Below are 72089 nucleotides of genomic sequence, written 5' to 3' on the forward strand. Positions count from 1 at the left end.
TTTGATTTATTAATTACCATAACTTACAGCGAATAAAATTATGTAGGTTATACATTTTTATAATTTTCTATCATTTGTATCTAGGAAGGTATCTTGTAATCTTCGTGAAACCTCACCACAAATAGTTACGATGACGACGAACATTTTTTGGTAATAACCACGCACTATTAGTGCCAGAGTCCGATAATTGAACGGAACAATAGCGTGCATTTTCGTATTATGATAATAATAAATAAATTGAAAAAGGTGAAGCGCAAATACATAATTGTTTAAGGTATCCAAAAGGATACAGAAGTTTTATATTTTTGTTAAGGTATTGTCAAGGACCTTCACAAAACCAGGATAAAGAGAAATTATATTATAATATCATCATACTTGTACCACGTCATCATTTTTTGTAAGACGGACAGTCTTTATTTCATAACATGAAAAAAAAGCAACTAGCATGTAGTTGAAGTTTTGACTTTTAGTTTTTGCATATTTAGATCCACTTCATTCCAGCCATCCGCAGTCATTGTAATAATAAGATGCATTAATAATTATTAATTAATGACCTATTCTGCAAGCCAAAGAGATGGGCGGATAGGCCTACCGGACTACCGGGCATTTCCAGATGGGCCCCCCTTCGTATTCGATAATGGGGCCCTTTAATATCATATATTATTAAAAAAAATTTTCATGTGGGGGCCCCTTTTTCCGGTAGGACAAAAATGGCCTATCCGCCGATGGCCAAAGGTTATCTTTGATATATAATTATATTTGAAATTTAAATTGTATTGACTATTTGATCAATTATTTATACATATCAGCGATTTCAAAATCAAGTTATATTTATATATTAGGTTGTTTTATTAAAGAGTATGGTCAAGGTTATGACGTGTAATAGTTTAAAAACAAGAAATAGAAAAGATATTTGACGATCAAAAGTTACTGCAGTATTACTCAAATAGTAAAAGTATAGGTATATATTTTTATATAATAAAAAAATGACAACAATATATTTGTACATTTAATCTTCGTAGGTACTTACATTTAATTTCACTGTTTCAATTTTTTGTTCTTAAGTTTATACGAGGTAGATATTTGATGTTAGTTTTAAGGAAGATCTAAAAATATATGATTAACTAATGTTATTGGCGTACTAAACAAACTAATAAGAAATAACATTGTGTGTTTACTATTAGGTATATGTTATATAATCGATATATTATCATACCATTTGTTTTATGGATGTTATATAACTGAAAATGTTATCAGGTCCGGAAATAAGAACTTCCTTGTAACTAAAGAGTATACCTACTTATTTTATTTCATCATAAGAATTTTCTATCTGTAATATTTGTGTATTTACAAGCTAAATAAAATTTGATACGAGTAGTGTCGATGTGAACTTTTAAACTTACAAAAACATTATATGCACTATACATCATGTAATAATACTCTATCAAAGATCTGCGCAGTATCTTTGTTTTTACTAGCAATAAATAATCCATATTCAATAATAATCAATATTTATTTGGTTAATAACTTTGCATCAAGCAAAGCAACCGAACTGAGTATAAATAAAAATAGTCAAATTGAATTGGACGAATCCTTATATCATCCAAAGACTTTTGATCTATTTTGTGTTGAAATAACAAACTTATATATTAAATATATAAGTTTGTTATCGTACAAATTTTGTGTGATATTGGAAGGTTGGATACGAAATATTTTTAAAACAATTTAAGCTATAATAGTAACGATTTTTTCAAGAAAACATATTTTTGTTTCATAAATGACTCATTTTCATTGACTCAACTTAAGTGTTTTGTTTGTAACTCGAGTCATGTGGTATACTTCAACAAATAAATTCGTTTTATCCTATTATTTTTATACTATACTGTCTATACTGGAGCTATTATACTTTTTGTACCTACATAGTTATAGGTACTTGTTGGATTCAAATAGAGTGTTTGCGTTGTTTATTAATGGTATTTAATAAATTTGATGATGGGAGGTAGGTACACCAGAGGTACCAAGCACTTAGGGTAAACTGCACATAATAGTATGTCAGTATGTGTAATGTGTTACATACCAATATGTTTCCGGAAATTTCTGAAACGTGAAACGGTTTTGTGTCTTTCGACGATTTTAAATGATATATTAAGCTGCGTTTAGAGAGGTAATAGAAAACGAGCAGTTTCTCTTACTCATTTAGACGTTTAACTATTTTATAGTCAATATCTTAATCATAATCTAAATAGTTTTATGTTTCGGTTATTTTCCAAATTCTTACAGACTTTATCACGATATATAATCATTATCGGCATGTAATGTGTATACATTACCTTATGCCCTTGTATTCTTTGCTATATTATGTGTGTGTGTGTGATTCTGAGACTGCCAAGTTTTTATCGATTATGTGATTTGTATTATGCCAACTAAATATTGGGTAACTTATACTAATATTCATATATAATTATATTTTATATTGTAAAGCAGGACGAGGGCCTAGAGGTCACGAGTTTCATTTAAATATATGAGTAATATAGTGACACGAATGTGTTCCAGAATTTATTTTCAACCATTGATTAATTCTAAGTAAAATGTTTGTTTTGACTATCTACTAAATTCACGTTTATATCTAAAAAATGATTTTAATTATTAAAATTACACTTATATATTGTTACGACACGTCATTAGTCTTAGTTCAGAGTTTAAACTTTTTCAATAATTTATACCAACTACATTGTATTGCGATTTGTTACTGAGTAATTAGTAATTACCACGATTAAAGATAGTATGGTTGCGTGACGACATATGCAGTGGCGTATCTATGTATTTAAGCATAGAGGTGCACCTAATTTTTCGGGCCCCTTATAAAGTTTCAGTTGCTACTTGTTGATTAGGCCGATTAGGGGTTCAAGGGCTCTATTTATAAAACACAGCTAAAGGGCCCTGGTGCAATGCACCTCCTGCACCCCCTCTAAGTACGCCACTGGACATATGATAATGTACTTATATAAGCAAGAAGCAGCCACGGAAATGCTTACAGTCAATCTGACTGCATGGTGGCGCTCTCTATTGCTGAATAAATTCCAAGAGTTAATTTATATGGTTTTGATAGCGATCATAGATAGCATGGCGGTAGACCACAATGTAATTGTGTAAAAATATATTATTATATATTTATTTAGCTATAATAATAAGGATCGGGATTCAGGAATTTGTTTTTTATACCATCTGTGATTTAATACGGCATTTTACACATTATTGACATAACATCTCGTTCTAATATACTATATACAAAATTTTGATTTATTATTTATATTAACTACTACTAACCCAAAAAATGTCTTGTTGCATTCGCTCACCACATTCTGTGGCAAACATCACTTTTGGAGTACCGAAGAATGTTGGAAAAAAATAAATGGGAGGAGGCTTTAGGTATGAAATTAAAAAAAAGCCTTCGCATATTATGTGCTTCTTATTTTAATGAATGCGACATAAATACATAATAAGCTGTTTGAATTCTGGTTTGAATAATTATTCGGTAAGTAGGTATTCAAAAGGTACTAAGAACATTAAAAACAATGTAAAGAAAATCTGCAAATATACCTGTAAAATGTGTTGACTTTTTAAATTATTTTTTACAATGTTAAAATGTTAATACTTCTCAAAATATTCAAAATGCTAATAACGGTACTAGTCCAATGTGCGACCTACAACTGATAATTGACCTATCCTTATCTTTGCCGGGCTAATGTGCGACCTACGGCCAATGTGTGTATTTTTCTATATGGCATGGGGAAATATATTTATTTATAGTGATGAATGGAGAACTTATTCGTCATTAAACAATGGACGTACACAGTATTAATATAGGTAATACACATGTATGGTATTTATACACTGTACTATGAATCACCAAAAATGGTTTATTGATCCTAATACAAATGCCGATACTCAAACCATAGAATGTTTGTGGAAAATAGTGAAGAAGCGATATGAAATAAGAGTAAACGACGCATCTCAATTATTACCTAGTTAACTTAAAGAGGAGTGGTGGAGATCCCTTCACCTAAACAAACAAACTATATTTGACGAATTTTTATCAGACATGAAAGATGCTTTTATGACATAAATTATACATAAATGAATTCTTATGAGACAAGAAGGAAATTAATTATAAATGAATTAATAACTATAATAACTATTAATTTGGATAAATTTAAAGGATAAAATAATTAATTAATTAATAACTATAAAAAAAATGCAGTATAGGTCTGACCTATATGTAGGTCGCACACTGGACTGCGGGGGCCCTAATGACTACAGTAATTTACATATCCATAATATTATAGTGTTTGTATGTAATAACTCGTATTTTCTACATATAACCACTAGATGACAGCATTAGATAGTCTGTTAAGACGTAAGCACTTTCATCGCCGCTTTTTGGTCGTCGTCACGCAACCATTCTATCTTTAATCGTGGTAATTACTATCTATGACTCATAGATATGACAAACAAAACGGTCGAAAAGCCTGGTTATGTTTTGTATTTATGTAAATCGGGGCCTAAATGTTTTTATTCATACATGCATTATGGCTATGGAAATTTTTGTTATTTTTCTTTTATTCATAAGACTTGGACAGGTGATATAATAATTTTTAATATAATAGTGCCATATTGGTATGGTTTAAGATATTAATTTTGCTGTTTATATTACTTATAAGTTATGATTAAAAGATGTATTGTTATATAACCGTTTCTTATTAAATAACTGGTAAACATTTGTATGAATATATTCTCGCACAAAGTCTGAACGAAAATTTTTTTTAGAGCAATTTTTAATTTTTCTTAAACCTTTATAATTTATTTCTATTTTTTTATCATAAGTTATAAATTTTTATTATTTATGACGATGATCTTTCGGGGACGTAATTTACACTTACTCTGTTCAAAACACTTATACATTGTATATTACAATTTTTCATACTAAATTTCTTTATAAATTACAATATACATATAGGTAGGTACTTACTGCAAAAAGATGAAATCAATATCGATTAAACACAGCAATTTAATACGTATAGATAACGTGCAATGGATTGAAATTATTGCGCTCTGGTGGTAACTGTATCAACTAGTTTCGGGAAAAGTTATACTGAACACATAATATAGACAATAACTTATAATAACATAGGTACAACTATTATAAATTAATTATGTTTGTGTTATTAAATGTTTGCTTCACAAAATGTTATTGTATTATCTGTTGATACCTGATTTCGACTTGCACATTGAAGTTTTTGAAAATTTTGAATTTAAAAATGTATAATGAATAGGTAATTTGGTGATCATATATGGTTTCCAGAGTATTATTCCAAACTTTATTTTCCCAAATAATAAAGGATTAAATGTATATCAAAGTGGTCATGTATTCAATGTGGAAAAACATAGCAGACTTGGAAATAGTTTTTGTAAAATTATAGGTTTTGTTGTTCGACAAACAAGTGTAACATTAGAACCATACAAAGTAGAACTTGAAGTAAGATACTTGAACAGTTAATTAATTTTTAAATTATAATTAGAAATAAATATATTTTGCACCTTCAACATTAAAAATATATCAAGTATTATCTAATTTATTGTTGCAAATATTTGAGTAGATGTATAAATTGACCTAATTATATATATCAGTAAAGGTTACTTGTTTAAATACTATATTACTATTAGAACTATTTTTTTGTACCTAAGATACTAAAATATTAATTTAATGCCTATTTGATTTTTAAACTGTTTAAAATATTAAATTAAATATAAATTAGTGTTTGAGACATTTGAATTGAAGGTTTTGAACATGTATTTTTTATAAATTGATACAAACTAATAAGTCAATAGATATTATATTTTAATTTTTCTTCTATAATTTCTTCAATATTATTACAACGTTTATACAACTTCTTAAGTAAAATAGGTTTTACATCTACTTTTTTTTTCTCAATTCAACTACGGAATATAGCACTACGTATTAATGTAAAATTAAAAATTGTTTATTACATTTTAACAATTTTTCGATATTTCATGTGAAATTATTGAAAATAAAATAGAACTTCTAAATAAACACAAAGTTATACAAACAACAAGTAACAAAGTTATAATACAAAGTTATATATTATAACAGTTTGCTGCCGTCCCGAGAATAATGCTCTTATAGTCTACCCAGAGCGCTAGTAGTACCGGTGCACGTTGTCTATAATTGTCTGCAATGTGTTAACTTTTGTATTATAATTTATATAAGTATTATATTAAAGTATCTACCTGAATCAAATCATAGATATAACTACCTACATAAGGCTAAAGTTGTACCTTATAACTACTGATTGTGCTCATCTATGTATAACTATAATTTTTAAATTTATTATTAACTAGCTATCCTGTACGCAGGGTTCCCACAAGGGGGGGGGGGGGTTGTCAGAAGGATCTGAGGGTACTGGGACCCGAACTTTCGAGTGGCACGAAGTTCATGTAAATAATTACTTTTATATATATTAGAAAAATGATCGAGGTCCGTTTTTAGTTCTGTAGGTACTAAGGTCAAAAATATTATGTGGGGGGCCGCTGCGTACAGCAGGCCTATACGCATGGGGAGTTTTGGGGGATCAACACTCCTCCCCATGACCAAAAAAATCATGTTTTATTCATTTTTGATCTATTACCTATACCTATGTAATATTTTATAATATTATTGGCAATAATGCATAATTTTTTATATAGGTAGGTACTTACAAAACTAATAATTAATATAAATACGTTATAATACTATTTGTTAATTATTGATATATCTATTTTATGATTTTTTTTCAAAATACCCTCCATTATTCAATCCTGCGCAGAGTGCACAACAGGTACAGTGTTACGCCGTTGCTAGTTGCAAATTAAATTTAAACTGCACAGATCTCAATACAGTTATTAAGGTTGCTTCGACTACATATAAAATGAAGGTCTAAAATTATATCCATTCATAATTATCTAATTTTGTGTATTCAATACCAACAATAGTTTAAAAAAAAAAATATATATATATTATATATATAGTTTAATTTAAAATCGGTCGAAAACTGTATTTTTTTTTAGTATCGTATCTATCTGTTTTAGGAATTTGGTTTTATACAATTGATATATTTATTAATCATAGCTGTTGATAGTGTATTTCTAGTGCAAATAATACACTGCGTTATTAAAAATAAATTAGAATCTTTAAAGTAACCATGAGTTAACTGATAGGTACCTACTAACTGTAGGCGATGGTCATGAGTTATAGATTTACATTATCTTAAAGTACTGTTAAATGTCAACTACACAATATATTTGTACACATTTATTTGATTGGTTCTAACAAAATATAAAATATGGATCAAAAATAACACGCAATTGTGATTAAATGTCTATAACAAGGTAAATTAACCTGCATTATTTAACTTTTCAGTGAAAAGTATTCACTGGCGACTCTGTGTAGGATAAGATACAGTTAATAAACATATTATATAAGTACCTAACTTATATCTATTATATAAAATCAAAGGGGTTAATCGAACACCCTAAGAAAATCCACAGTTATACCGATTTTCATAAAATGTTCGTCAATAAATTCAGCAGATCCGCAATCCGTATTATCCAGGATACTTTTCATTACATATACGATATACTTACTTTTTACATTACAACACATAAAATATCTTGCATATAGATGACTCACGAAAAACTACTATTTATTTTTTATTTTTATATTCTTTCCATTGATTTCAGAAAATAAAGTAGTTATGATATAGTTATGAATATTATGATTGGATATAATATTATTATACATTTTTACCTGTATTTTATGTTTGATAAAAATAATCCAAATAACTGTGTTAAAAATCTGGGCAGTTTACATTTAATGGAGTTTAAAGAGGAGTAAATCCATAATCCATTTAAGTGCCTTGAAAGATCAGATAGTATTATATAAAATCTAATAGGTAGGTACATTGTAGGTAGTATAATTAATAATAATAAAAACAGTTATTGTATTGCATTTTTAATACTTGCGTTCATATAAAATAATGGACAATGGTATGATTATATATTATGAATATACAATTCAACTAACAAGTTTTTGTTTTCAAATTAAACAAATATACATTATTAGTAGTAAATAATTATGAATTAATACGCAATGAATAATCAATAATAATCAATAAGTAGCTACCTAACTAGCTTAGATATGAATGAGATGAGGAGATGATGAGCTACCAAGTGATAGTTCTTCCAACATTAGCAAAAATATCAAAATGTGCAAACTTTATCGTAAATTTTTCTCGGTTAAAAATAATTATAACTAAATAACAAAAAAAAATTCAGCATGCATAGTTGCATGTTATATTGCTTATTAATTATATTAATTTATTATATGTATTGATAAAACTGGAAAGACTTACTTAATTATTTGACGGAAAATAATTGGAAGGTTTTAGGTTAGATATTTTGTACCTACTTATATTTGTAAATAGAACAGTGAAAATTAATATCAACTTAACGTTGTGTTGATTGTAAAATTTCAATTAAAACGAGTAAAAATAAATTATGTATAATTGAATTTATTTGAAGTAATTTTCTAATACTTATAAATTAATATATTATTTATTGTAATTTTCCGTACTAAGATTTGTTGGATTTTAATAACACATACAACTTGAAAAAATCTGATAATTACAAAATATAAAGGAATTCATATTGGTAAAATTGTTAAGTGTTCATGATTAATGTTTTCTGAATAATAATTATAAAAAAATAATTCAAATTTATTTATGTGCTAATGAGTTTTTGGTAATTTATTTTGTTTCACTCAAAGTTCAATGTTTGTACAATTACTAGGTACCTATACCTAAACATTTCAGAAATAACCTTTTTAGTATACACGAACCGTGTTCAATTTCAAAGGGCTACCTATGTGAAACTTTTGAAACACCACCTATAGTTACCTGAAATTTTTTTTAAAACATCATTGTAAACCCATTAACCTTTTTCTATTTCATACAAAATCGAATATAAAAAAGTTTTTGTTTTAGATATTTTAACCAAAATATATTTATTTTAATAGTGGGTAGAACCTACATGTGCAATTAAATATTAACGGTTTATAACAGTTATTGGTAATTGGGTATTGACTATTCTTACTAGATTTTGAAAATATTTTTTGCAATTATTTATTAGTGTGTTCGGAATATTTTTTATCCCAAAAATAATAGAATAAACTTTATTTTTTTTTATTTTTATTTAAAGTTCTTAGTTATTAGTTATTGTATGGTGGGTACAGTTGGATCAAACACGCGTAAGTGTGGCAAAGATAGATTTGTTACTAAGAACCCTGGATGTTTACCTATCCTATAGTGGCGCCGGCTGGCGCTGGCAGTCGGGACATGATAGTATGATTTTAATAGACACCGAGCCACACCATTATTAATATTTACAAACTCTTGCTTTTAAAATAAATATTTATTGAATTACAAATTTTAAAATTACCTATAGGCTATAACACTAAATTATGATTGAAGTATATGACTATCACATGTGTATAAGACGAATATTATATAAAAATAAACAAAATACTACAAATATAATTTATAAATTGTACTAAGAATCTATCATAGTCTAAGTCACAATATCCCTCAATCTGCATCTATAATTAATTGGTAAGTATATGGTATATCATCTATATTATATATCATAAATACAATTATAAATAAAAATAAAATAAAAAAGTTTTTTTGTTTTAATTGATTTTGACAGTAGCAGTTATAATAATTATTTATACGCATATGGGTAATTAAAATTTTTCTAGGAGGTTCAACAAATGTATGTCAAACAGGCCTATGGGAAGAGGTAAAGCTTATTATTATTCATATAACTCATCAACTTGTATTTAACACTAGTATGATACATTTTTAAATTAATTAATTAATACAACATTATTAATTTATATAGGTACTTATGGTAACTATAGAAATTATATTATTCATAAATTATGTATCAATCATTGGTTTCTTAGCATTTATAAATGTGAGTACTACTTATTTATACAGTAGGTATATTATTTTAAAAGTTATAATATAAGTTTGAGCTAATTAGGTACTTCCAAAATTTTGAATCCAAAGAGCAAACTATGTAACTAATAACCATTCTTTATATTGCAAGTTTTACTAATTGCCTACCAACCGAAAAATTAAATTTATTATAAAATATATTGTATTTCTAATTTTCAATCACATTCTTCGGTTTTTATTGGTTTTAAATTTTAATAAAAGCAGTTTGGTACTTAAATTTCAACAGATATTTTTAAACTTGTATGACTGAGCTTTTCTATATTCTTCGAAATAATTAAAAACATTGATATAGTGGTAATATTTTTTATGGATATCTTGAATAGAATAACATAAAATATTATTCTATAACCAGCTACATCAGAAATGATAAAATAAATAAATAAAAACTATAAAAACAACACCGTTATTATATATAAATCTAATAATACATTCATGCTAATTACTTAGTTTTCAAACCAAATCACGAGTGTTTCCCAAATACAAATCACACAATTCCACACCTATCACGAGTTGATTAGCTAAATTACGTTTTCAAAACATATATACATACATACATATATATCTAATGACTAATATAATTTATAAAAAATGGTCAACACTAGTAGGTTTTACAATTTTTGAAATAGGTATTTAAGTTTTCAACTTGAATATGTTCTTTTATCCAAAATGAAAAACTAAAAACTCAAAATTTGTTTTTTACACTTACCTATTCATTTTTTCAAGTCACTCGATAAAGAGACTTTCGTTCGAGACAAACAAATATGTCCTTGAAAATATGTAACATTATTTTATAGAGGTTTGGTTAATATGGATTAGAAAAATGTAAATGAAACAGTATTTTATAAAAATATGTCATTTTTATTTTTTAGCACGTACCTACCTACGTGGCTACGTCCTACATATTCTGTGTAATTTTATGCAGACATCGCAGCACTCGTATCAGAGGGTCAGGGTTGATTCTTATAGTCGTATACCTACTCTAATTGATTTTTAGATAAAGTTTCTCACGCAGTGTCTAATATAACTTATAAGTTATAACATAATATTAAATTAAACTGTGTTTGTGTTCATATAGTGAATATTTAACTTGTTTCATTTTAAGTATCGTCAGTTATTTATTAAACTTTTGAATATAAACTATTTATATCGAAATTCTGAGACAAAGGCTTGTATTGATTTTTTTTACATATCAAACGTTAAAAGAGGTACAAGCTGTTATTTTATGTTTCATAAAAAGAAAGAGAATATACTATTACTGGCTTTACTGTAGTAGCGAATATTGCAGAGAAAGGATAAGAGAAATCCCATTTGAGTCATGAATAAAAACAAGCAGATGACGATTGTTTGATTCAATTGGTTTGCTCGAGCGAATATTACTTTGAATTATTACTATAATAGTATAATATACTACGCTGTAAATCATCGTTACCTATTTATTATATCTTCCACATTTCCGACTTCTATTTTAGTCTCTATAAAACACGAATTACTTAGGAATAGTTAGCATATTGTGAATACCTATATATATTATATTAAATATTAATGCAGCGAACGTTTACGATTTCAATACCTATATATTGTTACTGTTTCAGTGATGAGGAGGTTTATGAGAGGCCTCGGGTATTTTAATGAAATGTACCCATTTGCTTTATATTTATATACCACATTCCTATGTAGGTACTCTAAGATATAAGTTTTGTCTGAGCAGGAAACTATTCCTGCAACCCTAATGTCGGTGTCACAGGAATTTAATACACTCAAATTTAACATTGTACCAATGTATATTGTAATTTTCACATTCAGGTACTGCATTTCAAAGAGTATGAAATTTCCAACTTCGGAAGATTTATTGAACAAAAACAAGAGCAAACATTTCCGAATATTTTCATAGCTCTTAGAATGTTTCTTTCCATGGCAGTATCCAACTGCACCGCTGAAAGCTCATTTTCTGCGCTAAAAAGAATAACAATGTATTTACGAGCCAACTTATTAGAAGAAAAACTTAAGGCTTTGTTCATACTGTGTAATGAGAACCACATCAAAAATGAATTAGACTTTGACCACTTGATAAATGATTTTTCCCAATTAAAAGCCCGGAAAGAACTGCATTAAATCATTCGTACTCTTTATTGCAACTTGTAAGATTTATATTATGTAATATAATGTCAATATTTGAACAAAAGTGTAAATTAATAATTATTCAACCTTCAACCACAGTACCTTTGAATCATTTCTCACTCACGGGACGGCTATATTACTATTCGTGTCAGCGTATTCAAATTACGATTATTGGATAATATTAAAAAGGGGGGGGGGGGTGGTAAACCTTGAACGTGTCAATGGGCGCCAAGAAGGTTAATCCGCCACTGCTAAAATGTACCTAATTTTAATATTTTCCTTATTGATTAACATAACCATAATAAGTAATATCATATTAGGGTTATCATTATATTTTGAAACCTTAAAAAGCAGATAGTTTTTTGTAGGAAAGACGGACGTATAAAATTAAGCTCTTTACTTTTTTATTAACTTCGGGCGCTAATGATATCGGAATTGGAATTGGTTACTTATGGAGGTTGATCATGTATGCGTGTATCAGGAATTCATGAGCAAGATAAGCGAGTCCGACACTCCGTAAGGCCATGTCACATAGTATTTGGGCGCAAGCTAGTATATTTTTTCTGCACATTATCAGTGGACACCGTATTGGCTGCTGAGCCCCTAATACTCATTTTTTTTATTTGGACTGAAAAACGCAAAACGTCAAAACTTAACCAACACCATACAATATTTTGTGTTGTTCAGCATTAACATCGATATCAATATAGACGATAGCACTTAATCATAAAGGCGTACGCATGATTTTGTGCAGCGTTAATTTTTAACTAAACCTATAGAAGAACAAGGCCCACTAATTTCATCAAATATAGTCAAAGTAATAATATTTTTGTGTAGTATAATATCAATTATAATATTATTATTTACTATAATATATTTAAAAAGCAATATAAAATACTCATGAGAATTCTTATTTTCAAATTCCAACCCTTATTATAAAACCTTACATTTTATACATTATTAGCTACAAAATGAATCATTTACCTTATTTCGTAGGTAATAATTTATAATTTTGATGATAATTGTAAACTTTGAACTTTATAAATATTTTTAAAAAAAACGTACTTGTGTATCTTTGATATTTTTAACTTCTATATTATTTTAACTTATGGCGAATCAACGTTTTTAAGCTTTTCAACCAAGTGAAAACTTTTTTATTTCGATATTGATACAAAAAAAAAAACTACACAAATTAAGTAGGTATTAAATAAAAGAATAAAATTATTTTCAAAATATTCTGTATAGAAAATTTTAAAATCAAATTTTGGTGAAAATTGAAAATATAGTTTCAGGTATTTGTTTACGAATTATATCAAAATAAGGAAACTGTTCTTTGATAAATCGTTAATTTATTAATGAAATTTCAATATCAAACCTCTCAAAAAATTAATTTGATCTTTTAAGAAACTTTTTTTTTGTTGTAGAAAAACTTTTAAATATTCTTGTAGTATACTATAAGAATCTTATGAATTTCTAACTTAATAAAGTAATTTGCAAATTTTCGTAAATTTGAAGAATTTTATCAACTTTTAAACTTATAATTAATTATAAGTATAAAAAAACTTTTGTTGATTAATTATTTTAAGCATTACTTAGTTATAAAATGTCCTTTTAAAAAATTTTATTATAGTTGTGTTATATCAATTATTGTTTGTGTGGATTTTGAAAATTTAACTCATTTTGAAAAATATTTGACAAGTTTGATCACTTTTATTATTCACAGGTTCTGTGTAGCAAACAAGATAATTTCTTACAGTTATTTAGAATTTTATTGTATTTAGGTAGGTAAGTTAAAATGTATAATGAATGTATCTATAATCTATATTGTTTAGATTTTTAAGAATGTAGCATGGTACCTATACAATTATTAATTATTAAATATTTCTATAGGTTTATAAGTATTATATTTTGTAATTATCAATCTTGTAAAGAATTCTTTTATTTTTTATTCGGAATACAGAAATCTGGGACTTATAAACTATACTTAAACAGTACGTACAATTAAGTCATTATTTTTTTTTTGTTAAATATCGAATTTAAAAATATACTTGTAATATTCATAATCAAACTTAAAGCTTTAACTTAACTAATTGTGAAAATGCACAAAATTATATTTCAAAAAAATTGTAAGGAAAACTTGGTAACCTTGAAATCATTAGATATTCCAGCACTTGGTATTAAAATAAAAGATTGAGAGAATTTTGAATTACAAAATAATGTACGATATTCTAGTGATAGTGATAGTGTGATCTCATTTTATATTTTGTCCATGTTAATTTATCCACTGTCTCCGTTTTTCGAGCGTTGAATTAATTTTACTCACCGTACTACAGTTTTTGTGCGTACCTATTTGCGATTTGATTTGTGGTCCAGTACCATTACTACGTCCGTTTGAGTTTTCACCGTCCTCAACACCACGTGAGTTTGTATATTATTTTATTAATTTGTTTGCGATCTTGTTATTGTGAATCAACTGATCTGACAGCCTCACCGTGGTCTCTAAAATAAGGTACGCTCAACAGCGCCCACTACTTCACGCTATCATCTTAGCGTTTACCTTTGCCTCTTCTACCTTGGTTGTTTGTAGAGTTGCGTTTCGCATATTTAAGGGGCACAGATAATTGTCAAATATCTAACACTCACCTGTTATTGTGCTGTCGTCACTCACTAATTAATATTTTCACCTTCGTACTTTATTTCTCTGATTATGTCTACTACCAACAAATCTAAATCTCCTGTTATAACAACTGGCTCGAAACCGGCTACCCGTTCTGGTACCCCTACAAATGGTGATCTTATGCAAGCCATTGCCGGAATACAAGCATCGCAATCCTCACAATTCCGCGAACTTCAGGTGAGCTTGGCATTAAAAACTAAGCAGTTGGCAGATTTAAAAAATGATAACCTGTTACTTCGCAATGAAGTCTCCTCACTTGCAGCTCGTATTGCTATCCTTGAAGCTGACCATATAGTTCCTGTCAACGATGATTTGCCGTCCAAAGTCTTACGTGAAATCTCGGAAAGATATTCGTGTGATTTAATCGTTTGTAACGATCGAAATTATATTTGTCATTTATTAATTATTATGAACCATGATGCGATAATGCTCTCCGTCCCACGGTCCCCTCTTGCCTCCGCTCATAGGTAACACCAAACAACACACACACACACTGTCACGTATACCTACCTAGTACCCGTGGTTCGGATGACTGGCCGACACTGTATCGTATTATTAACACCTCATTAACGGCATAGGTAATAATAATGTAAAAATGTAAAGTTCACCGGCCAAACATATTTGATGATTATTACGCAACATTGTTATGCAACGCTGTCCGGTGAACAACCCGCCCGGTCACGGCCATTTCGTATTAGTATATTTTCTTCGCTTCTACGGACCACAGCATGTCGGAGTAAAGAAGAAGAAAGTCGCCGAGTGCGTCTTCGGGATGACGCTCAACGGCCCTGAACAATGATGGTAGTATAATTTTATTAATGTTGTGAATACAACACACACACACCCACACCTTGGCCGGTGAATTTGTATTAATAAAAATTAAATAGGTTTTGACACCTTTGGTGTTCTTTGAAATTATATATTATAATATTCTGATGATCCGTATACGTATACTATGTTTTATGTGGATATGTTATTATTGATTTATTTATACGCTGGTGACCGATATCCGGAGCCATGCTTGAAATTGACATACAGTCAAATTCCATATTTTATTCTATTATGTATTTATATTTTATATTGATCTATTGTATCTGATCGGTGACCTTCAGTGGCGGCCAAGTTTTTATGCCGTATGGCTTTTCTTGGTCATAAATTAAAATTTTATTCCTAATATACTTTAAATAATCACTCCCCATATCTATGTTTTTTTTTTTTTTTTAACTTTTTCCCCTTTTCCGAGTCACTTATTCATTTTATATGTAAAAAAAAATCCCATATGCTCCGGTTTCCGAATCTCGGCTGTGGGTTGGCGACCTATGCTAGCCTCGTCAATGTGCACTCCACGCCGAATCTGGGTATGGCCCCGTGCGAGATGTTACACGTTTTTGCATATGATGTTCCTGAATCAAGTTCTTCTTCGCCCAGTCAGAGAATAATCGATAATACTACCTTATCTGTAGATGTCAAAGTAGTTCGTCTTGGAGGTCACCTTTCTAAGAAGCCACGCACGTTAAAACTTATATTTAAATCTAAAGATGAGGCAGCCAACCTTTTACAAAAGTTCAGGCAATCAATCCGAAATGGTTGTAATATTTCAAATAATCTCCGGCTGGTTCGGGATAAAACATCTTTGGAACGTCAACTTCTCCGCTCATCCCATTCTGAGATTGAGCGTAGAAAGCAGTCTGGTGAATTAAATCTTGTGGTGAAGTATATTAATGGTGTCCCGTCAGTTACAAAGATGCAGCCAAAAAACGATGTAGCTGGTCGACGGTAGGGCCAGCAGATACCAAATCTACTTCAACTTCACTTTACTCAACAGCCAACATGCATACCACTTACCACCTAAACTGTAATATTTGTAAAAACACTTTGGCATCTTCTGATAATTTTTTAACTGAATTTAAAAGTTTTGTTAATAAGTTTTCTACCCATGATCCCTTAATCAATGCTGATACTAATGATGTACTTCAAAAAAAATGTGTGTCCTCTGATTCTAATATTGTTTGTAATTCTCTAAAAACCTACTATCAGAATGTACGTGGCCTTAGAACTAAACTTAACACTCTCAGGTGCAACTTTATTTTATTTGATTCTTATGATATAATTATATTAACTGAAACTTGGCTCACGCCAGACATAGGTAATGCTGAATTAGGTTTCGTTGGGTTCCATATTTTCAGATTTGACAGGAATTCATATACAAGTTTATCCACCCGTGGTGGTGGTGTCCTCATTGCAGTAAAATTCAACCTTAATGCTTCCTTAATCCTCAATAATTGCCCTAATGTAGAACAAATATCTATAGCTCTAACATTTTTAAAAACTAAATTCTTAATCGGTGCTGTTTACCTACCTCCTAACTCTTCTGCTGATGTATATGAACAACACTCACATACTGTTGAACAATTAGTATTTTTATATTCTACCTTGTAACATAATTATTTATGGCGATTACAACATGCCAGGCATCGTTTGGTCACGTGATGACATTGGTCTCATTATAAGTGGTAGATGATCTATAACAAAACATTTTTAAATTCAAAACATCTTAATACATAATAACATTTTCCTTTGTTTTTCACCTAAACTTCATGAATTTATATTTTCCTGATAGACCGATTTGTGACGGAAAAATAAATATAAAATTCGTCATTGTACTATTTTTATTTTATTTTTTTAATTACTACGAACAATAATATTTTGTGACGATCCAAAATAACGTTATTTTCACCCCATTATTTCGGTCTTAGGGTTGATAAAAATTTTCCAACGGTAAAATATGAGTAAGAATACCATTCTGAATATTTAAAAAAAAAAATCAAGTCGATATGTGCAATATTAAAGAAAATAGGTTTTCATAGTTATTTGTTACAGCCCAGGCTACTTACGTATAGCTGAGAATATATTATTTCTTAACTCTGCGGACGATATGCAGTAGAAAAAATTTATTTCTCAATTAAACTATAATATTGTAAAATTATGATAAATTTGTAAAATCAATGGTTTTTTTATGTTCAAAAATGATTACTTCCAAAATATTCTAAGTACATAAGCACATTGCACATAATAATTTTCGTTATAAAACGTTCTATCGGGAAAAAATAACATCATAGACTTGGGAAAAATATTTAAGTTTTTATAGCGTTATGTTCAAAAAGTAGATGGTAAAATTACCGTTTATTAGTAAAATCAACGGTTTTTCATGTTCAAAAAATGATTAATTCCAAAATATTCTAAGTACATAATTTAAAATTCGGCATTGTACTATATTTATTTTATTTTTTTAATTACTACGAAAAAATATTTCTTATGATCAACCCAAAAAATATCGTAATTTTCACCCCATTTTTCGGTCTTAGGGCTGATGGAAATTTTCCAACAGTAAAATATGACTGAGGATACCATTCTGAACATTAAAAAAAAAAAAATCAAGTCCATATGTGCAATCTAATATCTATCAGAAAAAAATATAATTTCATAAAGTTTGGGTAAAAATTAAAGGGTAAATAGACTTGTGTTTAAAAAAGAAACCACTGTAAATACGATATTTTGGATCATCAGAATATACATATTTTCGAAGTAATTTAGGAAAATAATATCTATCGTACTATAACAAAAATTATATTTGTTTAATCGCAATGACCTGGTCTATCAGAAAATTACAATTTCATAAAGTTGAGGTAAGAAATAAAAGTTTTATAGTCTTATGTTCAAACACAAAATAACCCGCTAAAACGATGAAAATAAGCCAAATATTTACGTTCAAAATGTGATTTCTGCAAAAGTATATGAAGTAAAGGTAAGTTCTGTATGTATAAAGATTCAGCGTGATATAATCTATCAGAAAAATATAAATTTATATAGTTTAGTTAAGTAATAAAGTTTTTCTACTACATATCGTCCGCAGAGTTAAGAAATAACATATTCACAGCTATACGTAAGCAGCCTGGGGGTCTATTCTCGAAAAGAACGACCAAACGTATACGTTACTCGTATACGAGCAGTTCGTTATCTTTGCTCGTCTACGTTCATTATCTCGTATTCTTGAACATCATACGAGTAACGTAAACGACCGATTCGTATACGAATAACTCGAATGTACGAATTATTAAAAATGTAGTTGGTAACTCTGTAAAATGTCTTTCTTATCACAGTTTTGGCGGGTTTTTTAAAAAAAATTATATGTTATCACATCCAAGTGGCGTAGTAATGACTATATTATAATGATGATAATTATTTAAATAGCTTTGGTAATAACTAATAATATTGATTAATGATTTGTGCGTAGGTACTAAGTTTTGTTTTGTTTTCTAATAAACATATGATATTTCTGTCTTTATAGTTTCTTTTTTTTGCATTCGTCCTTTTGTCCATGACTAATTAAATAAATTAATTTAATTTGTCATGACTCATGATTTTTTCACAATTAAATTAAAAAGTTCTACAAGGCTCTAGTCGTTTTTCAATTGCTCTCGTGTAGTTTCTAGTACTTTCTGTTAAATGGAGTAAAAAAAATTCAGAAAACCGAATTCCACCGAAAAACAAAAAAATATGTTGGTAGATTTTATAGTATTTCATCCAGAGCTTGTGTCAGGGAAAAATACTATAAAATCTACAAAACAGAGGCAAAAACTGTGGGAAAACATAGCAAATATGTTGAACAGTGAGGTTGGACCACATAAATCGTGGAACAAATGGAGAAAGGTAAATATTTATAATAGAAAAAATATATAATTGTAATTTATTATTATTGGAGTTTGGATTTAAAAGTAATATAAATAATAAAAAAATCATTTTAAATCATTTTAAATGTAAAACTACTGAGAACTTTTAATATTTACAACTCAAAGGCATCAACTTGATTCACTTCTCTATCAAAAAATCAGAGAATTTATACTCTCCCAAAAAATGATGACAGGCAGAAAAAACGCATATCATTGTAATTGTATTTTAACAATTATCGATTTGTTCCTTAAATATAGAAAAATTCTTGTAATAAATTGATAAATTAACACAAAATATAATAAAAGAGTAAAAATAATGTCAACCCATTAACATAGAAATTAAATTAATAACATTTGTTTTTAAGAATTGCCATCATATGCAAACCCTACTTATTAACCATAAATTGTATTGTTTATATATATAAATTAATATATACTTTTTACTTATGTACCTATGTTTTAACCTGATATATATTTTTCAGACATGGTGTGATTTAAAAACAAATACTAAAGGGAAAGCTGGTATTATAAGGAAAGAACAAAATAAGACAGGTGGCGGTGAGGTTGATTATAGTGAGCTGAATGAGCTAGAGAAAAAAATCTTTGATGTGTTGGGTTCTACTGTTGTAGAAGGACACAATTCAGTTTCTGAAAGTCCAGTTAATATGAATTTTTTTAGAAATAACGTTCTGTAAGTTTTATTTTAACAGTGTTGTAAGATACTAGAGTAAAAGTATTCAAATACTTTTTATGTACTCAAATAAGTATTTTAAATACTTTTCAAAATAAGTAACTGTATCTGTACTTGAATACTTTTTAAAACATATTTTTTACAAAATATTGATATTATTACATTGAAATATTTATTAGAACAAAAGTTATTTCATCTGTCAGGTCATAGTGTTACACCCTGTATTCTATACAAATATTAATTAACGTTGATTTATTATTCATATTAGCAGTAGGCCCATTGATATTAATATTAAATATTCTTTGAGTAGTTTAGGTAAGTAAACTGGGTATATACTTTGTCCATTGATTATATTTATCCTTAAGATTGTCTGAAAATACAAATGATAATATGGAGCATGGACAACCGAAACTAGATGTAGATGACAGTAACCAACAAGTGTATTCAAATGATTTTGTTGATGGAGATAATGTTGAAGAATTGTTAACCAAGTAAGTTTGTCATTTAAATTAACTTTTTGGTAAATTAATATTATAAGTGGTTACTTTATGTAATGTTTTTAGCTCATAATACTATCTTTTGAATTTACATTTAGCTGTTTCAGTGGTCTTGAAGAAATCACTGAAACTGAAAATGATATGCCAAATAATAATTTTTTTTCATCTGTCCAGTTACCCGAGTCACCAATAAAGTATGTTCTTTATGATGAATAAATAATAATATATTCATTTTATAATATTAAGATAGTATTTACAAATATAGAGCATACCAAATTTGCATTCAACAAAACAAATTGTGTGTTATATTAGAGTGAACGGATCTATTATCTATCTATATTATATCTAATTTATAATTGTTATGAGGAGAAGTTCAAAAAAAAAATATTGGAAAAAAGAAAAATACACTTTCCCATACAGTGGAAGCATCTCGTTCCTTAGTTTCAATTAGTTCTGAAACAACAAAATTGAAAGCTAATTATTACAAAAAAAAACTATTACTTTTTGAAAGACAAACTGTGTCCAAAGAAAAAAAGGCAAATGCCATGGCTTTCATAGCCAACACTATTGCAGCTAAGTATAATACATAAATGCTTATACATAATTGTTTGTTGATTAAATGTTGCATGTTGCATGTTATTGTATTAATGTTATGTTCAATATAAAGTGTATATGAATAATTAATAAAAGCGGGCAAGTGGATGTCGCCTGCTGTATAGTAGATTAAAAGTGGGTCAATGTATAAAGGATTGTATTAAACTTGAATTCAATGATATAATAACATTGTATAAGAAAAATGACTCTGAGCGGAGACGGTTTGTCAGTCTGGATTCGCTCAGAATCTAAAACAAATTCAGTTAAGCTGGGTGAATTTGTTGGAAGGATGTATTATTTGTGACGTGATTTAGATTTTAAACTTTAAAATTTTAATATATTATTTAAGTTGTTCTTTGATTTTTTAACTATAAAGACAACAACAGTGGCGGATCCAGGGGAATATTAAGCCCTGGATCCGCCACTGGACAACAAGTTGAAAACTTTTGTGTTTGCTAATGCTTATATTGCATATTAAATGTATTGGTGAATGAATATTATTTTAAATTAATCACTGTCTGAGTTCTAAAACTAATAATAATTAACATATAACTATAAATGCTTTATACTTCAATGTTGGTTTATTGTGATAATGTTAATTTTATTATATTTTAATTTTAAAATTATGATTGAAAAAAAAAAGAATGTTCTATCAAGTAAAATATGATCTAATCAAAAGTTGTTGTACTCTTCGACCTTCAGCAAGTTGAGGATTAACTGTAGGATTTAATTCAGGAACAAGGATACCATATATACCAAAATCAACGTCTAGAGGATCATCTGGTTCTCTCTCAGGAACGGCAAGTTTCCATTGGTACATATATTATGAAGAATACAACACGACACTATGATTTTTGAAGCTCGTTCTGGATTATAGTGCAAAACTCTGTGTTTTAATAAACATCTAATAAAAACATTTTTAATATTTAACAATTCTAATAAATGGTAATTTTTTTTTTTTATTTTAGTTTAATTTTGAATACCTAAATCTCATTTTTAAGATCCCATTACATCTTTCAATGGTCAACCGTGTACTAGTCAACCACTAAACAAAGAATCAGGTGTATCAGGAATAGGATCACTTAATGGTGTTAGGAGCCAAGGTCTAAGTGGGTATCCTGAATCACCTAATAACAAGAATAATTTGATTAAAAGATCCAACATTATTTTCTGTTTACAAAATATTTATGAACTACAGTTATTTTTTAAGATTTATATTTTGTAAATATAAAAATTATCATTCCTACCTAATAAAAAATATGAAGTATGTCCATTGTCATGCAAGTTTTCCATGTAAGTGGATATCATACTTTGCCGCCATATAAATGAATCATTAGTGCTACCAGGATATTTAGCATTAACATTCATTATTCTTGCATCAGAGTCACAAATCTTTAGTCAATAACAGAGCAATGATGTCATGTATTAAAATTAAAATGAACAATGGGGGGGTTTTTTTTTTCAGTAGGTAATATTGAACTAATAATCTATTACTAATCTTATCAATTAAATTCAATTTTAAAGTTCTAGGTACGACTATGGTTCTACACTTCTACTTATACTCAATAAAAAGTGCACACCGAAAAATAAATTATAGTATCTATGGAATGTTCCTTAATAACTTACTAATTGTGTGTTAATGCTTAACCCTTACGATTTACATAAATGTGTTCAGGGTATAATCCTTCTGAAGGAGGTGGAAAGATGGCAACATGTGTGCAGTCAATAGTCCCTATGACTCCTGGCACTCCTTTTTTATCAAGAAATCTGTTCATGTTTAGAACAAATATAGCAACTTGAAAATCATAATAGGTTAAATTTATGTAAAAATATATATTAATTTTTAGTACACATAGTATAGGCACCATAAAGATTTTAGTCAGGTATGAGTAAAAAAATGTGTTTACCCTCTTCGTACTGCATTTAATTTTTCAAAATTATCGGGGAAGCTTATATAACGTTTTATGATATCTGGCTGATTCAGTGCATTAGATACTTCAGCGATACATCTGCTCACAGATGACTGACTTAATGCTGATGATCTATTGTCACCTATATCAAGTTGATATGAGCCACTAGCAAAGAACCGCAAAGCTGTCAAAACCTAATAATATTTATAACATTTTATCATAATAAATTATTATTAATAATATAGAAATAAATAATTATGACTTGACTTTTTATTGGGATTGAAGATAATATATTTGGTTCAATCATGTACGGTGTTAATACATTAACTCCTGGACCAAAGCCTTACTGAGTCTAAACTTTTTTAGAAACTGGTGGTCAGATAGTTCTAAAAATATAATAAATTATAAAGAGTATAAATGTATAATGTAATTAAGTAGGTATGAACTAAGAAGGCTATAAACACTATAGGTTATTTATTATTATTAGACAAACCAACCTTCCATAACATTTTGGGCATTATAATATCGCCTAGGCCGATTACCTACAGCTCTAATTTCAGCCTCCTCTAACATTCCCAAGACTTCCAAGTGCACAATTTCTTCAAGCGCCATTTTCCCAAGTCCCGAAAAAAATAAATTGTAATATCGTATATTAAACTATTTTAAAACTGGGGTGAACAGACCAGTTATTGAACACCCTCCAGTAATTGAACAACGTCAACAAATGCTTTAAAATTAAGAAAACTAGATATCTTATTTAATAAATAATTTTTGTTTTCAATATTAGACATAGTGGTCATACTGTATAACCAAGATTTAATAGTTAAGATGTGATAACAAAAAAATGATAAATATACAAAATCACTGTAATCAAAATTGCGTGTGTTAGGGCCAAATTTGTTTAAGTAAGTACTCTAAATTACTTTCTGTGGGAACTGAATAACTAATAGAATATTCATTGTATATGGTTATTATTTGTTTGGATATGTTAAATACCTAAATTTGTATCATTTTCTTGCTTAAAAATTTAAAAAAAGTCCTTATCTTGACTAGTTATGTATGTGTTCAATTACTAGTTACTAAAATTTAACAAAACCTAGTAATTGAACACATGTTCAATTATTGGTATTGCTTAAATATAATTTAATCCAGTGATTGAACAGGTATATTAATATTAAAAAAAATTATAGTACACATTTTTTATTGCATTAGTTACCTCGATACCTACCTAATAATAATATATATAATATATATTAATATATTCTACAAAATATATTGTCAATATTTAAGTGTGGACTTACAAAAATATTATACAGCATTAAATAGAGTATATTAAAATATTACCAATGATAGTCAAATTTATAATTATGGTTTATAAATATGTTTGAAACTGTGAATGAGACTGATATGTTTGAAACTGATGAGACTGAAAATAATATGAATGAAACTGTATTATGTGATATTGAAATAGAACCTAAAAATATAATAGATTGTAGTGATAAAAAGACTGATAATGTAATAAGTGAGGGAGTTATAGAAGTTAATATAGTTGATAAGTGTCCAAATGAAACCATTCAAAAAGCAGTAAGTGTAAATAAATCTAATTTAAGTCCTGCAACAATTGAAGAATCATGGAGCAAACATTTGTTTTGGCCAAAGCCTGACACAAAAAAGAAACAAAATAGAAGTCATGTAAAATTACCATTTGCTGTTACAGCAATTAAGTGGAGGGAATATCATGCCAGTAAAGAACAAGAAAAACTTAAAAAAGAAGAAGAATTAACACAAAAACGAAAACGTAGAGAGGAAATAAAAAAAGAAAAAGGTCTTAAAGATGTCAAAAAAACCACAAAAAAACAGGAACCAAAAAAATCAAATAGTGCAAAAAAAATTAAACCAGGATTGAATATAATTATGGGGTCTGAAGATGATGCCACATGTTTGTACTGTAAGGAACCTTACACTTTGTCAAAAAGTGGTGAGCCATGGATCAGATGTTGTGGATGTGCTGAATGGGCCCATGAACTCTGTGCTGGTTCTGAAAATACAGTTGCTTATATTTGTGAATACTGCCGTTAAGTTTTTTTTTTTTACTTACAATTGTTAATTTTTAAATGCTTAATATACAACTGTTATATATAGTTGTAACATTGTTACATTCCTACCTACACAGATATTTATTTTAATAGTTACCAAGTTGGTTGTCACTAATACATTTACTTGAATCATAAGTTATGTTTGTTTTAAAATTGTTATTATAATCCTGTTACTATGTTTGTAATTAGGTATAAATGTTTTTAAATTATGTGTTATTTTTTAATAAAGGAACTACATTTTATTCATGAATTATATTATTAATTATATATATGAATTATATATAAGTATTTATTAAATACAAATTATTTAATAAAATATTTGTAGGTGTTCCACAGAGTAATAATATGGTGTTCATACACTGGGTTTGAAGTGTTCATAGACTAGTATAGTATGTTCAATCACTAGGATTTCACTTATTTTTTCAATTAAACTAATATGCTTAATAGTAAATTGATCTTATATGGTTTTATCAATGTTAGCTTTATAATAAACAGTTGTACCAATCTTAAAATCTAAAATGTGTAAATGTGATGCTAAAAACCTAATTATGAATGCATTTTTATTGCAAACAAATCTTTAACTGTTCAATAACTGGTCTGTAATAATATACTTAAAAAATACGGTTTATGTTTTGATTTAAATATTCATAAACGCTAATTGACAATAAACCAATAAAAAAACTAATAAGATAACAAATGGTATGATAATTAATACGAAACGATCAATTCGTTACGTACAGAGGTTGACGAACGTCGATTACGAATATTTACGTATACGTTTCGTTCGAAAAGTTTCGAGAATACGAAATTTTGAAACATTACGTAAAAATGGCGGATTACGTACATTTTGCTCGTTCTTTTTCCTTACGTAGTTTTCGAGAATAGACCCCCTGGGCTTTAACAAATATCTATGAAAACCTAATTTCTTTAATATTGCTCATATCGACTTGATTTTTTTTTTAAATGTTCAGAATGGTATACTTAGTCATATTTTACTGTTGGAAAATTTCCATCAACCCTAAGACCGAAAAATGGGGTGAAAATCACGACATTTTGGTTGGTCACAAAATATTATTGTTCGTGGTAATTAAAAAAATAAAATAACTATAGTACTATAACAAAAATTATATGTATTTCTCCGCCATAAAACGCTCTAAAAACTTTAATACTTTTCTCAAGTATATGATATTATTTTTTCCAGATAGAACGGTTTATAACGAAAATTATTATGTGCAAAGTGCTTATGTACTTAAAATATTTTGGAAGTAATCATTTTTTGAACATAAAAAAACCGTTGATTTTACTAATAAACGGTAATTTTACCATCTACTTTTTGAACATAACGCTATAAAAACTTAAATATTTTTCCCAAGTCTATGATGTTATTTTTTCCCGATAGAACGTTTTATAACGAAAATTATTATGTGCAATTTGCTTATGTATTTAGAATATTTTGGAAGTAATCATTTTTGAACATAAAAAAACCATTGATTTTACAAATTTATCATAATTTTACAATATTATAGTTTAATTGAGAAATAATTTTTTTCTACTGCATATCGTCCGCAGAGTTAAGAAATAACATATTCTCAGCTATACATAAGCAGCCTGGGCTGTAACAAATAACTATGAAAACCTATTTTCTTTAATATTGCACATATCGACTTGATTTTTTTTTTAAATATTCAAAATGGTATTCTTACTCATATTTTACCGTTGGAAAATTTTTATCAACCCTAAGACCGAAATAATGGGGTGAAAATAACGTTATTTTGGATCGTCACAAAATATTATTGTTCGTAGTAATTAAAAAAAATAAAATAAATATAGTACAATGACGAATTTTATATTTATTTTTCCGTCACAAATCGGTCTATCAGGAAAATATAAATTCATGAAGTTTAGGTGAAAAACAAAGTAAAATGTTATTATGTATTAAGATGTTTTGAATTTAAAAATGTTTTGTTATAGATCATCTACCACTTATAATTTTTTAAGGGAGCAAGATATATTGCCCCTCCCTTGTCCAAAGACTATAAGAAAATATTCATCTTTGATAAATATTAAGTGTGGATTCGACAAAAAAATTTTTCAAGTATTGAAAAAAAGAGTAAGTGTACTTACAAATGAACAAAAACACGGGATGCTAATATTTGATGAGATATTTTTGAGGGAGAGTTTTTATGTTAATTCTCAGACATTAACATATAATGGTTTGGAAGATTTTGTCGGTGAAATAGATTCTTCGGGGTTAAAAGCCAACCATGCATTGGTTTTTATGTTTCAAAGTCTGGCTTTAAATTTTACGCAGTCAATAGCAGTCTTTGCATCAAGAGGAGCCGTAAAAGGTACTTAAATAATACCTATGTGACATTTATATTTATATGTTCTTATAGATTTTAAGAATTTTAACAATTATTGTACTAATTAGTTGTTTGTATTGTAAAAAATTATTTGTATGAAGGATGAACACAATTTAGTTAATGATAAGTAAGATGTGTACATCTGTTCTGTGACAGTTGATGTTTAATCAATTGGATATGCATAAGTATGAAAGATGTTTAGGTAGTTCAAAATTTACAAATTTTTTTCAGGTTTTTAGTAATTCTATGGCCAGAGGAATAGAGTTCTATGTTCTCATGTGAAGGTAGAATCTCTTAAAAACAGTTATGACACAAAAGTTTTTACTGATCGCTTTAATAAATTATTTGATGTGTTAAACCGCAAATACCCAGCCGAAGGAATAAGAAAAAATAGCCTTGACTTCCAAGTATATAATTTATCTATATTCAACATCTAAATTAAATACTGCTGAAGTAGGCTGCTAACTAAAAAATAAATGATTATTAATTGTTTAACTTAACCAGGTTTTAGAAGAAAATCTAATTTGGCTGAATTGTTGGGAAGAACAAGTTGAAAATGGAAAAATATCTAAGGATGAGTATTTGACACAAAGTACTGCTGATGGGTTAAGAGTAACGATTAAATCAATGTTAGAACTATCTAAATACCTATTAGAAAAATGTGGATTCAAATATTTACTAACGTATGTAACGTCACAGAATTTTAGGCCTCTATAATATCATTATCCATTAAACCCACCTTTCCCTACAACAATTAAATTATCATACCTATCGGTCTGCGACCATTATTTTAATGGTCTTTCTATTATTACAATAGCGCGTTGCGATTAAGACGAACAATAGTCATGTTATATCCTCACTTATCCCCCCAACCCCTCCTGAACATAGTGTCCGGCGAACTGTCTCCGCGGATGTGGTTACCTGCGCTGTCGGCGATACGATCGTCTCCACCGGTAAACGCTGACAAGACAGCTGAAGCCCAATAATTATGTAAAATCCCCGCGAAAAGCAACACTGTCCCCGCCCCACTCCATCACATTTTCAACAACGGTCACCATCAAGACGAGCCGTCCGGCGCCCGTTGACTTCTCTCGGCATAATTTTTATTCTTCTTGTCACGACCACTGCCCGGTACACCGGTATATGTAAACTTGTCGTCCAGTCTGTCGATCCGTCCATCAACAACCACGCGGTCAATGTTTTGTTCATGTATCTCGTCGACGCCATGATGGGCTAATTCTACCATCTGGGGCTGTGGAGGGCCCAGCGACCAATATCCACAACAGTATCCAACGTAACCGGTGCAGATGGGCCGTGTCGATCACGAGTTAAGGTGTATCGACGGCCCACGAGGCCAGCCTATCACAGCCACCGGTTACCAACACCTCAAGACACCAGCTGCAGTCGCCAAGTATTATTATTTCCCCCAAATACCCCTTATTTTTGTCCGATTATATATGCATCTATAATTTTTCTCGTATACTCATTTTTTTTCTTTCTTTCTTCTTTCTCTTTTTAAAGAAATGCCCCGGTAACCGTCATGCGGAGCCGTTGGTCCTCTCCGTTAATTAAATAATGAATATGTATCAATGTATGATGCGTCATATCGATATATGAATATGATTCCTTGGCCGGTAACCGCGTGTCGGAGCCGTAGCTTTATATTTTTTTGTTGCAATATTACATATTATATAATATTATACGAGTATTATATTTCTTCCCTGTGTTATGCACTCTGCCATGTGCCAAATTATATTATATTATATATTGTTTTTTTTGTATTATGCACTCTGCCATGTGCCAAATTATAATATTATATTATATTTTTTTCCTGTATCATCATGCACTTTACAATGTGCTAAATTATTCTAAAATATATCTTGTTTTTGAGTTGTAATTGCCATGTAAAATACAATCATATCATTACCTTACATGTTGCCACATATTTTCTTTTATTAATATTATTTTTATTTACTGTTTTCCCTTTTAAATAAATCTTTGGGATTCATTTCCCACTGTGTGTATCAAAACCCATAGATTCTACCGACATGTCCACAAGACACCACGCGGTTCAGTCTATGGGTCATCACATAAGTGTTCCCCTTGTGTGATGGGTGGTCAGTAAGCCCTTAAAAAGGCCGAAAGCTCACATATGGCGACCGTGACAGGACACGTCCAAAATTCCCCTTTTAACTCATAATATTTTTTTAATTAACTCAAATTTCAAAAAAAAAAAAAAAAACGTTAGGTCTCAAATATAATTTTTTTTGGCAAGCACATGGCACTTCAAAATTTCTTATCCATATTCATCCTCCAAACTTATATTCTCTCATTATTAACAGTTATTTGAAAACACACCTCCTCAACTCTTTACTATGATTATACCCCCAAATCTCAATTTTTTTATTAAATTAAATTACACAATATGACGAGACTTGTATTCTTGCGAGAGGCATTAATATTAGATCAAACTTAAATTAACCGTCATATTATTAATTATTATTATTTACCTTTGGTAAGAAAAAAAAAATTTTGTATAACCTATTATTATATGCAGAATGATGCACACTTACCAAGGTAAATTTTTATTATTATTATTATTTTTATGTTCCCCCCATATATACATTTGTTATCCAGTAAATTATTTCAGAAATGCTCCTGTCTGTGTGTGCTGGTTGGAGGCGGTTTGTTGCGTTTCGATGGTGGCAGTGTGAGCTGACAGCTTCGGCGACAAGACAACCGGACACTACAAACGACCCGTCTCTCCCTTGATATGATTGGTATATTTTCCCCTATGTATTTCCCCCCTTATGATTATGTTCCCTAAGACCCGTAACTCCACCCCAGTATAACATGGCTGTAGGTTTGTTCGTTTCTTTTGCTGCAATAACTTGTTGTATTTTAAGTAATTTTTAATTCCATTTTTATTCCCCTCTGGCAAGAGATCTCACCAGTATAACTTAAATATGTACAGAATAATTTTTCCCTGTCCCGTTATGATCCCTAAGATATTTTTTCCCCTAATAATAAAAAAAAAAAAAAAAAAAAAATTAAAAAATTAAAAAATTAAAAAATTTCTACAACTACTGCTATGGTGCTGAGGCAAGAAGGCTGTTGTGTGTTAGGTTGCTTTGCGCCACCCAGGGCCCCATTATTATTATATTATAAAGAAAACTGAATATTCTTTGTGACTTTGGTGTAGACCTGTTACATTATTTTATTTCTTATTATTACATATTAAATTAAATTTTCATAGTATTTCTTGATCACGTATAACGTAATTCATGTTTATTATTATATTACTAATTCTGTCTGAGGACAAAATTTCCGGCAATTACCATTGAAATTTATGTAGAAAGTATTAGATTAGTATAATTCCCTGTTACATAATAGGCATCAGGTAAAACCACTGTATTATTCATTCTAATACTGTTGGTTATATCACCTGGTATTCCCATATAGATAATATTAACGTTATTATTATAGATTGTTTCCTTTAGTCACTTGGACAATTATTATTATATATAGTAGGTTAATATTCTTGTGTGTAATCATTGTATTCCACAACTGATTCAAACGCTTAGTTCTTTTAATTAATATTCTTTTATTAACTTTATTAGTTTTCACTAAGTGACTTTTATCTTTCATATTATATAATACTTAATATTATTATTATTACATTTGTTTGGATTTTCTACGGTGTTCCAACACACTCAGAATTATTATTATTATTATTATTAACTTTCATATCTTCATTATACACATTGTATGTGGTAGTAAACTAGTAAATTGAATCTTATATTTCATCGCTCCATTTATTATTATTCAATTAAATAAATTTTTTTTCGAGTACGACTTAAGTATTATTTTCATTTAGGTCAGATCTATGCTCTGATGTTTCCTAATTAACATTATAAATTATAATCTTTTCTTGTTCTATCTCTTTTCTGAGAGTTAAATTATTGTCCCCAATAACTGTCACAGGCCTAACATTTTTAGTGTTTCCCCTATCACACTGTAACTACTACTAGCTTTTGAAATATTATCTTTACATTAATATCCTGCTTTTAAATTGTATTATATAATTTTTGTCAATCGATTCTATTTTCTATTCTAATGCACGGTGCTGGTAAACGCATTACCCGCCAACCGGATAGGTATAATCCCTCAAATACTTATCATTCTCCAATACTTCCCTCAACAGATTTTGATCTAACCATGGCTGAAAATGATGATACCAATCTCTCTCTCCTTAGCGATTCCCCCCCTCTCTCTCTCACCTCTCTCAAAAAACTAATTGACGACATGAATGTGTCTTTCCACCAACAGCTGGATAATTTTGCCCGAAAGTTTACAGAGCTTGACAACAAATTTGATGAATTATGCAATAGGGTAGATGAGATTGATACAGACCACACCTCTAAACTGACCCAAATTCAAACTAATTTCCATTCCGATTTTCTTATTGTCCAGAACAGTCTTACCGAACTACAAAGTGCCAACAACATCTCTCAAGCAGTCACTCTAAATGAAAGCATCAACCATATTAATAGTGTTCAGCGTAGCATCAATTCTAGTATTCAAACCCTTACTGATCGTATATGTTGTGTAGAAGGCCAATCCTTTCGGTTAGCTGCCCTGGAAAATAAACTACGTGACTCTACTTTCATTTCCCCTCCTTCACAAATATTTCAACAATCAAGACACTCTCAACCTTCCCAAACCTCTTTTAACAATATTCTCACTTCAACAGCAGTACCGATTCCTTCTCAGCCCAAACTCCCATTAAATGAACCGCATAAAACAATAAATCTGTCTCACACTCTCTCTAGTAATACATCCGATATAGCTCTCGATCAGAGTCGAATTCCCCAGTATGATGGTATGTTAACACCCACACACCCAGCTGATTTCCTGGAAAAGGTTGACCAGTATTTTTCAATAATTCAAGTTTCAGATCAACGTAAAATCCATTTTGTTAGTGACAACTTCATACATAAAGCTCGACTTTGGTATGATACTCTCCTTCCCCCTCCTTCAAATTACAAAGATTTTGTGTCTCTGTTCCGCCATTACTTTTGGTCCAATAGCCTCCAACGCTCAATACGGAATGAGTTGTACCGTCCACATTTCCACCGTGACTATTCCACAATGACCGAACATGCTATGGATTGGATAAATCGTGCCCGCCATCTTCAACCTCCAATTGACCAAACAGAAATGGTTGATTAGATCACGTCCCATTTTTCTTATAATATAGCCCTGGCTTTAAGAGGTCTCCGTATAACCACCACTAACGATCTTATACAACAGTTAACATATCTGCAGTGTGCTCATGCACCCTCAAACAATAATAATGCTCCCTCAAATAATAGTAACAACAACAATAATACCCTTTCAAATTCTCGTCAGCAGAATTCTTATAACAATCCTTCGAATTCTCGTCAACAAAATTCTTATAACAACCCTTCTGGACAAAACTCTCAAAACAGATACCCTTCCCGACAACAAAACAACTATAATCGACCCCAATATAATAATGTTCAATCGTCACCATCTAACCACAATGTACCTCCTCCGGAAAACTAGTTTCGACCAGACCCGCGAGGACGTGTACTGTGTCCCCATCAAATAGTCCTCTAATATCAATACTCTCTCACCCTTTAGATCTTTCTCAAGAAATTGTACCTCCTCCGAATTACCGACCTGAGATCTCTATCACACTTTTTAATACTTACTACAGTGCCCTGCTGGATTCAGGTGCCTCTGTCTCTGCTATATCTGAAAACCTGTTCAAAACCTTAAAAAATGACCCTTCAAAACATAAAATTCCCCTCTTCCCTCTAACTGGTATTTTGCTAACAACCGCCTTGCATAACAAATCTGTCAAAATTAATTCACAAATTTATTTAAATTTTTTTATTAACGGCTATGAAACTTTTGGTATATTTTTAATTGTTCCCCAACTCTCCACTCCCTTAATACTAGGCACTGATTGGCTAATTGAAAACGGTGTAATTATTGATTACAATAAGAAGGAAATCTCTATACCTAAAATTCAACATTCTATATCTTTCAAATTAACCGCAGATCATGACCCAAACAGCTTAGTTAATTCATTAAAAAGTATCAATATTTCAGAAATCTCCCCGTCAATGTATGAACCTCTAATAGACTCTGAATATCAATCTCTCCCTTTTAAAACTGAAAAGAATATCGCTCTTAATGACACTCCCCTTAACACCTCTCAACAAAATCTAATGACCTCTCTCTTACAAAATTTCCAAGACATTTTTCAAGACAAACCTGGCCTCCATAAATTCTTTTCCTATAAATTTAATGTTAAACTTCATGAACCTTATAAAATAAAACCATACCCAGTTCCTTTCTCCCGGCGTCCTGCAGTTCAACAAGAAATAAATAAAATGATTGAATGGGGGGTGATTGAACGGTCTAGCTCACCATTCAATAATCCATTAGTTACTGTAGTGAAGTCTGACGGGTCTATTCGTTTGTGTTTAGACGCCCGTAAACTAAACACCATCATACTCCCTACTCGCGATGCATCTCCCCCTGTTGATGACATCCTTGCCAAGGTCAAATAACAAATCTTTTTTTTCTTCTCTTGATTTTTCTTCCGGCTACTGGCAAATTCCCTTAGACCACTCCGTTCGTAAGTATACTAGTTTTTTGTATGATGGTCGCTCGTATCAGTTTTGTGTCGTCCCTTTTGGCCTAAATATTTCTAATGCTGCATTTGGCAAAGGCCTAGAGGTCGCTTTAAATAATTATTCGGTTCCTTGTCCCTCTCCCAATGACATCCACACTTATGTGGATGACATTCTCATCTCTTCTTCTTCTTTCAATGATCATATCACTACTTTAAAATGGATCTTTAATAAAATTTCTCAAGCTGGTCTCACCTTAAAATTTAAAAAATGTCATTTCAATAAACAACAGATTAAATTCTTGGGCCATTTCATATCACCTTCTGGTATGATTATGGACCCTGACAAAGTTAAAGCCATTCAAAATTTTCCCGACCCTCGTAATAAAAAAGATTTACAATCATTCTTCGGCTTCTGCAATTTCTACCGCAAATTCTCCCAAAACCACTCCTCTCTACTATATCCTCTTTCTCACCTTATATGCAAAGATACTCCCTGGATTTTCACAGGACAAAATCGACTCGACTTCATTAAAATTGAAACTGCTTTCGCAAATCAAATTTCCCTAACGCATCCAAATTTTAACATCCCTTTTTGTATCCAAACTGATGCGTCCTATATAGGCCTCGGGGCTGAATTATTTCAACTTGACAGTGAAGGGCAACGTAACACCCTATCTTTTGCCAGCCGATCACTTTGTGTGGCCGAAAGAAACTACACGGTGTCGGAGCTTGAACTACTCGGTATACTCTTTGCCTGTCAAAAATTTAAAATATATATACTAGGTCATCCTGTTCATCTCTATACCGATCACAAAGCCCTAACATTTTTATTTTCCTGTAGATTAAAAAGTACCCGTCTCACCCGCTGGACTCTTGCGCTACAAGAGTTCAACCTTACAATTATTCACTGCCCCGGTAAAGACAATCCGATTGATACTCTCTCTCGACATCCCCTCGGTCGTGATGACCAACCCCCTAAAGACTCCCCCGCCATCTTACATTATATACTCCCACCACCTATTCCCCCTGACATTGTTTCCCTTTTAAATAATATTGCATCCGAACAACAAAAAGATCCCAAAATAAAATTAATTATCTCCCAACTTAAAAGTCAAAATCAACTTCCCTGGCACAGCTTTTATATTTTAAAAAATGATATTCTCTTTACCCGACGTTCTCAACACGAACCCCATTGGTCACTATTTATCCCAAACCACTTGGTGGAACAAGTTGTTTTATTATTTCATAAATATTATGCACATGTTGGTCCTCTGAAAACTGCCCACACCTTAAAAAATATCTGTCATTTTCCTTCATTCAATAAAACTATCCGTCGCATTGTGCAGGCGTGCGAGATATGTCAAAAGTGTAAACCAAAGACTATCCACGTTACCGGCCCCATGCAATCAATACTGTCCTCAAAGCCCCTTGATAAGTTGCTGGTTGATTTTTATGGTCCACTCCCCACTGGAATATTCCAATTTGCATTTATATTTGTTATTGTTGATAATTTCACACGTTTTATTAAATTATACCCCCTCCGTAAAGCCAATTCAAAAATTTGTATAAAAAAACTAACAACCGACTATTTCCCCACTTTTGGAGTTCCTCTTAATATCGTTTCAGACCATGGTAGGCAATTCATTAGTAAATACTGGCAAACTTCGTTAAAAAAATATAAAATCCAGGTAACCCACACCAGTATCTATCATCCCCAGTCAAATCCTGCCGAGAGAGTAATGAGGGAACTAGGTAGAATGTTTCGGACATACTGCCATACCAAGCATTCAAACTGGCCTCAATATGTTCCCTATATTGAGTGGACACTCAATAACGTACGCCACGAGTCGACCCATTATACCCCCTCAGAACTATTTCTCAAGCAGTCTCAATATAATCCTCTCACAAAATTCATACAGATCCCCTCAGGAGACATACTCCCCGATTACAACAGAAAATTAATATTAGCTAATGAAGTCCAAATATCAAAATCAGAAGCCCGTAAAAAACGCCATGAGAAAAAATTAGGTACTCCCTCCTTTAAAGTAAATGATCTAGTCCTCGTCAAAACACATAAACTCAGTAATCAGGTCGACAAAAAAAATATCAAAGTTCTTTTTACTCTATGATGGTCCCTACAAAATAATCAATGTTAAGTCTGTCAATGCTTATGAATTAGTTCATACCGAGGATCATACGCCACAAGGCACTCATAATATCGTTCATTTAAAACGGTATCAACCACCGACCCAATCTGATGGATAGCAAACACGTGGTGTGTTCTGCCTGATCCGAAACCACCACTGTGTACGAGCCGCGCTCCATCGCGATAGCGTGAAACAATTCTGGTTGTATGGGATGTGCTCTGCCGAACACGGGGACATCCCCGTACGCTAGCGCCATTCAATACTAAGGTGTTTGCACAAATGGTTGTGACGACAATCATTCCCGGGTCATTTAATTCGTAACTTTCCGCGTTGTCCCCCCCTCGTCCCCTTTTACTCCGCCTATTTTCTGTCTCTAGTACTTTCTTTAAATTCGTTGGCCCCCCTTCACCCCAGCTCGGTAGGACCCCCGTCTGGCAGAGAGGGACTCTCTGCACGGCAAAGAGTCTGCGACACTCTTCTCGTAAAAAAACCGGTGTTGTAGTGACATCCTGAACCAGGGAGGACACGACCTTGGACCGATCAGGTGCGGCAGCCTTCGGGTCTCAGCGGTTCGCGTCTACCCATGTCCGGGGCGGTTGGTGTAAAAGCTGGCTTCCCTGGAGGTGTTTGTGTAGGCGCGACCGGGTCGATCACTCTGCGGTTCACTGTGTCGTGTATATCTATGATCTGGAGGGACGACTCCCTCAAAGAGTAAAGGGGCCACCAGACTCCGCTCTTGACCGCCCTTTCACTACAACATGCAGGAACTTTCTTGTTAGCCCCCCTAATCCCCCGGTAGGTCCCACCATGACTTGTCATGTGTGTAAAAATAATGTCCAGAGTAACTTATGCAGTGTAAGGTCATTTCCCACCTTGCCTGTACACAACAGTATTTATTTTTATTTTTTTTGTCTTGTCCCTTCTACACTAAGCTCCCATAGTGTAGTCGTACCTATTTCTGTCGTGACCCCAGTAAAGGCATAGACAGATCTAGAGTCCCTATTTCCCTGTTAGGTTTCCCTGTTAGGTTTTCCCCGTTCGGTTTCCCCCGTTAGGTTTCCCCCGTTCGGTTTCCCCCGTTAGGTTTCCCCCGTTAGGTTTCCCCGTTAGGATATTTATTTGGTTCTGTGGTATCATCATCACTCCCCGGATTAGTCAGGATAGTAAAAGTTGTGGGTTTTCCCTTATTAAAAGTTGTAGGTTTTTTATTATTATAACGTGCCCCGTACACTGATGTGTAGGATTTTTATTATATTATCTCATTTTTTTAGTATTATGACATTGATCATTTTGTATTTTTTATTATATTGTGCTGGTTTTTCTATATTATTATCAAGTGCCTTCGCACTAACGTGCGGTAAATTTATTATTATTAGTGTGATGTTAATACCCTAAACAATTATTTATTCTTGAACCCCAACCAGTTATGATATTGTTTCCCCATTAAAATTATTATGCTATACTCCTTTGTTCATTATATGTCTATGATCCCCTAAAAAATTCAGTGCCTTTCATCTACAACAAGTGGTTTTCAGTTCTGACTTATGTAACAACTTCAACAACTTGTTGGGGGGGGGGGTTATGTAACGTCACAGAATTTTAGGCCTCTATAATATCATTATCCATTAAACCCACCTTTCCCTACAACAATTAAATTATCATACCTATCGGTCTGCGACCATTATTTTAATGGTCTTTCTATTATTACAATAGCGCGTTGCGATTAAGACGAACAATAGTCATGTTATATCCTCACTTATCCCCCCAACCCCTCCTGAACATAGTGTCCGGCGAACTGTCTCCGCGGATGTGGTTACCTGCGCTGTCGGCGATACGATCGTCTCCACCGGTAAACGCTGACAAGACAGCTGAAGCCCAATAATTATGTAAAATCCCCGCGAAAAGCAACACTGTCCCCGCCCCACTCCATCACATTTTCAACAACGGTCACCATCAAGACGAGCCGTCCGGCGCCCGTTGACTTCTCTCGGCATAATTTTTATTCTTCTTGTCACGACCACTGCCCGGTACACCGGTATATGTAAACTTGTCGTCCAGTCTGTCGATCCGTCCATCAACAACCACGCGGTCAATGTTTTGTTCATGTATCTCGTCGACGCCATGATGGGCTAATTCTACCATCTGGGGCTGTGGAGGGCCCAGCGACCAATATCCACAACAGTATCCAACGTAACCGGTGCAGATGGGCCGTGTCGATCACGAGTTAAGGTGTATCGACGGCCCACGAGGCCAGCCTATCACAGCCACCGGTTACCAACACCTCAAGACACCAGCTGCAGTCGCCAAGTATTATTATTTCCCCCAAATACCCCTTATTTTTGTCCGATTATATATGCATCTATAATTTTTCTCGTATACTCATTTTTTTTCTTTCTTTCTTCTTTCTCTTTTTAAAGAAATGCCCCGGTAACCGTCATGCGGAGCCGTTGGTCCTCTCCGTTAATTAAATAATGAATATGTATCAATGTATGATGCGTCATATCGATATATGAATATGATTCCTTGGCCGGTAACCGCGTGTCGGAGCCGTAGCTTTATATTTTTTTGTTGCAGTATTACATATTATATAATATTATACGAGTATTATATTTCTTCCCTGTGTTATGCACTCTGCCATGTGCCAAATTATATTATATTATATATTGTTTTTTTTGTATTATGCACTCTGCCATGTGCCAAATTATAATATTATATTATATTTTTTTCCTGTATCATCATGCACTTTACAATGTGCTAAATTATTCTAAAATATATCTTGTTTTTGAGTTGTAATTGCCATGTAAAATACAATCATATCATTACCTTACATGTTGCCACATATTTTCTTTTATTAATATTATTTTTATTTACTGTTTTCCCTTTTAAATAAATCTTTGGGATTCATTTCCCACTGTGTGTATCAAAACCCATAGATTCTACCGACATGTCCACAAGACACCACGCGGTTCAGTCTATGGGTCATCACATAAGTGTTCCCCTTGTGTGATGGGTGTACAGTAAGCCCTTAAAAAGGCCGAAAGCTCACATATGGCGACCGTGACAGGACACGTCCAAAATTCCCCTTTTAACTCATAATATTTTTTTAATTAACTCAAATTTAAAAAAAAAAAAAAAACCACCCAAAACAGGGAATTGTAAAATTTTAGAACCCAATGTACATACAATTTCAATTAATGATTTACATAGTGTTGTAAATAATGATGATGTTACACAAAGGGTTCAAAAAATTGAAAATTGAAAAGAGAAACTTGACTCTTTAATTACCATTGATGTGGGATTAGATGAAATTTTTGATAATAGTATCCATAACTATTACAAATCAGAAGTGGAAGATTGTGTCTTATATTATATTTGTGGCTATATTACTAAAAACTTAACAAAAAACATAAAATGTAATGTTTGCCTTACAGCTATAGCTGGTAAGTAGTAGTACCCTTTTATATACATATATATATATATATATATATATATATATATATATATATATATATATATATATATATAGGTATATATATTTTATTTAGGGTATTAAATTATATAACTTATATTTTAAATCTTGATCTCTATTAATTAATTTAGGTGATAAGTGTTAATCAAGCAAACCAGAAGCTCAATTTGTCAATTTGAAATCAAGAGGAGGTTTGACTTACCCAATTGATTTTATTTTTGGATTATTGACTGCTGTAGAAAAATCATTTATAAAGCATTGTAAAGATAATGATGTTTTCTTGTTAACTCTTGATGATTTTTTCAATAACAGTATGTTAATTAATTTTCCTTGTATTCAACATAAGACAGACATATTAACAACTATAATATCTAACTTCATAATCATGCGAATGAGACAATATTCGTTAATAACAAATAAGAATACACCAAAGGTTAATGCAAAAAACAAAAATTTGCCAAACTTGTTCCTACTTAATTTTATATTAATTATTTTTATTTTTTCAAGTGTATTTTTTAATTAATAATATATACATTTTTATTATTTATTAGAAGTTATTACTAAAAAAAATTGTAAACATTACAATTTTGCGTAGTCAGTTAGTAATGAGTACATTATAAATTATAATATTATTTGTGCAGTATATTATTAATATTTATTATTTTGAAAATTTGATTTTTTATGTTTTCTAATTCTAATTATTGTATTTTTATAACACACATATAGATGGCGCTTTTACCTCTAGTTGTACCTTACGGCGGCTTTAGAAACATTTTAGGGCCACTGATAAGGTAGTAGATACCAGTCCATACTATCTTAGTCCGTGCATGGCACTCATAAAAACACAATTGATATTGTAATAATTTTGCAATAGTATTATAAATTATTAATTTATATTATAATTATAGTTAAAAAAGAGTTAATGATATTTATAGTTTAAAAATAGTTTGATGATTAATGACTTGGTTTTTTTTTTTAAATGTGATGTCATTTTAAATACACCAAAAACGTATGCAGTTTTAAAAAATTTTAAAGTTATTCCTGATAATAATATTACTACTGAGGATAGATATTGCAAAATGAAAAGAAAAGCTTTAGATTTTAGCAGTGATGACAATTTAGACAGTGAAGATGAATGGAAACCTAATAATAATCACAAATCATCGGACTCTGAGAAAAATGACAATTATCTATCTGAAAACATTATGACGAAGGAAAGTGAAAATATTGTAGAACAGAAATTTGAAGATATAGAAATTGAAAAAGAACAAGAAATTGAAATTGAAACGGAAGAGGATAAAAATTTAGTGAGGTGGAGACGAGGGCAGCCTGAGAAATGGAAAAGAAATGTTGCTGTAAAAAAAAGAAAACTCTAAAAAACCATTAGCGATAGATTGTTTTAAATGTAAGTTCAAATGTTCGATACATTTTGATGAGGATTATAGAGTTAAATTATGCAGAGAATATTGGTCACTTGATTATGCACAACAAAAAAATTTCATTTTACCTCGTGTATCCCAATATTCTGTTAAACGACATGTTCCTATAACAGGTTCAAGAATCGCTCAACAAACATCTAAAAATTATAAATTTTTGAATAACAATACTCCAATTCATGTTTGCAAACCATTTTTTTAAAAAACCCTTTCTATTAGTCATGGGCCGGTTGATAAAGCTTTTGAAAGTTATAATGAAAAAATCGGAATTCATATTCACACAGACAATAGAGGAAAGAAGGAACCAGTAAATAAAAAAAGCTCTGAAACTATAAATTCAATAAAAAATTTTTTTTAAAAGACCAAACCGGACCAATAAAAAAAAAAATTTTCGATAGAAGACCGGAGACTAGACTACAAACAATTTTTTTATTTAAGACCAATCTATAAAGGTATTAGGCAGGACTGGACCGGACCGGACCGGACTTAATTATTAAAGGCACAAAATTAAATTAAAACTGAAAAAAAAATGTATGACTTAGACAACTACAGACTACAGTATAATAATTAGAACATTTAGAACATAACTACTTACTGTTACTTCCCAATGTTATACCTTATACCACTATTTTAAGCATAACTTGTTTCTCTTGTTAATATTGTAATATTGATTAACATTGTATGTTATTAATGTATATGATTAACATATTGTTATATGCACATTATAATTAATAGATAGAGGACCGAAAACGGCGAAAACTTACAAGTTTATTGTTACTTGACAGACTAAACCACTAAACAGTAAACAATCGTATTCGATATAACATAGGTACCTACCGACTTATATTAATTTCGGTCGCCGTCGAGGCGTCGGTCGTCGACGACACAACGGTTCTGGAAATACCGATAATTTAACTATTTAAGAATTATGTTAATATATTTTACTATTTTAGTTATTAGATATTGCATTTGTATTACGTAATCGTATACTCGTATTGCATATAGAACTAATAGTGAATAATATTGGATACAAGTCTGGGATTTCCCTACTTCGTATATTTTAATTTATATATTAAATTCTAATTAACTAATTTAAAAATATACAAATTCATTTTTTTTTTCTGACAACATTGATTAGATAAAACTAGACCAGACTGGACCAGACCGTGATTCTAAAACTTATACAGAAAAAGACCGATTTAATATTTTTAAATTTTGGACCGATCCGAACCAGACCAATGTGTTAATTACTTAGCCTAACTAAAAAAAACCATGAACATTGAAAATCAGACCGCAATGGACTGGACTTCAATGGCGTTTAATGTAAAAGACTGATTTAGACCGGACCGCGGTCCAGTCCGGTTCAGTCCAGACCGGTCCGAGCAGGACCATGCAGAGCTCTAGTGTGAGCAATATTACTCCTCTGTCAGTATATTTTGTTAATGTATACAAATTAGACAAAAATAGAATATACATAATACATCGAATGATTACAATTAACCCTACCTAATATTGCATGAAATATTTTCTCTTCACCCTTTGAAAATTATGTTTCCAGAATTTTATATTTTGATTATTTTTGATTATTAACTATGACATCAATTTATCGAGCTAAGCTAATTTCTATTGTACAGCGAACTTAGTCATTTATTGTTCGTTTATTTTTATAGAAGAGTAATTAATCATTAATCATTATTAAAAGGTTACAACAGCTATATTACATATTTACATATTGTGTATTTTTAATAGTGAATTTAAAAGTTAGCATTTATGATTTATAAACAATCAAAATTGTTATGAAACAATAATTTAAAGTGTTATGATACCTATGTCTTAATATCATGAGAATACAGAAGCAATACGATACGATTACCTGTAAAATTAATTTTTTCCTTTTGCTTATCTTAATTTTTAGAATCATTAACAAAATTGGTATCGAACTAATTTCTATAAGTTGTTGAAAAGTATTGTCATTTGGTAGTTTCGATTTATACTTTTACAAATACAGCTCATGATATATAACATTACTACATATATCAAAATAAAATCATCTAATATTCTATCGAGTATATAGCTTCAAATTGGGTTAAACACGTTTTTAACCAGTTCGTGTGATAATAATATGTATATGATACTAGCTGATCCCCGTGCACTTCGATCCTCGTTAAAAATACCGACTCTAGATGATTTAAAATGTTTGTTTAATTTGTCGTTTATACCTAGCTAAACAAGGTTTACCGCATCTTAATCTCCATAAAAATGTTAAACAGTCATTTAAAATACAGGACTAAAATTATATTCGATCATAACATTTTATTGCATTTATAACTTTGTAAAGGTGATACAATTTTTAAAATTGGTACCTAATAACAAATTGCTAAATTCTTATTAATCCATACTTAATTGTAAAGGTAACAAATAGCAACCATATAATGAACAAAAACATATTTAATATTATTATAATTATATTTTTTTTATTTTTTTTTAAGGTTTCGACAACAAGGGCTATTAACCTGTGGAACTGTCGGGGAGGGAACTGTTGGTTTTGGTACTCGTGTATGTCTTGGCAGAATTTCGAATGAGCGGAGGTGGGGGCATCTCTTTCCAGACAGCATGCACTCAACGAAAAATATCAATAAATTCAAAAAAAAAATAGATTGATTTAATAAAATATTTATTAATAATGACCCCATAAAGTATTTATTAATTTGATAAAATAATTTTAGTGGATATGGAATTGATAATTATTTGATAAAAATTGTATTATTATGATAAAGATTATTATTACGATACCAAAAAATGTTTTATAAAAATAATAAATAGTTTATACAATCAACATTTATTTTATCATTTCTCAACAAACTAGTAATCGATTGATAAAACTTTTTATTATCATAATAAAATTATTATTATACTGAATAATGATATTTGTCAAAATAACAATTATCGTTTTAAAATTAATAGTGATTTTATTCTATACAATAAAATAATTTATTGATTTAAATATAATAATTTGTTACTTATATAAAATTATTATCAGCCTAATAACTAAAATGAATATTATTCATAATTTACTAAAAAAATATATATATAGGTACTCGTGTTTTAATGATATAAATATCATTTATTCATATAAAGTACATAATCATAAAAAATATATAAGCAAAATATATAATAATACATAAATGATTATAAAACATAATTATTTTAATTTTATATTAATATTATTTAATAATATATAATAAAGATGAAGGAATATGGAATAGAAATGCTATACATATAATATTATAATACATGTTAATATTCTAATTATTGTGTTATTAGTTACAAGCAACATAAAAATATAAATGGTATAAAATATAAATATAATTTTAGATGTAAATAAATAAAGTATAATTAGCCTAGGCTAAGGTAAACAAGTATAATAAATTGTAACAACACACATAAGTAATAACTAATAACCAACAACATTACTTTTTTAATTCGTGCATAATTTGTGTAATAATTGGGTGTGATGTATCAAATTGTGTAGTTAAATTATAAAAAAATTTTTGTATAAACATCCATACAGCAGAAGATTGTAAAGGGTATTGTAAGTTAAATAAATGAATAATTTTGAAACATACATCTATTGCTCTTACTATACAGAAAAATTTATATTTAATAGAATCAAAAAATAAATATATTTGTTCTGGCTTTAATGGTACACCAATTACAACAATAAATGGTTGAATTGGTAAATTTTTATTTTTTAAATTATTAATGTATGATTCTGATTCGGTTATGGTATTGTGAAACGTAATAAAACTATTTTGAGAATCTTTTATAGAATATTTTGTTACGTTTTTTTTTCCATTTTCATCTCTAGTCACTTTTCTTGTTGTAGGGACAAATAAGGAACTAAGTAGATGAAAGATGACTGTGTTTTGACCATCTAAAAAAATATTGTATCATTATATAGTAATAAATATTAACAAGTAGTACATTAGAATATTATACATTTATTCCTTTATGCTATATTTTATTATTACATTGTATTATTGTAAAATATTTTTTGAATGAATTTATAAATTTATAAATAGCAGAAGATTTACGTAAGTAAGTTTATCTATTAAATAAATAGATATGTAAGTGTAAGATCTTAAACATAAACTAATCAAATTAGGTATTCAAACTATACAGAAAAATGTGTATTTACTATTAAAATATATAATATGCTTGCTTTAATAATAATTTTATAAATTTCCATCATAGTAAAATATTTATATTAGTAATCATAATCTCAAATAAAAATGATAAGTTCACATCAGATCGATGTTGGTATAATTAGGAATATCGTGTAATTCGTGAATCGTGGAACGTGGGTAATGGGGTAATACAGTTATTTATATTTAATTTAGAAATATGTCATTAACAGCATTATTAAAATATATAGCTTTAGCTAGATTATTATTATTATTCATGAGTGTATTATTACTATAGTGTCACAATAACAACTACCAATATAAAATAGAAATGGTAATTTGAAGTATTTTTAGAAAATTCATTGCGTTTGACTAAATATTGACACCGCTACATCTGTGTGGGTACTATACCTACTATTGCCATTTGCCGGTTTCAGACTTCTGTCGTCTATAATGCCTTGTTGGTTAGTGTTACTGTGATAGTACTGTTAGTAAGGCTCTATAGTGCTCTAGTGTTAGTGGTGTATTAATTGGTGTACGTATTTTGTGTACCTACATATTTTGTTTGTTTGAATTAATATTTTATGGTAAATTTTTTTAAAATTATCTTTGTATTTTAATATATATTTAAATGTGTCTTTACAAAATGTTTTGATGAACTGGACTGGCCTTTTTATCAAAAGTGTTTTGTGCTGTTTGACCAGTCTTTTAAAAAATATTCTTGGACCAGACTAGGCCTATCTATCTACCTACTTAATATAATATAATATAACATTTTGCTTTATTTTATGTTATAATTATAATATATACTTAAATTACTTTGTGATATGTTATCTGACTCTTGTTTAATTGATTCAATGAGTATTTTTCCATCATGATCCTTAATATTTGAATCTATTATTTTTAATAAATCTTCAGAATATTTTTCGAATTCAGCTATAATATTACTCTTTGTTGTAAATAGCTCATTAAAATCAATATCCATCTAGATGTAGTAAAACAATGATATTAAACAACTTATACTTCAAATAAATTAACTAAATAATTTTAACTTTCATATTTTTTAGGTGGATAAATGATAAATGAACTTGAAATTAGTATTTTTTGGTTTTATACTTACAAGTTTGTACCCTAATGGAATTGTATAATTCTTCCATTCATTTATTATATCTGTAGTTGAATTTGATAAGCTTATTCTCTGTAGTCTATACTGTACAGTAGCTTTCCATTGCTCTTGTAACTCAGGAAAAGAACTGTTACCATATTTGATTAAATCCAACATGTCATTAATATCAGTTTCTGGTGCTAGTTTTAGATAAAAATAAATATTTAACTCATGTTTTTAATTATTTAACAGTTAGGCACATAATTTAGATTTTTAATAAACTGATTGAATTGTAGGTACTAACTGAAAGTAATATTTCTTGATGTGATAATTGTATTTAGTTTTGTTTTTTTAACACTTTTGTCAAGTAAACCACTTGTTTTTAACGACCGCATACAATTATAATATTTTGCATACAATTTACCTCGTGGTGCATTTGTTGGGCCATGACGCATAAAATATGTATCCTAAAATTATATATTAAAATCATATTTCAATCAATACTTTTATAATATTATATAAATACAACAGTTTAAAAATAATTTTTTTTCAATCAATGTTTTAAATGAATGCATCAAGATCATAATATATAAATGCATGAAGCTATCAATAGTAACATATAGGTTACTTAAATATTACATTTATAGGTACCTTTACTTCTGATGAAAACATACAGACGATTTGATCAGCTATGCTATCAGCCAATTTAATAGTCATCGGCATTTTAGAAGAAATTATGTAATGTATTATCATATCTACTAATTTGCATCTAATTGAGTCATTTAATTTTTTATAAACGTTAAAATAATCAAGCACCAATTTCCCATTGGAAGAATCTTTCACTACATTGAATACTTTAATTGTTGATTCAACTGGTGAAGTTTTGGATTTTTGATCTTTTTCAGGTAATATTGTAGTCGGATCTGTTTGTATTTGTAATTGTTGCCATGTAATCAATTCTTTTTCAAATTTTAATTGCACACCCAAAGTATAATTTTTCAACAATTTTTCAATGTGTATTGGTTTCATATACTTTAACACCTCAATGGTAATTGTTTGATCTATAATATACATTACTTTTAATTTTATTTACACAAATCTTTTTTTATTGTATAAGTAGTATATATTTGAAGGGAAATCGGAAGAATGCTGTTAACTCAACAATATTATAGGGTTGAATACCAAAGATTTTTGGGTATTTGCCCATTATCTATAAGTATTTTTAATATTTTAGTTTCACAATTAAATGTATTTTAATTTTAAACACTTAAACAATTATATTTTTAATTATTTATTATAAACATACCTAAACATGTTTCAGTAAGAAAACCTAAATTCCAATTTTCAAATATTGATCTTAGTTGAGTTTTTTCTTCATTAGGTATCACCATAAATGAAGATTGAGTATTCCAATCAGCAATATCCTGTAAAATAATTATTCAAGTAAAATATTTTGCTTCAGTTTTGTTAAATAAAACATAAACAATTCAAATTATTCATACCAGTTGTGTTGGTGATCGGTTTTGTATATTTTCTTCATTAATAACAGGAATTACATTGTCCATATTAGTCAAATTAAAATTTATATCACTATCTTCAAAATCGAATTCAGAATCAATACTATTTTCTGGCCATATAATTTCTTGAGTGGACATATTTAACTGTACTTTTTGCTACTTAGTATTTTAAAAATTAAATTTAAGTAAATATTTTTTTATAATAATATATTTGTTGACAAATTTTTGTTATGTTAATTGTAAAAAATTATAATAAAAAGAAACTTGATATTTAAGTTAATTATACAATTTTAGAATAAACATTTAAAAAAGATTTAAAAAAAAAAACTAATATTAAGGTAATTATACAAGTTTAGTATACACATTTGTGAAAGTTAACTATATTATAGCTACCTACATAACTATTCAAAAAATTCTTTTAATCGTACAAATATTTGTCCATTTGATATTTTAATTATATTCAAGGGTGGACCACTGAATGCATCAATATTGTTTATCGATAGTTCATCATATATTTGTGGCTCATTAGGTATTTCGTAAGCCAGATAATGTTCATTTAAATTATTTAATAAATACTTTTTAGCTAATATCATAATTTTATTATTTTTGATTACTAAAAGAACAGCACTTATTTCAAAAATAAAATGTTGATTAGCACCCTGAATTGGCTGAATTAAATATAAATTTTCTTTATACGTTGTGCCACGATAATGTATTTCTTTGTATATTTTATATTGAACTATCTGCAAATTAGTTCTGTTAAATATTATATTTTGTTCTGTTTCATTTATAGTGATCTCATTTTTATCAAAAAAAATTAGTTCAGACTTTGGACTTTTCATAAGAAAATAAGAATATTTTAATTGGAATTTTTTAGCTAATGTTAATGTTATATTTTTTCGAGATGATGTAACTCGTGCATATGTTTTCATCTCCTTATGTTTCCCTTCAAATCGAAAACACCAAAATTGTCTTGGAGGACCAGATTGTCGTATAACTGTTGGATAATGTACTAGTAAGTGGTGTTTTGGTTTAAGGGTATCATTAAATAATTTAACATAATTATCATTGTTTATTTTTATTAATTGTTGAAGTTGTAAAACTTTATTTTCAGTAAAAGAGTAGGCTAATAGCAAATCAATTAGTTTTAGAAAATTTATAAAGAATATCCATACTTCATCGTCTAGGGGTATTAGATCTCCTATCATTAATGAAAAGTAATGAATAAATGTCCACATTTCACGAGCAGACATTTTTAATCGAAATTTTTTTAAGTGTACATCGAGTATTGGTGGTGAACAATTTCCAATTTCTAATGACCCATAATTAAATGTACTCTTTCTATTATTAAGTTCTTTTAAAGTGAATAATTGTATTGTTTCTATATAGTAATTAATTATGTGACAAATATTATAATGACAAACTCCTTCGAATAAATCATGCATAATATCAACACTATAATTTTTAGTTACATGAAAATTAGTTATATTATTTAGAATGGATTCTTGATAAATACCAGTTTGTCTAAAATCAGATTGTAATATATCTAATGAATAATTTTCATTTGTACGCATTAAAGTACTATCCTCGGTTGTCATTGATTGGGTTATTGATTTATGAGCTTTACAAAAACGGCAAAAATAGTTAGCTGAAAACGATTTGCTAAATTCTAAAATTGTATTCACACCTAAATTATCACCTAATACTAATCCAAGTCCAAAATAAATTTGAAAAATTCCACTTTTAGTTTTAATTTGTATGCCCTCTTTTTCTAAGTAATTAATTTCATCTATGAGATTTTTCAAACATACGTCATTTCCAAATTCTTTGAAATCTTTTGATTTTATTAATGACGCTAAGAATATATGAGATAACAAAGAATTATTTTCATTCAATGGGAAATTATAGTATATTGCTGATATTGATTGGTAATTAGCATGGGAACCTAATGGGTTGTTAATTTCTAGATCATCAATATACAAAAAAAAAGGAAATGTAAGTTTTTGATTGTTTTGAGATATTTTATTTTTCCATAAATCACATTGAATAAAATTGGAAATAGTGTTTAAATTATTTTGGTTTAAAGCTATAGTTTTTTCATGCATATTTTTAAAATTGTCACCGTGTTCAAAAAACTTTCGAAACTGAAATCTCAATGGTAATAACACCCCCTTTGTAATTGCTTCGTCATAAGTTACTATACCATCATGTTGGACCACACGAACCTCATTGTTAATAGTTAATTGTTTCAAATTATCTAAATAATCATTTTGCATCAACCACTTATTCAAATTATATTTATTACTGCAGTGAATAAACGGATCTGATAAAAGTTCAGAAAAAGTATGAAATTTACCTTTTATTATTGGTTCTTGAATATTAATTTGAATTATTTCACTAAGCATAAGGGACATTGGTTTTAGTATTTTTTCTTTAAGTTCACTTTGAATTATAATAATGTCTTTAAAATTAAAATTGTTGTTGTTGTGTAAACCCATTACAAAATTAATAGCTAGTTTATAAATATTATTAATAGATTCATTATAATTAAAATCATTTTCTATTATTTCTTGTTCAGAATTATTTTCAATATCTACAATGTCCACAGGGTTTTGAACATCATTATTACTGGTAAACTGTTCCAATAAGCATTGAGAACTTGATGAGGGATTAGTAATAGAAATTGTATTTTGTTTTTCATGCTTATTATTAACATGTCTTTTAAATTTTGCTAATGATGAAAAAATATGTGAACAAGGACTTTCACAGCATTCATAAGTACTATAAGGAGTTAATGAATGAAACACTTTAAAATGTACAACAAGAGAGGAGAGATTTTTGACATTAATTTTACAAATAAAACAAATCATTTTCCTTGTAGATAAATGTATATTTGGTAGTATTTTATATTAAACTTGTATGTATACCTTGTAATTAGTAAAAAAAAATTGTTATTGTGGTATAAAATTGCTTAACTATATTATTTTAATTTGTATAACAATTTAGTTAAAGAAAAATTAGTTTTGTATTTTTAAATGTGTATAATTTAAAACTTATACTATATATTGGCTGAAAGCTAAATAAAATAAAAATGCATTCTTACAAAATGATGTCACTATGACCTATGTTTCTAAAAATAAAATAATAAGGTACTTACCTAGTGACTATAGTAAGTTGAAGCGTTGAAATAATGTATATTTTAAAACAAATAATAATCTATTAACTAAACAAAATTGTCAAATAACAAAAAACAGTTTGAGCTCTCGAAGATGCGAATTTTCGAGTTGTAAGCGTTGTGAGTTGTGACAAATGACAGTGGCAAAATATTGTTAGTAGGTATTAAGTAATAATCATTGCTAATAATTTTCTTTGTGCTCACGGTACAATGTACTGCTTTTATAAGAAAATTTAAAAATGGGAAAATCGTATTAGATTCTTTGAAATTCAAATATAGGACTAATGACTATAGGTATACAAACGTGTTAATATGTTGCGTATATATAGGTGGATCATCGTGTTTCCTTATTTTTCTGTACAGTTACTATTCAAAAACTGGAAAACACAATGACTCACTAACTCACTCTGTATAATACTAATTACTCAATGTAATCAGTGTCGCGAGAACCGGCGGTTGAAATACGCAAAATTTGGACATTCTAAGATTTTTAGTATAAAATATTTTGTCAATTTTACAAACGATTTATTCGTTCAATAAACAATTTAATCAAATTACTGAAAACAAAATTATCATTTTAATAAATCAAATTTATAAAATCAACAAAACGTATATTTCTCTATTTATTAATTTAATAAAATTTCTATTGACATAATATTTTTTTTTATTACCTTGACAATTTATTTTTTCTTATTAATAAAGGTGGTTTATTGAAGATTGATAAATATAATTTATTAAAATTGATCGTTATTTTTCGTTGAGTGTGAACTGCCCGGAAAGCGATACCACCTATGACTGGGATTCAAACCGGCAACAGTGCGCGTCGCAACCGACACCTTAATCCGCCCGGCCATTACACCCCTATTATATTTATTATTTCTATAAAAAATTTCAAATTTGCAATAAAAAATTTAAGGGCCACTTATTAAGACGAAATGTAACCTATAGATTCATGGGATTGTGTAGCTTTCTGATGGGAAAAAAAATTCAAAAATCAAATTCAAAGAATTGTTGAATCGCACTACTGCCGTTCAAATACAAAACGGCAGTATTTAGACCCAACTCTTTCAATTTGAAATGAACCTGTATCTTTAACCACCTACCGCACTATATTTTCCGAAAATTATAATTTGGATTTTTTTAAACCTAAAAAAGAGATAAATTAGTTTGTTTCATTACTTTGTTATACACAAAAGTATAAAAATGTATTATTTTTATTATTTATTTTAAAGCAGTATGTAATATCATTTATTTCTATACACAAAAGTTTCTGTGATGGCAATATTGTTAAGTTTATTCAGTTTATTATAAAGTAGTTTTATTTCATTACTTAGTTATACTCGCAAGTATAAAAAAAAATGTATATTATTTATTATAAAGTATTATGTTTCATTTATTCCTATAGGTATACAAAAGTTTCTGTGATACAATAATATTATTATATTATTACAATTATTATGTTTTTTTTTATTGATTCAAAATATAAATAATTTGTTGTTTTGTTTTCTAATAAAATAATTATATTTTTAGTTTCCACATTTTTTGACCAAGTGATTTGAGTAAGTCAGTTAGCCATTTCTTAATTTGATCAAGTGATTAAAAAGTCAGTTTGTCATTTATTCATCTATCCTTTTTTATGTTTCACAAGGTATTCTGCTAGTTATTTTAAAATATAAAATTGGATAATTCAAGGTTTAATTTCTTTACGGTTTTAAGGATTTTTTAAGACTATCATTATTAAAATCGAACGAGTTTGTGAATTTCCAGACCATTATGAATATTCAATTGTGCTTTCCCAACAAAGTTCAAATTTCATTTAGACACTTTTTGCACGACGGCGACGAATTTTTATAGTATAATATATTATAGTCTATAATATTACATTCCATTATTACTATTTTTGGTTTATACATATTTTATTTATGCAGTTATATTCTTTTTATTATTTCATTCTTCCTTTCTTTTCTTCGTTTGATACTCAACCTATCACTCCTCCTAAGTAACGGTCTTTTCTTATAATCAAGCATTTTTCTTAGATCCATTAGCCAATTTATACATAAGCACTTTAATTCGCAACAGGTTTCATTTATTCCTACTTCCCCCTTCGTACACTCCCACAACTGATGTGCGATTGCTATAGTCATACGTCCTAATTCAGTCCTGCTAAATAGTTCGTCAATACTCTGATTTGCTTCTCTTAAATGTTTAGCTAAACACCTTGACAATTGATCTTGTTCTATTTTATTCTGGACCTCGTGCTCTCTTTTAATTACCACCATCATCTTCGAACATAAAATCTCTTTCTCTTATCCTAACATAAAATTTATCTTATCTAATAATTTTTACCAGTATACAAGTAATTATTGCACAACGGCGCACGAATACTCTATTTTTTAAACAATATGTTTTTAAGAAAACACACACAAAAAAAACACATAACAAAATATTATAATATAAAAATATATAAAGGAAAGATATCGCACCGGGCGTCCGGCTATACCACACACAACGGGTCGTCGAGACGAACTGACTGACTATAGTACGGCCAGCCCCGCCCGGCCCAGGCCAGCGAAAAATGAGCCGCGATACCAACGCTCTGGGTGGCCGAATTTCGTTAGGGCTTCTAAAACTATTTGCCGCGTAAATTAATTTCAAACATGTTGTTATATAGCGCGCCAATAGCTTCAAACGGAGAACCCCTGATTACACTAAAATGCACCACTAGTAACGTTGCCGTTGCAGCTCATTTTTCGCTGGCCGTACTATAGGAACTACAACTCTTATTATAACCTATTATCATAATATAATTATTTATCACATATCATTATTTTATTTATTACTACACTATGTTGACAATATTTCGTTTTATTTAGTTTACCTATATATTATTACCATTTATTATATTATTACAAAATGTGGTAAATACACGATTATTAAGAAGTTCTTTATAATCATGGGTAAATACTATAAATTTATCGTTATCATTGGAAAACGATTTGTGTATACAAATAAATTCATAATTAACAAATTTTAAATTGTCTATAGGTACCCAATTTTAATTAAAAAATTTAGATTAACTTTCAGACTTTCAGTTCCTTCTACAGTAGTTTTGGCTACGTCTAGTCAAACTTGTACACCAGCATCTCTGACCAAATCATCAGGTGTGTTTTATTTTTTTTTTCATATATTAACATATTGTACATTATTTAATTTCAATTTTGACAATACGGTGTACATTCCTTATTGCTTCGCAACTTCAACCAAGATCCAATCGAAAATTTCTTTGGTGCGATCCGAAGTCTTGGTCATCGTTCCAATAATCCATCAACTCGGGGGGTTTACTTCAGCATACAAAACTTTGATGCAGGCTTTATTGTAACATGCAGTAGGACACTAATTGTGCATTAGGAAATATAAAATGTGCAGTTGGCTAAGCGAATATGTGCACTTGAGAAATACAACAAAAATTAGTTTTCCAAAATTATTTAAATTTTGCATGATGTGTTATCGTATATTTATATTATTTTACTACGTGGTACATGAAATACTGAAATCAGTCACGCCCGATAACAAATGACGACTACGCGCTTGCTATCGACGTCGAACGTGTTAAAAATAGATAATGACAGCAGGCGCGTCCAGTTTTACCATAATATCACATTATCACCGATCGTTGCCGATTATCTACCACTTAACATTTTATTTCTTGAAACTGTACGTATGTATACCATACATGTTTTTATTTGTTTAATATTCATTTACTTTACATTATTCACGGGCTTGTCATCGTCGGATCGTCATCAAGGTAAAATTATTAATTGATATTAATAAATAGATTTTTTTTTTTTGTAGTTCTAGTATCAAAAAAATAAAAACGATATTTCACATCTAAAATTGTCATTTTAGTGTTGTGAAAATTTCGTTCCTTCGTTAATACTGTAGCCTTCTCGGTTCTTTCCCGCGCCAAAATAGTTGTTGTTATATTTTACGTTTGAAAGACAGAGACAACATAATATACAGGTGTAGCGTCCTCTTAAGTAAATATAAATTTAGAAAACAAAGGTTGACGGCTCGTGTACAAATGACTACGTGAATGGTGCATTATTGCATTAACAGAAATTGGTATCGAATTCACCAACTTGTATATTTTATTAGATACTTTTAATTGAAATTCACTTGTCTTTATCTTTTGAACAATTATTTTCTACATATTTAAATTCTTTGTTTAGGTTATTCATATTTTATAATATAAATAATAAGTATGACATCAAATTGTTTGAATAATTGGTTAGTGAAACCGAAAATGGCACCTTCCACATCTTTGGATTCATCATCTGCTTTATCAGAATCAATAACATCTCATAATACTAACACAAAAACTTCTTCATCAGAAAGTCATGTAACAATCACAGAAACTACAACAACCACCACAACTTCTCGTGATTTTTCTTCATCGATTGAATCAACCCAAAATAGTTTTTCAAATCTCTCTATGATTATGACCGAAAAGCCTAAACTTTCCAAAACATTTGATCATATGCACAGAGGAGGTAAACATTTTGTTAGATGTATAATATGTCACAAATTCTCAGAACTTGTCAAAATGTATTCTAAAAAAACTCAAGTTCCAAAGATCTGTCAGGACTGAGGTGCCCAGTATAGAACTGTAACTATTGATGAGCATCTTAAACAGGATTACCACAACGAATGCTTAAAAGCATTCAAAATAAGCAAAATGTCAGTACCTGAAGTTGCGAAATCAACTACTTTTGGCCAAATGGTAATCAAATCGAAAGAAAAACTTGCCAATAGAATAGGATCTTTAATGATTCATGTATATGGTGATGCGAAAAAATTAACTTTAAGTGCTCATACTTATCCAATGAGAGTAATAACTGGTGAACTATCTTCATCATTCAAGTTTAATCATATTAATGAAGAAAACAATTTTGATACTTACGATTTTCAATACTTGACTCCTGCCACTCATAAAGATTTATTAAAAACTATAGTTACAAGTTATAGGAAACAGTTTTCTTTGAAACTAATGAAAGATGTTTTGACTAAATCATTGAGATATGATGGTTCAGTGGATAGATCTCAAATAGACAAAATATATGTATTAATAAAAGTTATTGACAAGACTAGAAAAGAAGATCAATTTTTTCTCGGTGCTGGACTAGTTTCTAAGCGTGGAGCTCAAGGAATCTTAGACGCAATTGAAGTCGCATCTATTAACACAATTGGTGCCGAAGCGACTAAGCGACTGATTATGTTTTTAAACATATTTCATCGATCGTGACGGATGGAGCTTCTGTAAATACTGGCGAACGAGGAGGACTTTGGACATTATTTAAACAAAAATATAGATCATTGGATGAAAATAGTATTCCATTAATTACAATTTGGTGTGCTGCTCATAGATCCAACTTAGCATGGAAATATACAAGTAATTCAGTTTCCGAAGAACAGCATTTAGTTTTAACATTAACAGGTTTATCTACATTTTTCCATACATCAGCTCTCCGATCAAGAGAACTTGAGAATATTGCCAAAGTAAACGATTGCAAGCTCTTAAGAATCCCAAAAATTTTCCAAGTACGCTGAATTTTCGTTTTCCCTTGTGAACTCTGTTCTTGTATCTTTGCATGCTCTTGTTCTATTTTTTCAAACCTCTTAAGAAAAAGAATCAAAAGGTTTTTTTAAATTTTTGACCAACATTGATAATTTGCGTTTATTATGCTTTTTAGCAGATACACTACTAATTTTCAGTCGATACCAACAAAAAATACAAAGTGATTTTATAACTATCTTAGATTTGACAAAAGAGACAGAGTTTGTTGTTAAACGGCTTCGAACATTATATACAAATAATTTACTTGGTGGATGGGTGAATTCGCTTGAATCTCAATTGAAAGAAAATAAATTAAAAGGTATTCAGTTAAGTGGTGCTGATACCCTTAAGAAGAGAAGAACCCAACATCATTTATTTGTTACAGATTAACGAAATGTCACTTCTGTTTTTAATGAATTAGTGAAGAGTTTAGCCAATTTTTTATTATACCGAATTGACCTTAATGCCGAATTAGCAAAAGTTCTTAAGCCATTTATTAGTTTAGGCCCATTGACACAAGACCAATTAAAAAAAGTACATAAGTTAATTGGGAGGGATTTAGACTTATCAAATTTTGTGCTCGAATATGAAGAAATTCAAGAAGTTAGTAATATTGACAACCTACGTAAAATGTCTATGGCCTCATTGGCCTATTTTTTTGAACATCTTTCTAAATCTGGATCATTTAACACCATGTTGAGTCGGAGAATGAATATTTATTTGTTCATTTCAACATGCCACATTTATCCTTATGGGACCCAAGAGCTGCAGTTTTATCGTGGACTAATGAAACATGTCGCCGAGTAAAAGAGACTCCTAAGGCACGCGAACAAAGTTGGTTCAATGGAGTGTTCGCAGAAGCATCTCAAACTCAAGGTCTAAAAAGGGATTTACAAGATATAGATATTGAGAATAATACAGCGGAAAAGCATTCCAAAAACAGATTATTTTAAAAAACAATTTTCATCCATAAATATATTTAAAAATATTATTATTATTATGTTTAATAACTAATTGTATACTAAATAATTCATTATAAAATTAGTTTGATAATTTTTCGTGTAAAATTTTTTTTTGTAATTTAAATATAGTATTTAGTGTGGAGCCCCCACTTATTACTGTAACATATATTTTATTTGTGCAGTTGGAAAAAATTCTTACAATAAAGCCTGCTTTGATGTTAAGGTTAGGTTAGGTTCGGTTAGGCTCGGTTGGAAGCAATTGTGAAGAAGACTTCTCAGAAGATGCTCTAGCTTCATGTAATTTACTGTTTTCTTATCTAAATAATGATGGTACAAAAAACATATATCATGAACCTAGAGTTGCTGATGGGTCAGTAAAACATAAGTCTGTGTGTACACCTGAGCTATCATACTTAAAGTTTCAAACCCAAAATTAATTTTATCAAACGTCAAAATTAAACACAATTCTATTTAAAAATTGTAAGACATGTATAGGTCAGATTTGTACTAATAACATTGGTAAATCTCATGATATCACGATAGTAAGAGAATACACTGAACAACACCTCAAGTATCCAAATATTAGTTTTTGTCGTTTAATACAAGGTATAACTGATCTTATCTTTTTACAACTTCCTTCAATTTGTCATCAGTTAGATTATAAGTTAGTTTTAATTTCTAAAATTCGAGAACAATTTAATCTACACATAATATACTGTCCAATTCACTCTGAACATTTCGAAACCTAAATTTTAAATTTCTCCATTAAATCATTAACAAACCACTGGTGTGTGGAATTCAATCGTATATTAAATGGTAAAAAAAAATTAAAAAAATGTAACGAAAAAGACAACATTAAAATAGCGGCAGCCAATAGGTATAATAAATTCTCAAAGTTTATAAAATAAACAATATTTTAATTTGCATAAACTAAATATTAAATTATATTTTTATTATATTTTATATTTTAAGGGGATTTGATTTGTGGTGTTGCTGTATTTGTCTACTGCACATGAAACAAAGGAATTTAGACCTATTTTTTGCCAAAAGTACCGGTTGATTAGCAAAACTATAAGAATTCCGAAAACTGATTTGAATTAGTCATTAAGTCTACTTGAGATCAAGTTCCCCACATTTTTGATTTTTTGGTTTTTACTGTTCCAAAAATAAACTGCTATAGGTAATACTTAAATTATTGTCATATTTCAATATCTTTGTAACAGTTAAAATAAAAAGAAGTGAAAGTCGATGTCTAGTGAACTTAACGACTAATTCAAATCTGTTTTCAGAATTCTTATAGCTTTGTTAATCAACAGGTACATTCGGCAAAAAACAAAATAAATTTCTATGTTTTACGTGCGTTAGACAAAGATAACATCACGCATATTTTAAAGCATGCTGTTAAATATAACAATAGTACAATGAAATGTTTTATTTTAAGAAAAAAAAAATAACTAAAGACTTAATTACTATATTAATTTTTTCTGTCATTTAATTTAGAATGTTTAATAATATTTAAATTTTCAAGTATTATTCTTGTTTATATTATAATAATTTATATTTTATTGATTATTTTTTTTTTTATAATATTAATTATTATTATTTATATTATTTATAATATGCTGTTAAATATTACAATAGTACAATGAAATGTTTTGTTTTAATTTCTGTTATTTCTCAAACATAAATAATCGGTAAAGAAAAAAAGAATTTCAATTGATAAATTCAAAAAAAAACGGGAATGTATTCTGGCAGCCGCCGCCCTGTCGCCGCTGCAGTTCCTACATCAGACACCGGAAGCGCTGTTTTTCAATGCCTCAATTTTTAACACGGCAGTTCCCTATCTAATATCAGTAATATCTATTTAATATACTTATCTATGGTCTACACTACGCAACCTCCGTAAGCGCTGTACAGTACCAAGGTTAATATAAATAGAAGGTTCGCTTTTGATTGATTGAATTGCGTGTGACGTCAAAATAGTACACATCTTTTTATCTTATATCCTCGATTATATAAAACTCGGGGTCCCGAACTCCCGAGTCGAGGTTTTAGTTGTTACTTCATTTTTTATGTTTAAAACACTACCTATCTTGTAAATAATTTATTTTAAACATGTTTAATACATAAATTTAAAACATATTTTGTTTTAAATGTTTTGTTAATCGTTCAAACGAATAAAACATGTTTGAAACAACGTAAAATTCAAGTGAATATTGTATTATTTTTTTAAATATTCTGTTTAAAACTCAAACAATTTGTTTGTTTAAAACATCGTTTTGAACAGAAAAATCAGTTTAAAACCAAAAATTGAAACAAAACTACAGTAGGTACATAGAAATAACAAAACTTTTTAATTAAATTTGCATTAAGTTGTTAACTCCACAAATTATTAGATTTTTTTATTGCATTTTTAGAATAGTTTTGCATAACCTAACCTTTTTTTTTTTTTATCAAATCGCAGCTGGGGGGGTACTGTGTATAACATTACTTCCCCCCGACCGCACCGTTTATTGTTTCAGAACAATATACTTGTTTGCACCCAGTGATAGCCGATAGGGACGCTGAGCCCCGGCCTCTACCGCCCGTCTAGCCAGCCTACCATTATATAGGTCAACGGCCTATATATTTTGTCACCGATCGATTCACACACACATATCATTGGTTATTTATATTATTGTTTTATTTTTGTGTAATTGTCCGTGTCAGTGTGAGTTATATAATAATATATTAAGATTACGCGTTATCGTTCGCCGCCGCGATATTATATACTATTAACACAGCCGTCGATATTAATATATATTAATATTATTATATTATATTTTATTCACGTCGGTACGATTGTGTTAGTTGCAATAAAACCTCCGGGCAGTTCCGTTTCGTCTTTGACGACGTATATAATATTGTATTTGTGTGTGCGAATCGCCACTGTTCCTTATAATATATTATTTTTATTTCTTTTGAGTACGCAAATCGCCAAATCGTATTATTATATTTACATGTGTGCGCAAATCGCCATTGTAATATTGTTATATCGTATTATTATATTTGCATGTGTGCGCGAATCGCCATTGCAATATTGTTACATCTTATTATTATTATATGATACCACGAGTATATACCGCAACTATATGCGAATCGTTCAATCGCCGTATTATTATTATTTTACATCGAGTGTGCTCGAAACGTCACTTGCTGTTATTTTTGTTGTATAATTCGTTTTCTCTACTTTTTAACGAGACTCTTTATTAATTATATTTGTTTAGTGTCATTATTGTTATACATTATCATTATAGCTAGATAGCAGCTGGCCAGCAGTGCTCCGACAATTATGTGAGTTATCTTATATTATTATTTTATTGTGAACATGTGGCGGTCCTGGACGGGCCCCACAAGGGTGAGTGTGCTGGTGGTACAAAAAAAAAGAACACACTTTTCTTGTCGCAGATATGCGTTGGTTAATCTTTATTCGTTTTTTAAAAAAACAAACAATTATTACGACACCAAAAGATTAATTGTATGGTAACAAAAAAAAAGAATCGCGATATCGAACACTATGGTTGTAATAGGTAGATTTTATACGCTGATGGTTATCTACGGTTCTTACAAAAATTCAGAAATTGTTCTTTAATAATTGTAATATTTTTTTATTTCGAACAATATTAAATTATACAATTTAATAACAACATTAATATTATTTGATCATTAATAAATATATAATTACTGTAAAAAAAAAAAATACAATAGAATTCACATCTGCGGTGGGCGCGTAATACAATATATAATAGTCGGCCGAGTAACAATAAATACGACGCGTTCACGTAAAATACAAATATGAGTTAGACGCGTAAGATGAAAATACTTAGTGTTCGCGTAGAATATAATATAAATATGAGTTGTACGCGTAGTATGAATATACTTAGGACCAGTTGTACCGTCTCTGATTAAAGTTAACCGGAGTTTAATCGGCCGAATTTGCACGGTTTAAATATCTGTTATCGGCTGATTAAGCGTAATCGAAGTTTAACCGTAGACGGTACAACTGGCCTTTAGTGTTCGCGTAGAATATAATATAAATATGAGTTGTACGTGTAGTATGAATATACTTAGTGTTCGCGTAGAATATAATATAAATATGAGTTGTACGCGTAGAATGAAAATAAACAATAATCGGCCGCGTGACAATGAATACAACGCGGTCGGGTAAAATATAGATATGAGTTGGACGCGTAATACAATCTATAACGATATTACGTACTGCACGACAGTGTCTTATCAAGAATAAACGAAATGTTATGACATACACATCTATGTTATAATTATTACTCACATTCCCACCAAGAACATTATATTAATGACTTACGGTTATATTGTATCAGTTGATCTCCACGAAGTCTTTCTTCAATGGTACACCTGTGTGGAATTGATGATGCACTGATCTCGTCCGAAGTTAACACAAATAACGGTGGCCGTATACACGACGGCGTGTGCAGCGGCGGCGCTGTTCTAGCCTGCCGAATTATCGGCGGCCGAGAACTCGCTAACACTCGCGGCGGCGGTGCGGTCTTAGCCTACCTATTACAGGTGGGCGAAGACAACGCAAACGAAAGGGAAACGGCGGAAGTATGTGCGACGGCGTGTGCAGCGGCGGCGCTGTTCTAGCCTGCCGAATTATCGGCGGCCGAGAACTCGCTAACACTTGCGGCGGCGGTGCGGTCTTAGCCTACCTATTACAGGTGGCCGAAGACAACACAAACGAAGGAGAAACGACGGCACTATCACTACACAACGACACTATTTACTACACGACGAAACTATTTATGACTGCACTATTCTTCCAAACTCACTACTTTACTCTATAGACATAGTCCGAATGTCAGATCGCCTTCTAGCCTTCCTATTACAGGTGGCCGAGAAAACGATCCGACACTAGCCAGTTATCTAAGAGGCCGAGTAGTCGGTAAATGAAAATGACACTTTTGCTATTGCGCTTCGCTGGTTATATCGACTTCTACAGTATCTGGTCCGGGGTAGAAGTTGGTGCTAGAATATATACTACCGGTCGTAGGTACCGGCTTATTGTATGCTACGGATCGACCGTCTACGCTCTCTGTCGGCCGTGGTAACGGTACGTAGAGCGATATTTACACTGTTGTTTCCACTTTGCCACTTGATGGCGCGTCGTGAGTTTTGTACTCGTTACATGGTGTGGTGAGGTGCGACACGGCTAGGACGATCGGTGTGTGGTGTCACTCTTGGCGCGGTCGTGGAACTGACTTGCTACAAGCAAATACTATAGATAAGAATACGTGACAGTCAGTGTTATAATACTTGCGACATATCCCCCCAAAATCGTGGTGGTTGCCTCTATGAAAACTCCTTGGGCGTAGTCAACCTATGATAAAGAAAAACTGTTATATTTTAATTTTTAGTTTGATGGTACCAACCATGAACATATAATACAAACTACAAATTAATATTTAATATTATCTGTTGTAGTATTTCTACTGGAAACTTAATGTTGAAGAAAAATTAGTAGGTAATTATAAAAAAAAAAATAATATAATAAACATAATAAGTTTGCTATAAATTGATAATAGTTTTTTAACTTAAAAGGAAAATTATATAAATAGAAATATTATTATTTACATATGTACTATTTTTTTTTATTTTTTGTTTTTAACATCTTTGTAATAATTATTTTCTTTTTTAATGAAAGAGTTAATAGTGACATTTAAAATTTTATCGACTAACAAATATTGACATTCTAAACATATGTCCAGTGTCTTAAACAAAAATTTATTTATTAAATTGATCATTCTCAATTTTATATTTACCCTACTACTTGAAATTAATTTGTAAATATTATTGTTAAAAAGGCAGATAACTTTTTGGACATAAACTAGTGTTGGTTGAAGTGGATACAACAATTTAGCACCTTCATACTGTTTCATTGAAATATGAATATATGCCAAATTCACTTCTGGTTCTTTGGTTGCAAGCTTTTGAAGACATTCATTGTGATTCAATTTTGAAACACTCCACCCAGCAACATATGCTACAGCATTTTCTTCGTGGATATTTTGTGTGATGAATGTTTTGTTCATATCACTAAGAATATCATCGTCTTCAGGGTTCCATTTTGGAGAAATTTTCAAGTGTTGTAACTTAAGGTGAAGTTTTGGTTTATGTTTAAGTAATTCATCACATTTAGTTAAAAACGTATTGCTATCTATTTCACAGTTTGCTTCTTTTGATGGATCTAATAACTGATTTGCCATACAAATGCGTACTGCTGAGAAGAATTTTGTAGAGTCAGGAGTTGTATTATTTCCTCCCTTAGCTCGAACTACTGAAAACCAACTTTCAATACAATCTTGCGTTAAATTGCGACTAAGAAGAAACTCAAAATCAAAATTCAATTTCAAATCTTCAAATAAATATCTCAAACATGATATGTTTGCAATCCAACCTGTGATACATGGTGGTTGCTTACCCGTTCTATTTTGTACATGTATTTTTGTCAATACTTCGCAAGCTTCATTCAAAAGTTGCCAATGACTAGAGTTTTCAGTTAATGATTTTCTGTATATCTTTGATTCTTTGAAAGAAATAGAGTTAAATGTATCAAATAAGTTATCCATAAGTTGAATAAAGTTTGCAGTATTAATAGCTTTAGAAGGTAGCATATTATGGGCAATTAATGTCATCATCCCTGAACTAACTGAGTGACTTAAAATTTGAGAGGCCAGACATACTCGCATGGGTGAAAATGGTGGCAATTGTATATGGATATCCTTAATTTTAGGAGCAAGTCTTGGAGATTTGTTTTTGTCTAAATTGTAAAATTGTACAATATCATCCCAGGAGTAACACTTGTTTTCATAAATCAAATTATATTTTTTTAAATTGTTTCGAACTGATTTTAGTAGGTGTGGTGTGTCATACATAAAATAAATGTTATCTTCATTATGAGTTATAAAAGGAAATTCGCTTGTCACATTCAAGATTTTACGAAGTTGTTGATTATTAGTACCTTGATCACAAACCACAATTTTAGGAATCAATCCAATGGATTTTAGTTTAAATATAGCATTCATTAGCACTGATTTTAGTTGCATTCCTGAAGTAGCTCCACATGAAAAGTAATATCCAATGAATTGCTTCCAAGAAGATTTAATGCCTTTTATCATAAATACTAGTGCTTGATTACATTTTTTAGTCATTTTTAAATCAATTTCTGGACCATAGTCTTCAAACCCATATAGTGTGTCGTTCTGTGAGTTGTATGACACTAATTGTTTTAACGACATTTCATCAAAAACAATTGAGATAACTTTTTCGGATTTTGGCTGAGACTCAAATTTCTTTTCTAATATTTGTAGAATATTGTTGTTAATACCACAAGAAACATCTAACATCTGCAACCATCTTCTCAAACTTCTAACTGAAGGTAAACATAAATATTTGCTCATGAAATTGTAGGCTTTTGGTGAATTATAATATAAGGCCAAAGCAAAACATTTTTCATTATCTTTATATCGTCGTCCTAGTTTTTTAAATCTATTTAATCTTATTTGTATTTTAAATAAAATATTATTCTGGATAGAAGAATATGCGAGTTCGTAACTTCTCAGTTTTTTCAATTTATCTTTATACATTTTTTTTATTTTCAACAATTGTGAGTTTTTAGTTGAAACTTTTTTTTGATAGGCTCTAATAGTTGTCTTCAAAATGTCTGTTTTATTCTTACATGATTCCAAACTGTGATCCTTCATTAATGGTTGACCTAAAAAATATATTACAAATTCTTTAAAGTGTAAAATCAAATACTATAGTTAGTATTTGGTAAAATTATTGTTATTGTAATTATAAATAGTTACAGTCCATGTCACCAAATACTAAGGTATGTGGTATTTTAAACAACTTTTTGGTCTTTGAATGTTTGTGCACTGGAATCTTAAAACACTGACCTAGAAGTCAAAATTAATAATCATGTAAAATTTATTCTTTGTAGATTACAATTGTTTCAAATACTGGTATCAAACGATGGGGGTGATGTAAGTGATTCATCCATTTTATTTTCTAATGGTCCAGATTCTAAGTTCAAAACTATAGAGGTTTGACCATTTTCAGAATTATGTACAGATGATGTTTCTGAGGCGTAACTTAAATCTAGAAGGAATAAACAGATACACTAATTGTGGTAAATATATCAGATTACAAAAAATATTTTCTTTGTATTATATGTATTATAAATGTAGGTACCACTGTAGATTTTCGGCTTAATTGGACTCCAACCAGGTTTTCTGGTTTCCATTTGGTCTGATACCTCATTAGCTGGTAATGAGTCTTTGTGTAATATTCTGGAAGTAGATAAGTTTTTACTCTAATTCAAGATTAGGAACAGTCCCATTTTTTTTTTCAATTGTATTTAAGTACATATTGTTTAAAAGAAAGAACTTGCTTAGATTGGTTCTTAACTCTATAGTATATAAATTGTACTTAGGAAAATAAAAATATATAGAATGTGTATAAATTATGTTTGGAAATATATCATTAAATACATTGAATTTAATATCAATTGTTTATTTTATATAATTTTGAATACTTAAATATTTTGCTTGGTTTTAAGAACACTAAATATAAGGTTATTGTGGTTTGAATTTTAAATTTAAATGTACCTAGGTACATCTAAATATAAAATATTATTTATAAAATGATGGGTTATGTATATATTTCTATATTAGTTATAGTGTTGTAATTATGTGAAAATATAAAAAAGAAATGTACCTACAAAACATGTAATAACAAGCAATATGTTAGTATTTAAAATACTTAACCATGGAGACATATATTTTGTATAATATGCTATAATGCTATATTTTTTAAATATTATATATAAATAACTACTTTACCTCTTAGTATCTGTCCAAACAATATAGTCTTCTCTTTTAAAGTGTTCTGAGCAAATTCTATAATTTTTTTGGATTTTTTGTAATCCAAATGTATGGAACCCATTAATTACAGTTTGGTTCTTACATCGATTAATCCATAATTTACAGCTATATAGTCAACATTTTTAAAAATACATGTTTAAATAAATTTAGGGGATCTAGTTTTGTTCAACTTTGAACTTAAAATGTCTACAAAATAAAACTGTAGTTAAATATTTTTCAGATTTTTTGGTTTAAGGTATGAATTATTGATTTCATATTTAATACCATCTATTATAGTTACCCACTTTTAACCTTCTGTACAATAGAATAACATCCACATACCCTCTTTTTTAAATATTATATTTTAACACTTCTATGTTAGAAATAGGTAGAATTGATTTGTAAATTTTTTTTTACTACAATACTTACAATTTTTCATTTGCTGGAAATTTATGGAACGTTAATTCGGGATTTTTTTTACTGCTTTTATTGCAGTTCCAGTATGAACAAGTTACGTGAGAAGGCATATTATATAAGGAAATACACAAATAAACATAAAGTCATGAAATATAATTGTATAAAGAACAAGAAGCATATATTTGGCATTTAAACAAATCATTGTTATCATTGTTCAAAAATATCTTATATTATAAAAACATAATACAGACACATATATATAGTATTTATTAATAACTTTAACAACTTCGGTATTGGTCGATAATCTATTTTTAGTTTTTATACATGTTTGAATCATAAAAAAAAATTAGGTACCAACTTAATGTCTTTTCTCTATGGTCTATACTCTATAGTATTTGATTCAACGCCGTAAAATGTTTTAGATAGGCAACCTATACGTTTTTTGGGGGACAAAATGTGTCGCGATTTCTTATCGAGCTGTCCCGTATTCTTATCTATAGTATTTGCTACAAGCCGGTTCGCGGTACCGGCGGCATATAAGCATACCATACATTGCTAGAGACCCACAGGAAATCGAGCGCTCTCATTGGCCGTGTTACATTGTGATAACATTCTACAATTATCAATATTCAATGTTTTAAAATTATATGTTTTTTTTGAAACTATATTAATTTGAATATTTTTGATTTATTTAATAAAAAAATAAAAAATATGATTTATCCAGCATCATTTAAACATGAAATTATCAAAAAAGACAATGTTAATATTATTTTAAGGTGTGATGCTAAATCTATGGAGGATATTAATGTGTGGGTTGCTGAGTTAGGTAAACTTAATTATATACATTGGATCGTTCGTTCAAATTTTCCAAATGGGCAGCGAATTATGTGTTCGTAAGTATTTTAAATTGAATTTACTGAATAATAAAGTATTTATGTCATAGGAATCCTAACTAAAATAAATTGAACATTTTTCAGTAAAAAATATCCATTTATTAAGGTGTTCGCATTATATAATTTAGCTTCAAAGCTAAAAATTCAAATTACTCTTAGAGGTATCTACATACAGTCAGTTTTAAAATTTATACCTATTACATATTATAAAAATAATCTTTTACTGAAAAATGTTCAATTTATTGAATGATTATAAAAGAATTAGCACAGAACTCTCAACTTGCTGATGGCCTAACATCAAACGATTTTAATACAATTAGAAAAGTAATATATAGAAGTAGACGTAAAGTTCTTCCTGTGTTGCCAAGTAATATAATTGAAGCACACATGGCTTTAAATACATCTGATACTGTAACCTCAAAAAATGAACCCTCTCTTTTAATAAATAATCAAGAAAAAAATGTTATTATTTTTTCTTGTAAGACTAATTTAATATTTTTAAATACAGTAGACACTATTTATATGGATGGAACTTTTCAATATTGTGCGCGATTTTTTACACAAATGTTTACCATCCATGGTTTTCAAAATGGACATTATATACCATTAATTTTTTGTCCACTTCCCGATAAAAAGTATGAAACATACTTATATACGCTTAACGCAATTATTGATAAATGTAAAGAAATTAATTTAAATTTTTCACCTAAACATATAACTATTGACTTTGAACTGGCTATACACTCAGCTGTTAATGAAATATGGCCTCTGTCAAAGAGGGTTGGATGTCGTTTTCATCTAACACAGGCATGGTATAGAAATATTCAGCAGCATGGTTTAGCAACAGAATATAAAACAAATTCGGACATTGGCAAATGGATTAAATACACTTTTGGTTTATTATATTTGGACCCCGAAGAAGTATCTGATTGTTTTGTGGAAGATTTGATGCCAGAATGCCCAACTGATGATAGAGTCACCAAATATTGTGATTATTTAGTAAACAATTATATATCTGAGGATAGTACATTTCCTCCTTGTTTATGGGCATGTAATTCAGCGAGTATTCTGCTTACGACGAATGCGTGCGAGTCGTTTCATTCGTTCTTCAATGACTATTTTTATTCTAATTCTCCATCTATATTAAGTTGGTTAAATGTTGTGAAAAACTTGGTTCAAACTGATACGTATATCAAAATCAATAGCGTTAAAGTACCAAAGATATCAAAAGATGCGAATATAATTAAAAGGAAAGTACACAATCAGAAACAAATAACGAGGTACCGCTCAAATAAAATTACTCGTTATGAATTCATAAAAAACATGTGTAATAATTTTAAAAATAAACTTTAGGTGGTATTAATAATTATATTTTGAACGATTAAAATCGATTTTTTTTATAAGATGTGTAAATTTTTATGACGTTAATTTGATTTTTTAATGATAAGTATTTATAAATGTTGTGTGGAATAAATTTTTAATGTGTTAAACTTTTGTGAAAAAAAAAAAATGACGTGTGTATAATTTTTGGAAAACAAAGTGCTGTTTTCTGGATAACGCTAAATGATACTCAAGTATTTGACTGAACTATTGCCAACTTAATTTTAAATTGGTCTAAACTACTCTGGGCGAAACGGGAATCATATAAAAACAAAATTTGGGCAAAACGGGTACCCGGGCGAAACGGGCTACGCCCCCGACTATATACGAGTTGCCTCCCGACGTACCCTAAATGTTATCATAAACGAAAAGGGTCTACAGTACGTTTCACGAAACTAGCGACTCTGCAGTGGCGCTCACAGTGGTGAAATTTCGGTGATCCGCGGTTACTCAAACTTGCACAAAATACGCGACAATTTGTTATACTGCACGATTTTTAAAAAATATGAATAAAAATTATTATTTTATTTATTGTATAATTTATTTTATTATACATTTTATTATTTATTATAATACACTTTATTATTTACATAATATATACACTATATACAATGTATTTTGATTTTAACATTAATATTTACAATAATTATAACACATCTTTAATATTCTAACATTTCTAACATTTATATTTACAATTGAAGTGATTCTTCGTCGTCATCCTCGCTTTCGCTACTGTCTTCCGGGTTAATTGTCAAAATTATTGGCTCTAAAATTTGGTCCCTGAATCCTTCTTTAATAAAGTCTTCTTCTTGAAGACGTTCGCAATGATCAACACAACGTTTCCAATTGTCTACAGTTACGGATTCTATGGCAATATTTGCTAAGTTTTCAACGTCCGTGATTTTAAAACTGTTGTTTTTGTTTGCAATTTCACCTTTAACTTGGGCCCATATCTTCTCAATCGGGTTATACTGATAATGATATGGGGGTAGCCGTATGACTTCATGTCCCATTTCCAAAGCAATTTCATCAAGTTCATACCTTTTGTCTTTCGGTTTTAAAAGTTTTACCCGTTCTCGCAGCTCACTGAGTGTTTCATATGAAGCGAATTCCACACCATTTTCTGTAAGCCACTTTTGAAAAGTAGCTTTATTTTCATTTGCTTTTGGGTAATTTTGAACAAGAACAGAATGGTAAGGGCAGTTGTCCATTACAATGACACAAGGTTCTTCCAAGTTTTGCAGCATTTCAATGAACCATTTTTTAAAAATTGTCGAGTTCATTTGAGTATGATAATCAATATTTGGCCCTGATTTACATCGGAATATTAATTTCGCTCCTTTTACAAACCCAAATGCACTCGACCCAGCATGACAAATTATAATTCTACTGCCCTTTCCAGTTGGTACTTTTAACCCTTCTGTATTCTCCGAATTTTGCCAAATTGTTCCACGTGAATGATTTTGATTCACCCACGTTTCGTCAAGATATACGACTGGGCGAGTATCATTATTTTGTTTTAAGTCATGCATTTTTCTTAAAAACTTGACACGCATGGCAACAATGTCGTTACGTTCCATAAGAAAACGTCGGCCATCGTTACATTTTTTGTATTTAAAATGTAAGGGTTTAAGAATGCGCCACATGGAAATCCTAGATCCCTTATAATCGTTTACTTTTTGTTGATACGCAGTTAAAACTTTTCGTGATGTGGGAAACTGACCTTTATCATAAAATTCGTGCACCGTCCTTCGAACAATATCTGCGTCAAAATCATCAATATCAGTTGCATATTTAATCCTTTTATATGATTTTCGAGGAGATGTAAATGATGGACCAACCACGGGTTCTGCAGCAGTCGATTTAGCCCCTTCAGAAGTTATCCGTTTCACTGTACCGACACTAACACCACATGCTTCTGCAGTTATTTCCTGAGCTTTTCGAAAAAATGTAGCTACAACGGGGTTATTTTTGTCATTTGATAATTTTTTAAAAAAATTGTACACATTAAAAATAGTGTTTTTTGTCTGAGAATGTACGTCAGGTCGAATGGACATTTTGTTCAAAATTTTTTTCGCGCTTTTTCTCGAAAACATAGATATACAATGCAACCACAAACACAATAAAAACTCACTGATAAGTCGTATTAAAGTCGAAAAATTATAAAGTTGTCAATAAAAACAATCGTCTAGATAACACTCGAACGAAGTTGTAAACATAACAACAAAATAATGTGGCCGTTATCGTTATCAACAGTAATACGTTCACCAATCACCATGCAACAGTGTGTTTATCATGGAATATCTATGGTATCACCATAGAAAAATGTTTGGCAGTGGTAGGTAAAATTATTAAAAAAAATCCACATCAAC

General features: G+C 29.8%; 2 protein-coding genes and 1 long non-coding RNA gene across 3 annotated transcripts; 2 read left to right on the forward strand and 1 right to left on the reverse strand.

The window, feature by feature from the left end:
• The first annotated feature begins 24200 nt into the window (after positions 1–24200).
• LOC149060979 (uncharacterized) lies at positions 24201–25599 on the forward strand. Its single transcript, XM_089217912.1, has one exon. It carries the CDS (start codon positions 24731–24733, stop codon positions 25427–25429), a length of 699 nt encoding a protein of 232 aa, XP_089074038.1. The 5' UTR covers positions 24201–24730; the 3' UTR covers positions 25430–25599.
• Positions 25600–36931: 11332 nt separating this feature from the next.
• LOC149060980 (uncharacterized) lies at positions 36932–37771 on the forward strand. The gene is made up of 2 exons (XR_016189573.1): positions 36932–37640; positions 37724–37771. It is a non-coding gene; the product is annotated as an uncharacterized LOC149060980 (long non-coding RNA).
• Positions 37772–44856: 7085 nt separating this feature from the next.
• On the reverse strand, positions 44857–48607 carry LOC107172788 (uncharacterized). Its single transcript, XM_089216100.1, has 7 exons — positions 48323–48607; positions 48127–48244; positions 47472–47881; positions 47125–47287; positions 46836–47020; positions 46535–46700; positions 44857–45465 (listed from the first exon to the last, which is right to left on the reverse strand). Exons 1-7 carry the CDS (start codon positions 48473–48475, stop codon positions 45002–45004), a joined length of 1659 nt encoding a protein of 552 aa, XP_089072226.1. The 5' UTR covers positions 48476–48607; the 3' UTR covers positions 44857–45001.
• Between the last annotated feature and the right edge of the window lie 23482 nt (positions 48608–72089).

Source organism: Diuraphis noxia, unplaced genomic scaffold, assembly GCF_037042655.1.
Source record: "Diuraphis noxia isolate RWA-SAM2 unplaced genomic scaffold, SU_Dnox_SAM2 contig0001, whole genome shotgun sequence".
NCBI lineage: Eukaryota > Metazoa > Arthropoda > Insecta > Hemiptera > Aphididae > Diuraphis > Diuraphis noxia.

Coding starts and splice junctions, on each gene's coding strand:
- LOC107172788 (XM_089216100.1), bottom strand. CDS start 48,475: ATGTCCACTCAAGAAATTATATGGCCAGAAAATAGTATTGATTCTGAA. Junction 48,245..48,322: donor ACCGATCACCAACACAACTG/GTATGAATAATT, acceptor ATTATTTTACAG/GATATTGCTGATTGGAATAC. Junction 47,021..47,124: donor ATCAAGAAATATTACTTTCA/GTTAGTACCTAC, acceptor ATCTAAAACTAG/CACCAGAAACTGATATTAAT.
- LOC149060979 (XM_089217912.1), top strand. CDS start 24,731: ATGTTTGAAACTGTGAATGAGACTGATATGTTTGAAACTGATGAGACT.